The 61,314-nt window shown below is 30.5% G+C and overlaps 2 protein-coding genes and 3 long non-coding RNA genes across 6 annotated transcripts; 4 read left to right on the forward strand and 1 right to left on the reverse strand.

Annotated features, from left to right (window-relative positions):
* Window positions 1-31,125: 31,125 nt before the first annotated feature.
* LOC147811923 (uncharacterized) lies at window positions 31,126-32,659 on the forward strand. The gene is made up of 2 exons (XM_087160392.1): window positions 31,126-31,410; window positions 31,683-32,659. Exons 1-2 carry the CDS (start codon window positions 31,372-31,374, stop codon window positions 32,523-32,525), a joined length of 882 nt encoding a protein of 293 aa, XP_087016518.1. The 5' UTR covers window positions 31,126-31,371; the 3' UTR covers window positions 32,526-32,659.
* A 2,473-nt stretch (window positions 32,660-35,132) lies between these two features.
* LOC147811924 (uncharacterized protein F54H12.2-like) lies at window positions 35,133-36,347 on the forward strand. The gene is made up of 2 exons (XM_087162291.1): window positions 35,133-35,472; window positions 35,611-36,347. Exons 1-2 carry the CDS (start codon window positions 35,133-35,135, stop codon window positions 36,345-36,347), a joined length of 1,077 nt encoding a protein of 358 aa, XP_087018417.1.
* A 3,851-nt stretch (window positions 36,348-40,198) lies between these two features.
* LOC147811925 (uncharacterized) lies at window positions 40,199-44,451 on the reverse strand. Of its 2 annotated transcripts, none has more exons than XR_015433184.1 (3): window positions 44,240-44,451; window positions 43,184-43,328; window positions 40,199-40,394 (listed from the first exon to the last, which is right to left on the reverse strand). It is a non-coding gene; the product is annotated as an uncharacterized LOC147811925 (long non-coding RNA). The 2 variants fall into 2 exon arrangements; XR_015433185.1 differs by lacking the exon at window positions 40,199-40,394 and adding an exon at window positions 40,406-40,849.
* Window positions 44,452-44,519: 68 nt separating this feature from the next.
* On the forward strand, window positions 44,520-46,906 carry LOC147811926 (uncharacterized). The gene is made up of 3 exons (XR_015433186.1): window positions 44,520-44,695; window positions 45,635-45,779; window positions 46,882-46,906. It is a non-coding gene; the product is annotated as an uncharacterized LOC147811926 (long non-coding RNA).
* Window positions 46,907-47,423: 517 nt separating this feature from the next.
* On the forward strand, window positions 47,424-50,078 carry LOC122273969 (uncharacterized). The gene is made up of 2 exons (XR_006227835.3): window positions 47,424-48,599; window positions 48,836-50,078. It is a non-coding gene; the product is annotated as an uncharacterized LOC122273969 (long non-coding RNA).
* Window positions 50,079-61,314: the final 11,236 nt, after the last annotated feature.

The following is a 61,314-nucleotide window of genomic DNA, read 5'->3' on the forward strand; positions in this document are numbered from 1 at the left end:
GTTTATGTGTTGTCTTAATCATCTGAAATGGAAAAATGAAAACATGATCAGCAGTATAACGAAGCTAAAAGGTAAATATGTCCCATCATTTGATCATAAGACTTTATAATATCTGTTCCCAAGGATCAAAATTCTTTTTTATTTTCCTTATATTTAATACTTTCATGTGATAGCTACTGTTTAAAATACATCCGAAATTACTGAAATTGAACATGAATTTAAATAACTCCACAAGTTTTATTTTGCTATCTCATTTTATAATAACACAGTATTTAGAGCAGACTGCTTGTGGGTGTGTGTATGACATAAGTAAAAGAAGCATACAAATTAATTCAATATCATATTTTTAAACTTCTCACAAAAATGCAGTAAAAAAATAATTGTTGCAAGCAAATTAATATTAAGTAAGAACGAAACAAAAATGATATCGAAAGGGGCTGTTCGTTAGATTTCAATATGGGTTACGTTTTTTCTTTGATTAATTATTAATCATTAACAAATATTTGTCTTTTAAAACTTTTCATTCTGTAATAAAATTATTTATTCTATAATTGTAATTATCTAAAATCATTGATATAAAGCTTTAGGGTGTTCTATTCATATATTGAATGCTCGTTTTGAGTGAATGTCTGGGGCTGTTGCTCTTTCACATCCACCCTCAAGAGCAGAACTGATACTTCAAACCAGTATCCCCCATTCATTGTGACCATACTTTCTTTTCTCAGTGAGGTCAGTACCACATTTCATAAAAGGTACTGAATTGCCACATGCAAACCGATGTATTTTTTTTCCAAATTTCAGAAGGCCTTTTTTTTTTGATACTTCAAATTTTCAAAAAATGTTTTTTTTTTCTTTTCAAAATTGTAGGGAAAAAAAGTGTCTAAAAGAAGTCGTAAACCCATAGAATTGTGTCGGCTGTACAACAAACGTTATAAAATAAAGAACATATCTGGAAATTTTCTACAAAATCAAGAATGTCAAGTATCTAAATGTCTTAATTTATTAAATTAAAATTTTATTTTAAATATCCTCAAGGCAGGTGTGTATATTTGGGATTGATGATTATAAGATCTAACACAAAACTGTGTGATCGTGGGTTCTATTCTAGCTGATGACAGTTTTTAAAAATTATTTTTAAATTCTGAACTAATTTAATAATTATTTAAACTAGAAGACCTTGTTCCTTTTTCTCATTAACCCTAGTGGTTGATTCTTATTAATCATTGCAGACGATTTATTTCCATTCGAATTTTTTTTCTACAAAAATTCCATTTACATTTTGAAGAGGACTAAATTTAGGCAAATCAATAAAATTGGCACCTCCCGCAGAGTTATTACTCATTGAAGATGGACTCATGGGATAGAGCATTCTCGTCCAAATGAGGTGCACCGAGTTTGAATCCCAGTGATGACTGGTCTATATGAATTATGCATCCAGCTTACACTGTCCATAATGCTGATGTGAACTGTCTGCAGTGGTAAATAGATCATGGGTTAGAGTCCCCTTGCTGTCAGACTAACCGTGAGAGGCTTTCATGTTTTACCTCTCCATGTAACTCAAATGCGAGGTAGTTCCATCAAAACGACCTCTACATAGGCAAAAATTTCATCCAATACTTGTTCCTGGAGTTCTCTTGACTTCTTGAAACAATTGGGTTCAATTACAAGGCTAAGGAGTTGAACATTAGTAGTCGTAAATTTGAAATTGGATGGGCTGTTTAATGACGGTTATGAAATAGACCACAATGGCCACAATGTCTTGGTTGGTAGAACTATGAACTCGTGTTCGTGAGAAAGGAAATTCGAATTCAGCAGGCTGAATAATACCTATGTATAAAATGGGAGCTGGTACATGTTGAATCTGTTTGGGTCACAAACTCCACCAAGTTATCATAACAATTCAATACCTCTGGGTACTGATCCAGGAGTTCCCTTGTCTTCTGGATTAGTTTTAAAATTACGAGGCTACGTAAACTCAAAATTGAGTCAGTTTTTCAAAGATGAGGGTAAAAAAAAAGCTAATAATTAATCAAATTGTATTTTCTTGTATTCTTTCTAACTCCTTGCATATTTTTTACATACCTTCATAATTTCATGTTTTTAAGTCTTAAAGATTTTGAGCAGCAAAGCAAAATGTAACATAAAGAAAAAAAATTGAGAAAAAAGTTGGCAATAGAACATTTAAAATTGCAAATAACATATACATAGATTCAAAATTTATGATAAAAAAAAAAATTCAAGCGTTTCAAGCATTTTTTGGCACAGAAGAATTAGTTAGGACAATTAGGCATAAATGACACGTATAAAATAGTTAAAAACAATAATCTTGAAGATGCATTTCCAAACAGTGACATTTCTTTTCTAATTTTTTTGTCACTCTTAGTAACTAATTGTTGAAGCAAACGTTCATTCTCCAGACTTCAATTAATAAAAAATGTGTTATTAAGAAAGAGTATGACTCAAGAAAAATTGAGTCATTTTTCAATTATGAATAAGATGTCTATTATGAAAAGATGGATTGAATAAGATGTCTTACAGGAAATTTATTTTGATGATGTGATAGAAGACATAGCCTCTCAAAAAGCACAGAAAGTATTGTAACCCTAAATTTTCTCTAAATTTACTCATAAAGGGTCCCCAAATAATGACAGGCCCAGGGCCCCTGTAAACATACAAACGGCTCTTCTCCTTTTTTGGGGGAAGGGGGGCTTCTTGTGTTGCGCTTACAATATTTTTTTTTTTTTTTTTTGTTCAGGTATCGAATACTGGAGTTAAGCCAATGGATTTCATTGTAAAGGATATTACAATTTTTTTTAAAATTTTCAAATTGAATAATTTGAGTTTCAAATAATTCAATGAAAATTGAATTATTTGAAAGTGATTCAATGTTTAATAGTTTTAAATTTGGTTGTTTTCATTGTGAAGTTTAAGTTTCTTTTTTTATAATTTCAGCCATAGATCTTCATCTTCCAGAAAATCTATAAAGAAACTGTTTTCAAATGCAGAATCTCAGAGCTGATTTGATTTTTAGACAGGCTGATGGTTACTGTGCAAATGGAAATTCAAATTCATCCCTGTTCTGTGTCCCACACCATTAATAACTATTGCTAAAATTTTCATAAAGACTTTTATAAAATGATTTATGGATGCTTGGAAACTAATTTTTTTAATAACAATTATGTATTTTTAACTTGTGTTTCAACAAAAGGTTATCAACGTTCATTTTAAACAATGAAGGTAATGTGCAATTGGATGAAATTTATTTTAAAGTGTGTTTTGTATTTAAATAAAATTGTTATGCTGTGAAATAGTTATGTTTATTAGAGATTTTTTGTCTTAATTACTGTAGTGAATTTTTTTTTAATGGTTGGTGCTTAAGTGTCATTAGAACAGTTGAATATATTTAAAATTTGGTTATTTTTACTCTTTCGATATGATATCAGAAGTAATTTTCCTTTAACGCTGATTTTAAAGTATATCTCAAACTCGTGAGAATTTTTCTTATCAACATTGTGTTTATTTTAATTTTGGAAATTTTCACATGATTATTCATTTGAAATCTGAGACAAAAAGTTTATGTTTTTTTTTATATTTATCATGTTTAAAATAATATAATTGTAAAATAATTATAATCGTAAAAAGTTCTTCGACTTAGAGTTAAATAACATTTGCATTATGATAAAAATTCCTAATCAATTTAGAAAAGAACTTTCATCTGAAATGTCCTGTATTTTCTTTGTAAAAAAAGGTGTGGTTGCATCTTCTTCTTTAAAATAGTCCCATTCAAGATGTTTACCTATAATGTCATGTTTGTTCTTACTATGAATGAATAATCTCTTATCAGCGAAATACAAACAATGGGATGGATGGATTGATTTTAAACAAGTATTTTGTGTTAGCAAGGGTTTTCAAAAAGCAACTAATGGTAGTCAAATTTTGATAATTAATACAAAAGGCAACTTATAGTAAGAACATATATTTTTTCATCTCATTCTTGTATGCAATGAAATGTTTGTGCAAACTTAATTCTCATAAAATACAATATTTACTACTTTTTTTTGGTTTTGAGATTTAAATGATTCCTAAATTTTAAGTAAATAAAAGTGCACATTAAATTTAACTAATTATTGAATCGTTAAAAATTTATGATTTGCCGATGTAAAATTATATTTACATACGAAAAATTATCAGCAAAATTTTTTAATTAAAGTTCATAAAGAATTATTTTGTTTCACTCCCGGAAAATAATTCTATAGGTGCCTTTGGTTTTTTGTTTCAAGTGCTTTGTAAATAAAATTTCAGATTCTAAAAGGATAAAGTATGTAAGTATTTTGCAATTTAATTTCAGTGAAAGAAGAAGTGAAAAAAATTATGCAAATAAGTACTTTGAATATTTTTAAATTTTCTTTATTGTATCAATTTTTAAGTAAAATAACAATTTAAAAATTCGAGATACAATTTTATTTTAATATTTTGGTAAATGAATGACTTAGATATATTTAAAAGACAAAAAAAATTAAGGTACATTTTCCACTAAATTCAAATATAGATTTAACTTTGCAATTATATAGTGTGGTTTTCTTAATTTCTGGGAAACATTAATCATTTTTAAAACACCATTTCAATGAAAGTGATAAATGCAGAATCATTTTGTTAAATTATTGAAAAAAAGCTCTAAAATTGTGAATTTTTATTTTAATAAAGAGAAATCTTTATTTAATAAAGATTAATAAATTTTTATTTACATAAATATTATGAAATAAAAACTTTCGAAATTTTAAAGGCAATATCTTACGAAATTTAAGTGCAATATTAGAAGATTATTGAGAGGGCAAGTGCTCCCTCCTAACATAATAACGATGACACCATAATGGCTATTCAAGCCAACTGAAAAAAATTATAATGCACACAAATTAAACTGTATAACTACAAATTAAAAATGTAAACTAAGAATAAAATCATTGATAGCTTACTGGTTAAAAATCAAAGGATTATTAGACATAAGTAATTTATAAATCTTTATTAGGAATTCATAATTTGTCACAATATAAGTTTAGAGTTCAAAACAAGGTGGAATTCTTTTAACGCTATGAAACTGAGTTTAACAAAATTAAGACTGTTACAAAAACTAAAAATTATCTTTGGAAATTATTCTGCAATGTTGATAAGAAATTATTGTAATTAATTAAAAGAAATAATTTGTAATTAAATAACTACAAGCTAAAATTATAAACTTACTTCAAAATCGTTAAGTTATTTTAAAATTATGTTATTATATTAAAATAAGTTATAATTAACAAACATAATAGTTTTAATAAAACTATTTATATAAAAGTGATAAATTTATAATTATTATTTTAATTTTTGATAAATTGTCTGATGTTATTAATTTTTAATTAATAAGGAATAACTTAGTGAAGTTTAAAATAGTCTGCAATTAAAAAAATTATACTGAAGAGCACGTATTTTGAGATTAAATAACTACAAACTAAAATTATAAACTTACTTTAAAATCGTTAAGTTATATTAAAATGTTGATATTATATTAAAATAAGTTATAATTAAAAAACATAATAATTTTAAAAAACTATTTACGTAAAAGTGATAAATATAAAATTATTCTATTAAATTTTGATAAATTGTCTGATGTTATTAATTTTTAATTAACCAGGAATAACTTTGTGAAGTTTTAAAACAACTTTTAAAATATTCTGCAATTAAAAAAAATATACTGATGGGGCACGTATTTTACAATTAAATAACTACAAACTAAAATTATAAGCTTACTTTAAAATCGTTAGATTAAATTAAAATGTTGTTATTATCTTCTCCTAATAAGCTGCATTATAATCCACATCGGGAAGCTTGTTATCTCTAATCTTCCAGAATACTAATTGATGCCATTGCATTTAGAAAACTATTTTTTGATTATTCAGAAGGTTTCAAGCGAATGCAGTACGGACTAGCTCATTTCATTAAAGAACTGTTTGGCGATAAGCGTCTTGAAGAAAAAAGATAAACATTGCCATGTGGAATCCCCGCGAAGAGCCTTCCTTTTTGCATGGGTTGGAGTTAAAATTTGGCAAGTAAGGGGCGATAAGGGATACTCCTGTAGCAACCCCCTCACATCGACTTATTTTGCTAATCTGGTCACCCTCCCCTTAATCCCCTCACTTGCTGGTCACCCCTCCACCCAACTTTGAGTTTGACAGCTGAAGATTGATGAAGAATCACCCCTTCTGGGATGACTTTGCGTAGACAGCAGTTCAATTACTTATAAATTAAAGATATCTTGTTTTATTTTTCTCTTGACATAATGAAAATTTTAATATTAAAGAACATGGAAATTCTTATGAAACTTTTAGGCATAACACAATATACTTATAAATAATGCAGCATTGGATAAATGCATTTATTACTTTAAAAAAAAAAAAAAAAAATATCGAATCCTTGAAAGAACCGATTCAGGTTTTTTCAAGGAATGGATTTTTCCAATTTCGTCTGATTTTGTCTTCATTTCTTTTAATTTTTGTAGTTTAGTCTTGCTGCATAAATAAATACCATAAATTTTATTCCTAACCAAGCCATTAATAATAATTATTTAAAAATTTCATTATCTATGTCATTAGTGTCCCGCAGTGGACTGATCGTTAAGACGCGGTTCTCATCAGATCACCGAAGTCAAGCATCACTGGCTGCGGTCAGTGTGCGAGTGGGTGACCCACTTGGATCAGTCTGCGTAGGGACCGAGGGTGTGCGGTATTGGTCCTCGTTAAACTGTGCTACCGTAAAGTGCTCGATTCGCGCGCAGGTCGTTGGGCTACCGAAGCGGGGGTGCCCTCCCCTCTGCAGAGGATCAAAATTGTGATGGCATGTCTTCGGATCACCCTCAGGGATGTTTCCCAGCCCAGACTGTCGCCAATAGCCCATTGTGCAGCTCTAGTGCGACGTAAATCAACAACAACAACAATGTCATTAGTCTCAAGTAACAATGCTATTTTAAATGAGAGTAAAAAGGTCCAATTACCTTTGTAGGATTTACCTATTCTGTTTTAAAATAGAATTATAAAAAAAAACTGCTAAATGTATTAACGAAGAATTAAATTATTTATTTTAATTCAAATAAAGTTTTTTACTTGGTTGTTGTTAATTTACGTCGCACTAGAGCTGCACAATGGGCTACTGGTGCACATACATACGATCACAATTTTGATCCTCTGCAGAGGGTATGGCACCCCTGCTTCGGTAGCCCGACGACCTGCACGTGAAGTCGAGCACTTTACGCTAGAACAGTTTAACGAGGACCACTACCGCACACCCTCGGTCCCTACGCAGACAGATCCAAGTGGTCACCCACCCGCACACTGACCGCAGCCAGTGATGCTTGACTTCGGTGATCTGATGAGAACCGTGTCTTAGCGATCAGTCCACTGCGGGACATTTTTTTTTTACTTGGAAAAACTATTTTATGCAATGGTGCATTGCATTACTTTTCTGAGTTGTGTCCTATGTTTTTTACAGTGAAAGGGAGCTTCCAGAATAAGCTCTAATATTTCAACAACAAAGGATGCATCTGAACAAGTATTTCACCAGTTAAAGGGTTCTATATTTTAAAAGTATCATTTGAAAGTATGTAATTAGACTCATAGGTTAGCAAAATAGTAGTTAAAATGCACTTTTATAAATGTATTATTTTCCTATTTCAGTGAATTGCAATTCTAATCTTGTTATAACAGTAGTAGTTTCAATTATTTCGTGAATTAATATCTCGAATTTTTGCGAAAACACCTGAGTACATTATCTCCTTTTTCTAATAATAATTATTTTTAAAAGAAGCTAATTAAAATTTTCAAATGCAGAATATTGAAGTAGCAGAAATATAAATATTATTCTATTAGTATAATCTTAATATATAGTCTATTTGTTATAATAAAATGCAAGAAAAATACCTTCTTGGGTTTTCTTTCCAAGTTTGGGCTTTGATAGTTATTGAACAACTCTGATTTAAAATATCCCTGATTAACCCTGATCTCTGTATGAAATCATGGAGATCTAATAAAATGATTCTGTTTTCCCATACTCTTACGATAGCTCAGTTATCAGAATATAACAGAACCATCTAATAGTATTTAATAATGTTTTGTTTCATTTTATTCCCCAATGTGTCTTAAGGTTTAAAAAAAAAACGCCACCTCTCTTGATGATTTTAAGATTCAAAATACAGGTAAAAATTTTGTTGTTGTTGTTACTTTACGTCGCACTAGAGCTGCACAATGGGCTATTGGCGACGGTCTGGGAAACATCCCGGAGGATGATCCGAAGACATGCCATCACAATTTTGATCCTCCGCGGAAGGGATGGCACCCCCGCTTCGGTAGCCCGACGACCTGCGCGCGAAGTCGAGCACTTTACGGTAGCACAGTTTAACGAGGACCAATACCGCACACCCTCGGCCCCTACGCAGACTGATCCAAGTGGTCACCCACCCGCACACTGACAGTAGCCAGTGATGCTTGACTTCGGTGATCTGCTGGGAACCGTGTTTTAACGATCAGTCCACTGCGGGACGGTAAAAATTTTAATAATATTACAAAATAGCATACAATGCCATTTATGTAGAGTTTCATTAGAATGAATTTATTTGTAAATATTAGTTAGAATATTAGACTAGTTAGTTAGAATGTTAGAACATTTTCACATCCTACGAAAAATATAAATATTAAGGAATAAAAATTCAAATTATATTATCAATGTTTGAATTTCCTTATAGGTGTAATATTCTAATTAAAAAAAAAATTTTCATTTAAAATTAAATTTTACATTACAACCGAAATTTATTGTAACAAAAAGTTTAGGACCAGATATCAAATTCGTAAAAGTCTGCTCCGAAATGCTATTGAAATATGGGAAATGTTGCAACAAGTTTTTACGGATTCGTCATCGAATTAATGAATGAATAACCGGTATAATAATTAACGTTGTAATAATACACTCAGGAGCCAAAACATTATGACCACCTCGTAATAACGAGTTGGCTCACCTTTAGCCCGTAACACAGTTACAACCCGCCTTGGCATGGATGCCACAAGTCCTTGGTAGGTGGTCGGAGACAGATTGTACCAGATGTTTAAGCAACGGTCACGCAAATCCGAGATATTGCGACTCAGTGGTCTTTGAACTCTGAGCTGCCGTTTCATGACATCCCAAATGTGTCCTATCGGATTGAGATCCGGTGAGATAAGTGGCCAGGACATTAACTGGAATTCAGCGTCATGTTCCTGGAACCAGTCCAACACAATTTGAGCCTTGTGACACGGAGCGTTGTCCTGTAGGAAAATTCCATTTCTAGCTGGAAAAACAGAGGCCATGTAAGGGTGCAACTGGTCCGCAATGATGTTCAGATACCCTGTAGCATTCATGGTCTGCTCTGCCACAACCACGGGTCCCAGTGACGCCCAAGAGAACGTCCCCCAAAGCATGATACCGCCACCACCTTCCTGTGTATGACCTACAGTACATTGAGGGATACATGTTCGCCTGGAAGACAGCGTATCCTGACACGGCCATCGGTGGGTGAGATATGCTTTTATCCTGACATTATATGTAATTAAATTAAATAAGTGGCAATGAATGATTTAAAAAAACAAACGTAACACATTATTAAAAAAAGAAGGAAAAAAAACCAAAGCATTTACGCATGATATTGATTACTTTTTTTTTCAAACCTCTTCTTAACGTACTTTAGGAATATTCAACTAATCATCTAAATAATAATTTTCTAAGAAAAATTACGATCGCAACAGAATTGCATATTTGGGTATAAAATATTATACAGCTAAATTTCCGAAAGCAAATATAGAAGGGAAAAAAAATCTATACACAGAAATCAATACAAGTATATGTACCTTTGTACTATGTTAGCACTTTGTTGTAAAATACCTTGATAAGTATGAATACTCTTTAATTCGTTAGAATCCGGAAGAAAGAAAAAGAGAGTATATATAGTATATTTATTTCATTTGAATTAACTCGCATGAGTCTGAAAAAAATACGCCTGCAAACCTTTCTTGCAACGATTTTTAAAAATAATTATTAGACGATTTCACCACTAATTTAAAAAACATATCATCAAAGAAAGCTCTTATTTTATTAAGCATTCAGTTAATCCCTTCTCCTCAGTTAAGTTCATTGACAGTTAGATTTTTATTGGATGTCATTGATACGTGACACCGATATGGTTGACACTGAGATATGATCACACACAAAAGTATCAAATTTAAATTAAATAACTGCCATTTTTGAAGAAGATAATTCAGTTGTTCTCTAATCAGGGCAGTTAATATATATTTTACGAATCCTTATAAGTAATGGAATAAAAAACGTGTGTAGGGATCAAATTAATATTCAGGAGAGAAAGAACGCACACGCTGCTGAACTTTGATCAAAAGCATGATATAACGAGGTTAATAAGAGATGAAGGATTAAAATCATCTGAAATTATTTTTATCGAGAACAAAGTTTTAAGGCGTTTGTGATAGAAAGTATATTTCAAAAAAATCAACAGGTATTTTTTGTCTCTTCCTGACTCAAAGAACATTTGGTTAGAATTTTTTTTTTCTCCAGATATATCAGATATTTCAATATACATATATCAGATATTTCAAAATACATATATCAGATATTTCAATATAACATATATCAGATATTTCAATATAACATATATCAGATATTTCAATATAACATACTAGAATAAGTTATTAGTAAAGTAATAAAATCATAGGAACCCGAGTACTTAAGTTTTTTAATTTTAACACTGTAAAAAAAGTTCATGTTTATTTCATCATTTGGATATTTTCGCTATTACAAATACAATACTATTTGCTCGAATTTTATTCAGATGTTGACAAAAGACAACCTGATGAACCGTCAAATTTTCTAACAGTAATGTAGAAGAATCATTTTTCACTTAAAAAAAAAATAATAATGGTAAGAAGGGAAGCAGAAAATAAATCAGTTTATTGAATCAAAATATACAGGCAGGTTCATCATAATTCCAAATTCTGGACGTATCAGTTTTATAATAAAGCACTTACTCTGGTTTTTGGAGTGGTTAATAATGGTACAAATATTTTTCTTCCTTGCTTGAATAAAAATTTGAGAAAACAATCATATTTTGCATTATACGTGAAGGGAAACCACGAAAATATCTTTCAGATGGCTTGATTCCATTTAGAAGTTCAGTAATCGCAATGAATTTTTTTTTATAATGAATCATTTTTCAGCATCTTTGAGAGACTTCTTTGTGACTATGACGAGATGTTCTTCAAATTTTTGTAGTTTTTATCCGAAAATCAAAGTAACTCGCTATTTTAGTATCGGAATAAAACCATATTTACGTTATAAAAATAATTATGTTTATAAAAATAATTAAGTTATAAATAAATTAAAGTTAAGTTAAAATAATTAAGTTAATTAATTATTTTAATTAATTAATTATAAATTAAGTTAAAATAATTAAGTTAATAAATAATTAAGTTGTAAAAATAATTAATTATAATCAAGATTAAATTGAAATTAAAATTATCAAATTTCGCGTTACACGCTATGAAAAACAGACAAAAATGTTTTTCAGACTGCTGTTATTGGTATATAAAATAAAATAATTTGCAATTTAAGTATCGGAGTAAAATTATAGATAAACATTTTTTCATTATTATTATCCTTAATAGATAGGGTACCATTTTTCTGAACAGAACGAAAAGCTCTTCTTATTAACTCAACCCAGAAATCAAAGTGTGAGCTTTTTTATTTTGTGAATGTAATGAAACACCCTTATTATGCTTAATTCAATTCAGTGATCAAAGTAAGTAACAATTTAAGTATCAGAATACAATCATATTTATGAAAGTTATAAGAATAATTTATTTTAATGAAGATTAAATTAAAGTAATCAAATTTGTGTTACATGCGAAGGAAAACCACGAAAAAGTCTTTTAAATTGCTTAATAGTAATAGGTTTCCAGCTTAATGTTGATTATCGCAATAAAATTATTTTTTAATAATCAATAATTTTTTTTTTATCATCTTTGATAAATAGTAAATGCTGTGAAATGCTCTAAATTTTTTTTGTACTTTTTGAATTTTTGTAGGCCACCCAGATATCAAAGTTACTTGTAATTTAAATACAGGAATGAAATTATATTTTGAAAGGCTTTTTGAATGAAAATAATTAGAATTTAGATTACGCACAAATGAAAACCATGAAAAAGTTTTAATAACTAACTAACTGAACGCTAACAGGCAATTATGAGACTCTATCTCAGCAATTATTAACATTTTCCAATTTATTGTTCTTCATGAAATTAAATGCTTTGGGCAGCTTAGATTGCTTATAAAACTGTTCTATTTTATTTTAATTATATTATTTATTTTTTAGTTACTTTTATATTTTTTATATATTTTTAATAAGCACTTAAATTGTTTTTTTAATATTTATTTCAAGTATTTGAATTTCAGAACAATATAAAAATCAATTTTTTAAAATACATAAATTTTTTCATTTAAAATTTACAAATTATAAATCTTTAAAAAAAATGTGTTCAGATTTTTCTGGCACCGAGACAGAATGTTATTATTTATCATAACAATTCATGAAAATCTTAAAAAAAAATAGAGACCAGTGTCAAAGTTCACCCTGACATCTGTTTGGTACAGTGATTGATCTTTCCATCTTTATGTCTTTATTTGAGTATACACGAGCAAAGGAGGGGATACAAGCCTCTATATTCATTGTCTACGAAGTACTTCGATTGGTTTGAATAAATTATCAAACTGAGCATGCGCGTTATTAAAATTGCGCCAAACAAAAATGCTAAAAGTGCCATTCTAGCAAACCTGACAAAACGATTAAGCGATACCGATGAAAACGATGATGTAATCGACCAATCAAATGCCTCTATTTATTAAAAAGGCGGTCAACCAAGCAACAGCCTTTAAGGAATTGGTAACTAATTTTAAACCATAGTTTCTACTACAGAATGGCAACAAGGAAATGATAACGTCAGATCAATGGGCTTTTCGCATTGTGATTGGCTGTTGACTATCACTCATGGTTGCAAGAATTTGGGAAGTTATCGCGTTTATTGTGAATTAAAATAAAAATTTCAATAATTTTGTGCACGCCTATCTGTGTTCTCGCGTAATCTCGTATTTGGTGTGATGAAACAATTGGTTCATTGATGGATTGTGTTTACATTTATTTCGTAAACAGACACTGGAAAAGAGGAGATTTGTGTTTAAAAAAGAAATTAGGCGAAAATGTTTTCGAATTTTTAGATATTTATAAATGTAACAATAAAAATGAATGTTTTCTTTGCTATGTTTATTATTTGTTTTTAAATAAAAGTATGTCATTTTGATATTAAGAGTATGTTAACGGGTGCTCTTAAATACTTTTAAATTAAGTATTCTCATATAAAAGCTTAGCTGCAATATTTATATAATTTTCCTACGTTGTAAGCAGGGCCGTAACTACGCCGGGGCAGCCGGGGCACCGCCCCGGGGCCCCGACGGTCAAGGGGGCCTCATATGAAGAGACCACATCATGTTTTTTTTTTCAAAATAAAGCACTCTAATTATATATATGCAGGAAAGAAATTGTGTTGAGATAGTGTTGATGAAAATTTTCTTTTTTGTAATTGCGTACCTACTATAACATAAAGGGAAGGCTAAAAAACGGTGAAACACCTTTTCACAAATTATTTCCCTTTCTTAAAAGAACAAACACGCTTTGCAGAGAAGGGGAAAGGCCACAGCTGCATGTAGTTGACTGCGTCAGACCCAGTGGCAGAGGGCCCCTCTAAAATTTAGATGATAGGGCAAACGATGCGTTTCACCCCTCCTGAAATTTAGACACTCACAAAAATAAAGTCAAGTAAAATCAGTAATTTAAAAAAAAAGATTTTTTTCAATTTTGAAGCTATTTTTGAAATAGAAAACTTTATATTCCTCTAACATTTATGTGCCTTGCCTCTTCTTATATTTAGTTATTCGCCAAGACGAAGTCTAGTAAAATAGGTAATTTTAGAGGGAAAAAAAGCTATTCTTTTTCAGCTTTGAAGATTATACATCAAGTTATTCTTTTATGGGCGATTAATATGTTTTTTGACTTTTGAAAAAGTAAAGTAAAAGTAGAAAAAGTATTTTATTTCCAACTTTTACTCTATTTTCTACCGAAATAATAATGAGGGGGCGAACATAGTTTTTCACCCCTTCTGAAATTTCAAAGTGCTCAAAAATAATAAAAATTGGTAACTAAAAAAAAAAATGTCATCTTTGAATCTATTTTCCAAATAGAAAGCTTTATTTTCTTCTGAAATAAAAGTAAGGGGTCGAAAAATTTGCTTCTCATTTTCTGAAATTTAGACATTAATAGAATAAAATCAAGTAAAGTTGAAAATTTTAGAAGAAAAAAATTGTTTTGTTTCATAACTTCGACGATATTTTCCAAATAAAAAACTTCATTTTCCTCTTAAATTATAGTAAGGGGATAGAAAACTTTAATTTCTTCTGATATAAAGTAAGGGGGGCTAAAAAAATTTTTGTATCTTCAGAAATTTAGACATTTGAAATAATAAAGTCCAGTAAAATTGTTTTTTTAAAAAGAAAAAAAAACAAAAAACAAAAAAAAAAAAAAAAAAAACGTTGAAGCTATTTTTCAAAAAGAAAATTTTATTTTCTTCTTAAAGTGAGGGGGTGACGAATATACTTCACCCCTTCTGAATTTCAGACATTCGCAAGAATAAAGTCGAGTGAAATTTATATTTAACTCTTATTTTCGACTTTAAAGCTATTTTCCAAATCGAAAATTTTAGCCTTCCCTTCTGAAAATTTGACATTCGTTATAATAAAGTAAAACAGAATTGAGAATTTCAGAAAAAGAAATTACTTTTTTTCCCAATTTGATAGCTATTTTTCAAATTGAAATAGAACCCCCCCCCCCAAGAGAAATGCTTCGGCTTTGTTTCAATTTTTTTCTACATATTACAACTTTTAATTTATTAAAAAAATTTAAAACAAAAACACGAAAAGAGAAGAAGAGCACATCATAAAAAAACATAACAAGTGTTTAGAAAACTAAAATAAGCAACACTGTTTTGCATCCTGAAAAATGCATTCTACACTGAGACTAATAGATATATTTGAAAGCATCTTTTGACTGTGGGTGGTATGAAGGTGTTAAAACCTTCATATCCCCCACAGAGTTGACCCACAGTTATCTGACTCCTCAAAAAATAGCCATCTCCTTTTACACCATGGGAAAATGACCTTTTCCTTCTTTAAATTGCCTCAATCATTTTTATGACCCTGGGCTCTTTTGTGCTTTTATAAAATGTCATATATTTACAGTATCTAGATGTTCTAGGAAAACGGATGTAAGCTTTTAAGGGATCCAAGGGGATGACTCTTGTTAACATTTACTTAGGTCATTTTGACAAGAGATTTTTTCTGAGACAAACGTAAAACGTTGCAGTTAAATTCCAGTTTTTAACTCATTTAATTGCGTCATTTAAATTAACCATTTTTAATTGAGATATAAATTTTCTGTTACCTTTTGTTTTGTTCAATTTTTGAAATTAAAATTTAACTTTAATTAAGAGTTTTTAAAATTATTTGCAACTTCATTTTTTCAAACATAAATCGTGATATCAATAATTCCCATTCTTAATAAAAAATTTCTTTGGAAAACAAGGAAACCAAATGTAAATTTATTTATAAGGAGGTAAGTAGTGAATGTTTGCATTAACTCATTTAATACATTTAAATTTTATATTTATATACTGTTAGAATTCTTTTATAAGAATGGTAACATAAAAATTGCTTTTTTTTATGTTCGTATATAAAATTTAATTTGTATAGTACTTTGATTGATAATTTTACTGTTTATTGTGTGCATGGATTTTGTTCTGATTTTATATTTTTTGAATTATTAAGACCTTTAAATTTTTTAAATTGGATCTTCGAATTTTTAGAGTGTTTAACAACTTTGTTTTCATTAAAAAATGAAATGCAATCTTTATTTTACATAAAAAAAAATCATATTTAATTTAATAAAAAAGCTATGAACATCAGCTTAGAAATCCGTAGCAATTAAAATTCATTGCCATGACAAACCATTAAAAAGAATTTTTTTTTTTAATTAGCAAATATGCTTTGATTTTTTATCATTTTTTCTTTCATTAAAAAAAAAAAAAAAAAAAAACTATTACTCTTTGTCATAATTTTGACACATATCGTTGATTCAAAACTAAAACGACACTTCTGCACGATCTTCTCATGTAATTTGAATGAGAAGTGAGTGCAGACATGTCGTTTTAGTTTTGAACCATCGATATGATTACAAGGCGTCATGAATAAATAGGCCAAATATTCAAGAACGAATTCTTTTCAAAATATAGCTATATTTTCTAGGGACCTGTTTATATTGGAGTAAAGCAACTTTGTTTTTTGTTAATCGATGAATATAGAGAAAAAATTTCTGTTTATTTTTTCAATTAGGACTTTTTAAAATGTGGATATATGTGCCGATAGAAAAAAAAGTCTATAATTTCCTTCAGTTTCCATAACGCGATCAAAAACTTTTAGATTTGAAATTAAAAAATAATTTTAATTATTATAATGATTTTGTCTTGAAAAGACCTTCCTAACGGTATAGTAACCGGATTCATCTGGTTTATAAAATTGGTATTTTATGATTAGCATTATATTTATAGGAAAAGGAGGCTACTGTGGGCATGGGGGACAAGAGGAGACAACATGAATAGTCTTTTTTCCCCCTAGTCATTTCCTCGGTGAGATGCCGTAAATTGGTAACATTTACGTGCAGTGAACCAAAAACGTACCATCCTGAATAACTTTTAATTTTATGATCGGATCTTCACGTTCTAGGACTCCATCTTAATAATTCGAGGGTGTGACTTCAAATATGCAAATTAATTAGTGCATGATATTTTATTTTAAGTTACGCAATCAGACACAAAAACATACTTTCCCTGAATAAACATTACTTTTGTTCAACAGATTCGATTTTCTAACCCCCGTAATATAGGTAGCTGTAATCTGGGAAATATGGTCCCAATAGTTGGGTCGGGTGAGCTATCCAAAGTTTGGACCCCCAAATGTTAAGGGAATTGAAAAATTTTTGCTCACTATTAGAAAATTCTTTTATCTAACGATAATTCCATGCAAAAAATAACTTTTAGTAAATATTTAGTATTTTTTATTTAATAATAGTCTGATGTTGTTGATCATTTACGTTGCACTAGTGCTACACAATAGGCTATTGGCGACGGTCTGGGAAACATCCCTTGAGGTTTGATCCTCTGCAGAGGGGTTTGGCACCCCCGCTTCGGTAGCCTGGTGACCTGCACGCGAAGTCGAGCATTTTATGGTAGAACAGTTTAACGAGGACCAATACCGCACACCCTTGGTCCCTACGCAGACTGATCCAAGCCGTCACGCACCCGCACACTGACCGCAGCCAGTGAGGCTTGACTTCGGTGATCTACTGGGAACCGTGTCTTAACGATCAGTCTACTACGGGACAATAATAGTCTGAAAACTTTTGAATCGCAAAGCATATATTTTTTTTTTTAATCATTTTAAAGTATCTAATTCCACATGGAAAATACAAAATTAGAGCGAAATTGGTTGATTAGTTCTTGAGAAATTGAGTTTTATAAGTACGACTTTTTTAAAATTTAATTTCTCAGGATTAATCGATTTCGCTGAAATTTTGTATTTTGCCATGTGGAAAACTTAAAATGTTTTGTTATCCAATTTATATGCGAACAAATAACTTGTTTTCATAAACATATTCGTTAACATAATACATAAATAGCTAAAATGACGATTAGAGATGGAGTAGTGAAAGTTCTTGAAAGGGCCTCCGCCAAAATTTTTTGCCCCAGGGCCCCGAGAGGTGAAGTTACGGCACTGGTTGTAAGGAAAAGAAAATTCGGATCTAAATTAAAAGAATAATTATGCCATGTAATGTCTAATCATCCTATGCATATTTCCTAACATTTGTACTTAATTATTAAGCATTATAATTGTAACATAAAAAATAATTCTGGAGTAAAGTTCAAATTGATGTTTAAGTGTTTATATATTATGTTTATTCGACATTAAAAGTGTTTCTACTTCTAACATTTTATAAATGAATTTGTAACCCGCAGTTTTAATAAAATAAAATTATCGCTAGTTAATAAAACTATGGCAAGAGAAAAATTATCGGTAAAATTTTTATGTGGTTATCAATTATTATATATTTGGAAGTAATGAAAAGTAATAATATATTTGTGAATCTAAGCACATCATGATAAGCAATAATATTGAAATGATAAAAATTCTGTGGAAATAACAATAATATTGGAAATGAAAAAAATTCATGTTACATGAAATTTATTTTCGAATAGTTGACGACTTACTTTTATGATGATAGATTAGATTTTTGATTACATATTATTTACTGCTGTGTATTAAGAGTTAGGTCAAATGTGCATCAAGTGGCTAGTATAAAAATGTTGCTTTTTTTAAACTTACCACTGCTTTATTAGAAAAACAATTTTGTAACAATCAAATAATAAATATATAAAAATCTATATTTGAAGCATATAAGAGTAAAATTTTTTATTTTTTGATTTAGAAACTATCAATCAAAAAGATCCTTTAAAATTTGAATTATATTATATAATAAGTAGAAAGAAATATTAGCAAAGGAAAAATTTCATAATGAGTCATTGAACAATATATCAATCACTTTTGAACTGACCCCCCTACTATTTTAATGAAATTTGGTGGAACATGCACGCATAATAAAGTAAACAATTCGAACAGTTTTTAATTTGAAATTTGTCCAAGTTATAAACACTTGAAAAAATAAAATTTTCCCTGAAAAAACCACTAACTTGCATACATATAAATAACTGTATTTTTTTTTTACTTAAAAAAAGTTACTTTAAGAACTTTTATTTTATAAGTTACTTTTTTTTTACTTTAGAAGAAAGTAAATGGTGTTTAAAAAAAGATTTGAAACACCATTGCAATAAACCTTTCATTTGATACCTTATATGACTTTCTGAGGCTAGGTCAACTTTCAAAGCAACCTGATTTGACCTGTGATATGTGGTCTCAAAGAATTATGAAAGAAATATTTTTTTTTTATTACAACATTCTTCTACACCTTTCAAATTTGTAGCATAGAAATTGAAATTTAAAAAAAAAAAAAAAAAAAAAAAAAAAAACATTAATTATTGCAAACCAAAATTTTTATTAATTGAAAGTGGTATGCTGTACAACTTTTTTCCCCTTTAAGACATTTCATACAATATACATGGAAAACTGAGTAAAAAGCCTAAAATTCTTAAACCAATATATAAATCAATGATCATTCATATCAAAAGTAGTATTTATCCCATACTTTTGTCTCCTAAAATGTATCGAAAATAACATTTTTATTTTTAGCAAGTGTATTATATTTTTCTTATTAAAAAATGGTTTACCTTTTGATATGCAAAAAATATGTGAAATAGTTACAAGATATGAATAACATTTATTTCATAGAAAATATTTTTTTAAATTATGATTATTAACTCTGTTACAATATGTTATGAACAGAAATAGTAATTTTTTAAACATATAAGCATTATAAAATTTTATGAAATAGTTAGGAATGATGTAGTGCTATTTTTTTGTTAATTATTTTTATCTCATTAGACGGTATGAAAAAATCTTAACCTGTTGTTGTTAGTACTTCAACCTTCTAAATGATCTGTGATTTATTTACTTTCAATATCAAAGGCTTCTGTGGGTACGAGTATGACAGTGAGGGTCCATGAGGCTGTAGAAAACGTATCTTAACTTCTTCGTAGTTTATATTTACATCTAAAATACATCGTATCCACCATTGGCTATACTGCAAAATTACAACATACCCTCTAATATCTTCTAAGAGCAGTTCTAAAGGCTGTAACACCACTGACTGGATCTTACTTTCAGATGAATTTTAATACATTTTCATTTTAATTGATGTGTGGCTTTCGTGTCTGTTTTCATATATTTTTTTGTGTACCGGAGATTGTGTGGCTTTTCAAAAAAGTGTCTCTATTTCTCACAATCATAATATGATTTTATAATACACAAAATTTGTTTATTGAACACAATATTAAAAAGTGAAAATAATTTACTCTAATTTTTATTTCATCAAAGTTTTTTTTAAAATTTTTTATAGGATTGTTTTGTGTTGAATGAATATCTAATTTAAATTGGTCTAAATGTTGCTAGCATATATATATAGATTTTTTTTTCTGAAAAAGTTATGTATGAATGCTGAAACATGAAGGAAGAAATTTTTTTTACAGTACAACTATCGTTTTATGTTAAAAGGGCATTTATTTTTTATGCTTTGTTTAGAAACATAAAGAGACCAAAGAACATCTTAAGGGATTGTGGATCTCATTTCAAATCAGCTTAAGTAAATAGAATTAAATTGTTTTTTATTATTTGAATTAACAGTATTTGTTTATGCTTACATGGTTACTGCTACTTTATAGCCTGAAATAATAATTTCTTGTTTTGTAATCAAATGGATAAGTGTATTATTTCTTCTTAGTCTAAATCAACTACAGTTTAAATGGTCATAAAAAGTATATTAAATTCTTAATTTATTTACCATTTGTATCAATGTTAATGTACTCAAAGTTTGGTATGAAATAAAACCTAATATAAAAAAGAAGCTGCTTTTGTACATAGTCTTAAAAAAAAGCTACAAGTAAAGTAAAGTTTCATTTTTTCATAACATGTTACACATATATAATTTTTTTTTCATTTTTTTATCATGGCTAAAATAAATTTTCATAAATTTAATACAGAAAATGAGATTTGTTAAATATTTAGTTAATTTTTTACTCATGAAAAAAAATATATATATAATTTTTATTTTATTTGCATGTATAGAGTTGGCATTTTATGTATAATCTGCACTAAAGCTCTTTCTCATACTGTTTAGCAGTTTTGGAATTTTGACATTTTTTTCAAAAAAATTATTGAATATAGCTTTTTTTATTTTATTTATTTTTGTCATTTCTTAGATGACCCTTTGACTATCCTTGGGCTGCAACCCGCAAACAGTAAGCCTATACTTATCCCCATGATTCATGCATAGAATAAAAAGGCATACCCCATTAATTTAACAGTACTTTTTATTATTTATTTTTAATTGTTTATTTGTAAAATCGCTGTTTGAACTCTAATGCACCATTGAAAAAGATTTTCCTTAGAGCATGAGTGGTGAGTTTTCATTGCTTATTACTAAGGAAAATAGTGAGGTTAACTGGTAATCAATAAATAATGTTTCAATTTTGATTTGCTACGTTTTATATATGAATTAATTGTATTTGAAGAGAAGTGTGCTTAGGATAAAGCTCAAACTGGACTGACTCTTTCTAGATGAAATTTCAGTTATAGTTTAATGACAGCATTACCAGAATCGACTACACTGTTCCAAACATCAATGATATTAAAGAAAGCTCATGAATATTTGCAACATGCCTGATAAACCTAGTATGAAACACAAGGATAAAAGCAGCAGAATTTTATTTATTTACTTTTTTTTCTCCAGAGTGCCTTCTACATTCTAAATGCTCCTCAATATCGTTTGAACACTAAGTTGTTCTTTTTTTCGTAAAATCTATGCAACTTTTTACAATAGCTCATTCTAAAGAGCGTTCGAAAATATGAGCACAAATGCTATGACAATTCGCATTTCCGTCGTATCTATGAAGTTAAATTCAAGAATTTAAAAATATTTTCACATTACAGTAAAATTTATTTGTCCAAAACTAATGTTGAAGTTCCTTTAAGAATTAAATATTATTTGTATTTTATTCATTAATGATTATAAAAAGAAGTGTATTTTAAAAGGTATGAAACATTTTATATCATTCTTAACATCATAATTTTTCAACATAATTTTGAAGAGACGTAGTAATTACAAGAAGTTAAAAAATGATATTTTTAAATTTTAGGTATTAGAAAAGCTGTTTATCTTATTAAAATTTAAATTTGATTGTGAAAATTACCTAATTAATAATCACGTAAAATACTGTATATCATACAGGGTGTTCTGTAATTACATCTAACACGTTGTAAAAGCTGCAAATTGATATTTCATAGAGGAGAAAAAATGACAACTTCATCGTATCAGTTAAATTAATTGGTAAATAGGCGGTATGAAAAATAGAAAACCAGTTTGAATGGCAGATGACACACGAACGTGTTAAGTTTTAATCGCCTTCTAAGTTTTGTTTTCTCTAGTAATCACAAGTTTTTAGTCAATCCCACCTTCATCAGTCCAGATTCATTAAATTTTGATTTTTCTTTCCTTGCCTAAATATTAATTTATGACCCTTAATGTGTGCACTCGTTTTTTTTACTTAAATTTCATCAAGGATTTTAAAAATATACATTAAAGTTGAACTTTATGAAATGCCCTGTTTAAGTTGAAACCTTTTATTGTTTTTAAATGAAATTATTACGACAACCAGTTTCGACAACAATGATTGTAATAGGATGATTTGAATGCAGTCATCCAACTCCATCCAAACTCAAATATGTTATGCAGTTTAAGTAATGATATTTAAGAGCTTTAAATCTGACTCTCAAAAAAAAAAAAAAAAAAATCGGGATATTACTGAAAAATATTGTGATTGGAGCGCGTGGTTTTTATTTTATTTCATAATCGTCGTTCAACAGCCGACCCAATTTTGGGTTTACTGTTACCAATGTTCAACAACGTCGCCTTGTAATTTTGTACCCAATCCAGAAGACAAGGGAACTCTTGGATCAAGTTTTGGGAAATTTTTTTTATTGAAACTAACCCGCGTTTGCGTTACACGAAGAAAAAAACCACGAAATCCTATAATCCGTCTACCGTGGAAGATATTTTGCATCAGTACTGTAATAGGTGCAAGCCGGGTGCGGAATTCGTATCGACCAGCCATTATTGGGATTCGAATCTGGTTCACCTCATTCGGAGGCGAATACTCTTTCCCTTGGTTCCATCTTCACTGAGTATTAACTCTACAGGATGTTCCAATTTTATTGATTGGTACCAATTTTATTGTTTTGTCTAAATTTAGTCATCTTCAAAATGCAAATAGCAATTCGATCGTAATTTATGGAAATAAACGGTTTTTTTCTCTTAATCTGCAATGATTAATGAGAAGCAACCATGAGGGTTGATCAGCAACGTAAACAAGGGGCGGAACTTTCCAGTTTTTAATTATAAAATTACAAAACTACGGAGTTGAACATTAGTGGTCGTAAACTCAAAAATTGGATCAGCTGTTCTACGACGGATATAAAATAAAATAAAATCTATCTATTATAGGCCTGGATAGTAGGGCACTGAACCCATGCCCAAGAGTTCGTGGGTTCATCCACAGCCGGCCGAAGACTGCCCGTGTAGTAAATGGTGACTGATGCAAGTTAAATCTATCGAGTTGCAAAGTCCTCCATGTTCCTATAACAAATCAATACCTCTGAGGGTACTGAAACAAAAATTTCCTTGTCTTCTGAATTTGTTCAAAATTACAAGGTTACAGAGTTGAACATTAGGAGTCGTAAACCTAAAATTGGGTCGGCTGTTCAATGACGGTTATAAAACAAAATCTATATTTTAAATAAGGCGAGTGAAAAAGTCTTTCTCACAGTTCAAATAAGGGGAAAAATCAAAACTGTTACTCGAGTAACCAAAAGTAGATTACAAGACAGGATGTGAATATTAAAGTGCAAGAGCGTTTAGTTTAGAATAGTAAGTTAAGAAAAAGACTTCGACAAAGGAATATCATAAAAAGATTAGTTGAAGCGCTTTATGTTACACACACACATATATATATAGGGAGAGGGGAGAGACTCCCCCCACTCTATAGGTACTGCCGCGGTCATAATTTTACTTCTTATAATCTTAGCCTAACTAAATTACGCCGAAGGAAAAAAATGTAGCTTTAACTTAAACTAAACTCAGTGGCGCGACAGCCCCTAGGGGGCCAAGGCCTACTGGGCCCATCTCAGTTTTCTTGACATTGGGCTCTAGGGTACAGGAGCAGATGTTCCAGTTAGGTGGTCAGCCGAACGCGGAACCCCAAGTGTTTAGTTCCCAAGCATGCTTGGTACTCATTTGTCTACCCACTTAAGGGATGAAAGGCTGAGTCAACCTTGCCCGGCCTGAGGATCCAGGACCGGTGGCACGGGAGCGCAAAGCACTACCACTCAGCCACCGGGCGTCTAGCTTTAACTTAAGATAATTTAAAATCTGTTCTCCTAGTTATATCCAATTATGTTAGAGGCTATGTGTCCTTTTCGCTCGCACTCACTTGTTTTTTCCTATATTTTAAAAACATGAATGTAATTATAAATGGATGAAGAATTTAACAGAGTATTTATAGTTTGTCTAAGCTAAGAACTCCCCCCGCCACATGGTCTGAGGCCGTCTGCTGCTATGGATACAAGAATAGCGTATTCCAGGGAAGGTAGCTAGCCGACCGGCCTGTGGAGGGGTTAGGGAACTGCCTTTGCACCAGAAAGGTTCTGGGATCGAATCCCGGGCAAGGCATGGATGTTCTTTTCTTCTCTGTACTATCTGCCCTTACTGTGGGAGCAACGTTGGCCCACCTAATATGGTGCCCTTGTAAGAGAGGTCAACAAATCTGCCCTGTTAATGTCCGAATTGACGAACAATGTTAACACAGGAGGGCATTGGGGGGGGGAGGGAAGGTAGCTTCTCTTCACTCTAGGGCTAACACAATAGACTGGAAAAAAAGTCCTCTTACTCTCGCTGAAACTTAGCTAAAATCTGTCCTAAGCAATGACCCCACATCCCTTGAAATAGTTAGAACTCGTTACCATAGTCACCGCCAAGGGTCTTGACAAATGGCTAGGCGAGTTTTTACTTTAGACAAACTATACATTAACTAGTTCATTAAACATTTTTTTAGATAAAATTGCACGTTGAGACATAAAGGTTTGCCACCCCTGGACTAAACCATCCGACAGAGAGCAATGAAATTTGGCATACTAATAGTTCGTCGCACGAAGGTTACTGTTCACATTAAAACATTATATTACAAACCGTTCGACCGAAAAACGGATTGGAACTTTCTTGCGTCATGTCCACTTAATTGCATGTCGGATAATCGAATAACAAGCTTACACGAATGGAACCAAATCATTTTGTATGCAACTAATGTTAAACTTCCCCGTTTAAACTGACATTCTTTGTTTTTTGTCCCCGCCTAATTGCATGAAGAAGAGGTACTGAAATGAAAAAAATTTGTTTATTTTGGAGAAATGCTTCACTAACTAAAATGAAATTTTCGTTTTTCAGTTAAGAAAAGGATACAATAGGTGGTCACTTCAAAAGGGTCCTGTTCATTAGTTGGTCTAAACAGGTGTTCGGGTTAAATTGAAAAAAAAATCTAATCTTGCTGCTAGTTATACATTGAAGTGAGCGACGAGTGTTTTACCCCTCTTTGAATTATAGTTTGTTTACGGTAAGAACTCCCCCCGCCACTAAATCTGAGGCCGTCTGCTGCTAAGGAAACAAGAATAGCGAATTTCAGGGAGGGTAGCTTCTCTTTACTTTAGGGCAGTGTTTCCCAAACTTATGACTTTTGTGTACCCTTTCTAAATTTTTCGTAATGCTGTGTACCACTAATAAAAAAATGAGTGTATTTTTTACTATAAAAAAAAATTGCACAAAAGTTAAAAATCACAACTGGCTGTTGACACCACTAATTATTAACTGCAAACTCCGCAAAAAATAGCAAATAGAAAAATACGTAATCGTAAATTTTCATGGCTAGCTTTGTTTTTAAATAAGTTTGTTTGAAATTTTCGTTTATTGCAAGATATTTCGCATAAGGACGCGTACCCTCGCTAAACTGTTCCCGTACCCCTGGGGGTACGTGTACCACACTTTGGGAAACACTGCTTTAGGGCAATATGAAGAAAAATGATTCCCTTTCTCTCCCCCACCCGAGACAAAATATATCCTAAATAGTGACCCACACCCCTATTTGAAATAGTTACACCTTGTTACCATAGTCACCCCCACAGGTCCAGACGAATAGGGGAGTTCTTACTTTAGACAAATTGTACTTACTTACACATCATTTAGAATTTTAAAAAGGTACAGAGTGATTTGTTTTGTAGTCAAGATTTGTGGTCCCCTCCTGGTGCGCTATTAGCTTTCATAAGAAAAAATTTCAAAAACGTAACAAATCAGTATACAGTGTGTCTTTCTCTTAAGTAAGAATAATTATTGCTTAATCCAGAGAATAACTCTGAGAATGATTGCAAGTTCAGCAAGAAAAGGATGGATTTGAATTAATCGAGGGGGGGGGGGGCAATGAATCTGAGAAACGATATATTAAAAAAAATTCCAAACTAAAATAGCTCATTAATTTGGAAATTCTCAAGACGAGGTTAGAAAAAAAAAATTTAAAATAAATTATCTGACTATGCGTTTGAGAGGAATACGCAATTATTCATGAAAGTCTTATTAGGAACTGAAAGGGAAAATCTAATTTTGATAAATTGACGAATTAAACGGGTATAAAAATAGTCTTCAATTATAGATTTTTTCGGAAGGGATCAAGTAATATTTTAGTACCTATATATTATACTATTCACTAATATTGATTTATTTCTATATAACTTTAAATGACATTTATATTTTATGATACTAACACAGATGCTAGTAATCAAAATTGTTTATTGATCATAAAACTAAGTTTATTTAATCAAAACACTATAATTTGCATTAAATACCATTAAAAATAAAATTTCGCAGAAATTTAGGATAGAATATTGCACTATCCTTTTAATCGAATAACCCGCTCAATTGCATAGATTTGGCTGGAACTGATGATATTCCTTTAAGCGGGGTTGACTGGTTAAGCCTTAGCCGTTGTTTCCTCAAAAATCTTAAAGATAACATCATTGATACTTTATAGCTCTATTTAATAACAATAAAAAAGAGTTATTGCTTGTACTTTATTTAGTTTTTTTTTCTCGCTACGTCATAATTTCAATCAACAACAGTTCCGCAATTGACTGATTGTTGACACGCTCTCAGCAGATCACCGAAGTCGAGCATAACTGGCCGCTGTCAGCGTGCGGGTGAAAAACTACTTGGATGAATCTGTGAAGGGACCGAGGGTGTGAGGTATTGGTTCTCGTTAAAATGTTATACGTAAGTACTTGACTTCACGCGCATGTCGTCGGTCTATCGAAGCGAAGGGAGCCTCACCTCGGCAGAGTTCAAAATTGTGATGGCATGTCTTCAGATGATTGTCAGGAATGTTTTCCAGACCGTTACCAATAGCCCATTGAGCAGCTTTAGTGCGACGTAAACAACAACAATGAAAAAAAAATTTACGTGGTAGCACTATGTCACCAAATTATCTCTAAAGTTATCTGAAATGACGTATTTAATTTGTCACGTTTGTCAAAATGTGTTTCGGTATAAGTAAATAATTTAAAAACAGCGGTAATTAAAATTAAAAAAAAATTCTTTTGCAATGAAAGGCAAAATTAATGGGAAAGTGGTACAATTTACTTAGGAAAAACGTAGAAAATTACTTCAGTTTCATTAACCACTGTCCCTCTTTTCTTTTTCTCTGGCCTTTTAATTCCTAGTAAGAATATATATATTTTTTTGGTATTCTCTCTTTAAAAATAAAAAGTCAAACAGCTGATAAAAAATATTTGTTAGATTACGGAATTATATATTTTACTGAAATATAAAATTCAAAATAATTAGTTTGGAAAAATCTTTTTTTGATTCATATTCAAAAATGTATTAATGATTTTGTAAATTAAAGAAGTTTCAATTATAAATAACTGTTTCGCTAAGATTTAAATAACTGCATATTAGTTAAATTGTTTGGAAGTGAACCGCGTTTGAAATATTTGACTTTTTATGCAGGAAAAGACATGGTGTTTCACGTTATATTTCATCTCACCAAATATTATTAAACTTCTAAATTTATTTCTCACCTATCCTGACATGAATAAATACAAAGAAATAATGAAAAAAAATATATTTAATGAAAATTCTGAGTCAAAGTGTTAATGCTGACGCTCAGTTCATTTAAGTAATGTAATAGATGCATATTGAAATACTAAAAAGCAAGCCATTATGTTACAAAAAGCAACATTTATGGAGTTCAGGTACTTATTCGTATAGATTAATCGAAACAAGCGCCATACTATTATTGTCGCCAATGATGCTTAATTAATATGGGTAATTCCTATTATATAAATTAAAAAAATTACTTATTTACAAAAATTCCAAGTTAATGGTTAATTTCGATATTATGCCTAGTAATGTTGAATACAGTTAATCTCAATTTTAATGGGCTGAACAACAAAAAACAGGTTTTGTTACGTTTTTGCTTATTAATTTTGTCAGTATATACCGTTCAGTTTTGTCCACGATTTCATTGGGTTGTTCAGTACCGAGTTATTGTTTTTTTGATTTTATTAATCCTGTTCGAAGAGTGGATATTCAGCTAGTTGAAAATAAAAAAAAGTTGAATTACAGTTCGTTAAAAATAAGTTAACTAACGCTTTTCGTTTCCCGAAACTCTTGTTTTTTTCTCAGGTCAAGAGCTAGCCCTTGTACAATACTTATCAATATTTTAGTCAAATAACTTCTAAACGTACTATTGAACGCATTTTCAAAATTTTAATTAAATATAGTAGCATTAAATTCTAACTTGAGATTCATTTAAACTGAAATAGTTGCAGTGTTATAGTAGTAGCACCTTGGATACATATGTACTATAAAATAGTATCTTTCTCTTGATATACATCTTCAAGAAAGAATAAATAAATGAGATAAATTTTCTTTTGAATATATTTATTTTTAGTGGTAAGAGTACAGCATATGTAAAAAGTATAAAAAAGGAAGAAAAAAAATTTATTCAAGTTGGATCTGAGAATTTGAAGCACGTATATTTGTTTTTGTTCTTACACAATAGACAGAGTATGGTAGCTAGCTTGACTCTATGAAGGTGCTTGCAGATGCAATCATATAAGGTCTATGACCACTATCAGTGGCATCATCCTGAGAAAAAGAGCAGCTAAGTCTTTCTTTATAACTATTGCATAGCTGCCAACCTTAGGAATCAAAAATGAGGAACACTATATGCGACAAAATTATACGCACTAATTACGAGAGTAAGACAAAAATTTAATTATTAAATCATAACATTAATAGACATATATTTAAATATGTAAATTAGTAAAACAAAACTATAAACACTATCTTTTGTGGGAAACTTATAATATTAATGTTTTATAATTAGGAATACCGGTATAATATATTAAAAACAAACATTACCTATTAATATATAATTATTTATCTCCAAATTATAAAACACTGGTAAATAATAATCTACATCATAAACAAATATTTCTGATGCAAGTGTTTAAATACTACAAAAAAAAATTTCCAAAAATAATAATTTAGCGAAATAATCAGCAACAGACAGCTATTGGAATATTATTTTCCAATAAAAAGCTACTAAAAATTACTTTAGCACAATAATCACAGGATGCATGCTTGTGGCGATCAGAAAAAAGGATTGGTTTAAAATCAAAAATTTTATGAAAATTCAGAATTTTTATAAAAATATCAGATTGGATTTAAAAATTAGGAACAAATCCGAAAAATTCTGAACAGTTGGCAGCTATGCTATTGTCTGCTTAGTCAGCTGTAAAATAAAAGCATTTTTCTAGATAAAAAAATAGAAATCATGTTACTTTAAAATTCTACAGTGGATCAGAATCCAATCAAAGACTTCAGTTATATTAATAACTGACAACCGTGTCCGAAAATAAAGAGCTTAATTATTTTTATGAATTTAAAAAATATACAATTATATTTAATACATATAGCAAAATCAATGACTGAAATGTTATCTTGTTACGGTACAGAGATATTCTTCAAACTAAATGAGACTCTGCATAAACCATTGTAGAAAATCAAGTCCTGGTAAATATATCTCACAGAAAAGCTTTAAGCAGACAATGCTGTGAGACCATTCCCCGGGACAAACATGAATCATCAACAGAATCCAGGCAAAAGCTAGAAGAGAACAAGTTGCTTCAAATTAATATTGTAATCAAGATACCTTGTTAAGTATATAGATAAAAGCACAACTCTTCAAATTGTGAATCTAATAAAGGATTGCATACATTAGTTTGAATCAGTCTGCCCACCCATAAACCGGAAGTTGCTTATTTCTGCCCACCTACAAACCGAAAGTTGCTTATTTCTGCCCGCCTGAAAATCGAAACTTCGTCTGCAGCGTCATGGGGAGCTTATTTCTTTTTTTTCTTAAGCCTAATATATTTTTAGTTTCGGTTTCTGTTTTTAATTTAGTTTCGTTTTTTTAATATTATTTAATTTATTAGTTTTTTGAGGGTGGCAACACTTATTATTTTAATATTAGTTTTTAAGGATGGCAACACTTAGAAACTTTGTTATTTGGGGGAGAAATTGTGTATTCTGAAGTTATGACGTCATCTTTTATTACATAATACATAAATGATATCATGCTTTTGATCTAGTGGTGCCATCTATGTGGAATAAAATAACTTTAAATCTATTTTATTATTTAAATCTGTTTTTAATATTATTTATTAAATATAATTAAGGCTGAGGATCGAACTCACGCCATCAAAAAGCCTTCGTGGGTCAGTAGTTGGATATCATAACCACTGACCCACGAATGCTTGGTTAGATATGTGTTAATAAGTTAAACCTTTGTATAGTGAACACGTGTATAAATAAAAACTGTTTGATATCGATATAATCCTACAGTTTCATCGATATTCACTTAACCTTTGATAGTTATTAAATAATTATTTCTGCCCCTCTTAATGTTATTATAACTTTCTCTGGATGGCAACGGTACTGACCATACACGTGTTTTGTGTGACGTGTTTTGTGTGATAATACAACTACTAATTACAGAGCGAGTCATTCTGATAAGGTATAACAAGCTGGATCTTGGTCTATGACGTGTGTGTTGAATTCAGTTCCTTTCACTTGCGCTGATAAGTAGTTAAGCATGTGACAGTTTCATATTTTTCTGATTGGCTGTTAAAGTTATACTTTCTTGGTTTGGCAACTAGAAGGATAGAGTGACTAAATTTCCTCCCCCTCTTATATTAGTATTTCACTTGTTCTTCTGTTGTGTCTCGATTAAGTTTTTAAACTGTTTGATTCACCGGGTCGTTATGGACGGATATTTAAAGAGAAAACATGTTGAAACTGAAGTAAGTACTATTGATTTCTTCGTAATTTACTATGCTTTTAAATTTATTGTTAATAGAATTGTTTTATTGTAACTTCTAGCATTAATTCTTTTTTAAGCAGAGCATGTGGCAAAACTTAGTTAACTTTAAAAATTCTTTAATATTATTTGAATCGAAAGGTATAATTAATTTAAATTTAAAGCATAATTACATTCCGTTAATAGTTGTTACTTATTTTAAACGTTATTGTTGTTCTTGGTGACTCAAAAAAGTGTTTCTTTTTATTTTATTAGGATGAACCAAAGAGGAAAGGTTTGTTCCAGGAGGGAAACTTTCCAGAGTATTGCTATCCAATTGGTGAGGACTTATTCGTTTTGGTCAACACGTATAACAAGAAATCAGCCATTCATATACGAAGGTTTAACAGATATGGAGACTCATACTATCCTTCAGGATATGGTATAACTCTACAGCCTGAACAGTATAATACTTGCTTCTGTCATGGTCCACCGACATGTATCTTCGGCATTGCAGACATCAACATGGCTTTGGAAGAGACCCCTCCAGCTAATCCCCGTGAAAAATTTTATGTGCTGATGAATGACGAGGGAAAGTATCTGCTAGTGGACGAATATACCTGCAGAAGTGGCCGCGTATACAAGCACGAGACGGAAATCAGTTTCAAACAGTGGAGAGAACTACAGAAGTGTCGAGATAGTGTGACATTCGGCTATATTAATTTAAAATATAGGTCCGTGGACTTTTTGAACATTTTTCAAGAATCCACCCATCAACAGTGTCCAGTGGTGCCAAAGAATTCAGACATCAGCGAAGCGGGTCCTATTATGAAAGATTGCCTGAAAATTGTGTTGTATAAACATATTGGACTGAAGAAAGGTCTGAAGCCAGTAGACAGATCTGCTGACTTTCTAGACCAGGTTGTGTGCAGTGTTCACGATTTCAATGAATCTTGTTTGGACTTACATGTGGAGAATATTGCTCTGGATTTTAATAATGAACTAAGTGAACGAAGGTTGTTTAGACAACCCCTTAAAGACTTTTTGTGCGAAGGTTTTTTAAAAGAAATCAAATTAGATACTTTATTAACTGCTGCTAAAAATGATTTTTGCAAATAAAATAACTTAAGTTTTAAAATATTTTGTTGTTATTTTTATATTTTGTAAAAATTACTGTGAACTTTTGTTTTCAGAGGAAACGAGATTTCTTTTTTTCAGCAGGCATGAATTTTCTTTTTCAAAATAATACTTTTTTCAGGTTCTTAAAATAGAAGAAGAAAAAATTATTGCTGCAATACAATAAGGAAAACTATTTTATATTTAAATAGGTATTATTATTTAATTTTATTGAAATTATTGTATACCGTTATTTTTTAAGAATGTTTATGAGAGTTAATTTTAACTGTCATTAGAGAAAAAATATTTTTGAAATAGATTATGGATCATTTACTTTCATCAGTTTATACGAAACCTGAACATCCAGGAAGTTTTGGAGGTGTAAATGCTATTTATAATTCTGTGAAAGGTAAAGTGAAGAAAAGTGACGTTAAGAAATGGTTAGAGACTAAAGATTCTTATACTTTGCATAAACCTGTGAGGCATAAATTTAAACGGAATCGAGTGATTGTTGGAGGTATAGATGAACAATTTCAAATTGATTTAGTTGACATGTAATCTTTAGCGAAATTTAATAATGGCTTCAAATATTTGTTAACTTGTATAGATTGTTTCTCAAAGTATGCGTGGGCTATTCCTATTAAAGACAAATCAGCCAAAAATGTATTGCCAGCTTTAAAAATTATTTTTAGAGAAAGAAAACCTGAGAAACTGCAATCAGATAAAGGAACAGAATTTACTAATAAACTTATACAGCAGTATCTTAAAAATTTAGAAGTTCATTTCTTTACAACGAATAATGAAACTAAATCAAGTATTGTTGAGAGGTTTAACCGTACTTTAAAAATGAAGATGTGGAAATACTTTACAGAATATAATACGAAAAAATATATTGACGTCATTTCTAAATTAGTCCATAGTTATAATCATACCAAACACAGAAGTATAAAAATGGAACCAGCCTCAGTGAATATCGATAATCAAAAAGAAGTCTGGAATAATTTATATAGTGATAAGGTGAATATTGATAACCTTGTTTTTCAAGTAGGTGACACTGTTCGCATTAGTAAATCAAAACTTACATTTGAGAAAGGATATGAAAATAATTGGACTCGAGAATTATTTGTCATAGATAAAATAGTTCATCGAAATCCTGTAGTGTATAAATTGAAAGATTTAATGAATGAATCAATCGAAGGTACCTTTTATGCAGAAGAATTACAAAAAGTAGTCAACTCGGGCTATTATCCCGTAGAAAAAGTTATCAAAAAGAGAAAGAAAGGAGGAAGCACGGAATATTTTGTTAAATTTCTAGGTTATCCTGAAAAGTTTAATGCCTAATTGAGTGATATTCAAAAAGTATAAATAGTGAAACTTAACCTATGAAGACTCATTCTCAAAAATGTCTTTCTATGTGACGCTACCCTCTGATAGCTCCATGCAGTTTTTTCCTAACAACAAAATTTCCCATTTTAAGACGCAGTTACCGATACCAGTTAATCTAAAAGCGGAATGGGAAGTAGGCCTATCTGAAATCATCTATCCGCATTCTTGGCTGAACGTAAATGAAAGTAACAATTATTTTCATTACAAGATAAGTAACGGTAATATCATATCGACTGTTAAGCAAACAATTGATGTGGGCTGTTATGAATCAATGTTCGATATTGTATCAGCTATACAACTTGCTTTACCTAAAAATCCTAGTCGATTTACAATAAATTACAATAAAGCTACGAAACGAGTTAAAATTAACGCCGTTCAAGGTTACAGCCTTCATTTAGAAAAGTTAGGTGAATTGTTAGGATTTCAACGTGATGCAATCATTACGGGTAACCAGAAAAGCGAATTTGTGGCTGACGCGTGGTCTAATTTTTCCGTTTTTTACGTCTACTCAGATTTAATTTCACCACAAATTGTCGGAGATACGCAAGCTCCTTTACTGCGGATCGTTCGAATAAAAGGATATGATGATGAAACAATTAGCCAGTATTATGATAGACCACAATACTTACCTTTAACGAGACACTCCTTTCAAACTATCCATGTGGAGCTCAGATTGAATTCAGGTGATTTCGTACCTTTTGAAAGTGGTAAAGTGATTATAGTTTTACATTTCCGCATGAGACAAATACTATAAATAGTACGATGCGTTTTTTGAATCAGTCATTTGAAGAGAAGACGTCAAGATGAGTGTACCGTACGTTTGTTGTGCTGAAAAATTCGAAGATCATTATGCGAGTCAAATTGGCTCGGGTTTGCCCTATTATAAAGGTGTTAATTTCCAAAAGGGCTATGGACTTGGTGGTATATTTCGTCGATTATTTAGAGCAGCACTACCCTTTTTAGTAAGAGGTGGTAAAACTATTGGAAAAGAAGTTTTAAAAACAGGAACTCGAGTAGCATCTGATGTATTATCTGGAGAAAACTTTGAGGAAGCCGTCAAAACAAGAACTAAAGAAAGTGGAAAAAATCTAGCACGAAAAGCTATTGATAAAGTGCAGTCTATGGTCGGGAAAGGAAACTATAAAAGGAAGCGTAAGAAGCAAAAACGATTCATTTCATCTAAAGCACGCAAAGTGAGTGGACGTGATATTTTTGATCCATAAAATGGCATTTTTGTTGAAAGATTCTCCTGAGTGCGTAAAATCGGAATTGGAACTTTTTACTTTACCTGGAACTCAAACAGTTATTCAAGATGGTCAATGGATACAATTTCATCCTCTTTCTAACGTTTTTGATAATGCTCCCGTAGAGTTTCATGTCTCTGGAAGTGTAGAAGATTACATAGATCTCAGTCAAACACAATTGTATGTGAAAGCGAAAATAGTAAAAACGAACAATACAGCTATCACTAAAGATGATGTTATAGGACCTGTGAATTTATTTCTACATTCATTATTTTCTCAAGTAGATGTGTCTTTAAACGATCGTACAGTTTCCAATTCAAGTAATACCTATCCCTATAGGGCCTATATTGAAACTCTCCTAAACCATGGATATGATAGCAAAACATCTCAATTAACTGCTGAGTTATTTTATAAAGATTCTGAGGATGGTTTAAATAAAAGAACTGCTTTTTTCAAAGAAAGCGCAACAGTGGACATGATTGGCTGCATTCATTCAGATTTATTTCATCAAGAACGTCTTTTACTCAATTTAGTGGATTTGAAAATAAAACTAATAAGAAGCAAACCAGAATTTTGTCTACAAGGATCTGAAGGATTTAAAGTAGTATTGGATCATGTCTCTTTATTCATTCGAAAAGTTCGTGTGAACCCTGGAGTGCTTCTTGGTCATGCTAAAGCACTCGAGAAAACAAGTGCAAAATACCCCATTAATCGAGTCCTATGCAAAGTGTATTCAATTCCTAAAGGGAGCATGTCTTTTATTCAAGATAATATATTTTCGGGTCAAATGCCTAAAAAGGTTATTATTGGTTGTGTAGATAATGAAGCTTTTCATGGAACATTGACAAAATCTCCTTTTGATTTTAAACATTTTGATTTAAATTTTATTGGAGTGTATGTAGATGGACAACCTGTCCCCCATAATCCATTGGAACTCAACTTTTCACAAAATCAATACATTCGTGCCTATCAAACTTTATTTGATGGAACGGAACGAATGGGTCAAGATAGAGGAATATTTATTTCCAGAGAAGACTACAGGAACGGAAATACATTATTTGGATTTAATCTCTCCCCAGATCTATGTTCAGGAGAACATTTAAATCTGATTAAGCATAGCAATTTGAGATTAGAACTGAAATTTGCCAAATCACTGGAAAAAACAGTATGCGTTATCGTTTTTGCCGAATTTTAAAATTTGATTGAAATTAACAAGTCAAGAAATATTTTATTCGACTTCGGAAATTGAAGAATGGATGGATTGCAACTATTCTACATTTTATCGCAAGATAAAATAACAACACCTTACTTTCAAGGCGTATATTCAAGAGATACGCTTCCGAGTCTCCGAGAAAACACATGTGCTATCACGAATTCAGATGACTCATCACAACCTGGAACTCACTGGCTAGCGTTATTTGTGAATGATCAAAGACAGTTAGAGTTTTATGACTCATATGGGAAACCTCTCGGATTTTACAACGTGAATACCGCTTCCTACACGGACGTACTATGGAATTCCAAAGTGTTTCAATCACCTACATCCAATGTATGTGGACAATATTGTATTTACTTTTTACTCAAACGCTGTCAAGGCTATTCTATGTATCATATTTCAAATCAATTATATGTAAATGATTTTCAGATGTATCAATTTGTAAAGAAAAAATATGGTGTAAGATTTGTGTTTAGAAAATAAAAAAGGAATGAAACTAAATCTAGTGTCTCTCATGTCATTATTATAAAATTTTACATTTAAATATTGTTATGTAGGCAATAGTGTAACATTTTTAATTCTTTTTAACAAAATTTTCAGAAAATATTTTTATTATTGAGGAAAACTTTCTATCTTTTATGAAAATATTTTTTTTTTGCAAAAAATTTTCTCTTTTAAGATAATATTTTTTTGTTTTTGTAAAAATATTTCAAACGTTTTAACAAAATTTTTCTATCTTTTAAGAAAACATTATGTTTTTACACAAAAAATTTTTATTTTAAGAAAATATTTTTACTCTTTGTTAAAAATTTGCTAGTTTCGTAAAAATATTTCAAACTTTTTAACAAAACTTTCTAATATTTCAGAAAATATTTTTATTTTTATAAAAAAATTTCTATCTTTTAAGAAAATATTTATGTTTTTGCAAAAAGGAAATGTCCAGTTTTTCAGAAAATTCTATCCCTCTTTCTAAAACTTTTTGTATTAATTAATAAAGGGTGAAATTTTTCCTTGATAATATAAACTTTTTCACCTGTGAAAAAAATGATCAATAAAGACAAAATACATTTTAATTAAATAAATAAAATTTTATTCAAAGTTTCACCCAAGCACTTCTGCGGGCATACATCATAGGTTTCTTAACAATTTTATTTTTACTATACAATTTTTTATTTACATCTAAATGTGATGGTAATTGAATATCATTTAATGTTTTTAAAAATACATTTCTCCCCACTGGAGCTGATTTTCTATTTCGCAAAAAGTCATTGATAAGATTTACTATATTACTTCCAGGAACAGTTTTATCTTCATGAATAATTTCACCTTTAGCGTTCCAAAGGAGAGATTCATTATTTTTTAAGAATTGATACATATCTTTAGCTTTTTCTTGAAATCGAACTGGAACAGCAGTTAGAATTTTTCCCTCCAAGTCTTCAGTTTCTTTTTTGATATTTGAAGAGATCTCTTCTGCAGACTCTACTAGAGGATTGTCTATGTTCGTAATTTCCTCATGATCGGTTTGAGGTTCTGGTTTTTTCGGTCTCGAAATTGAAAAGTGCGTATACTTCTGCAATATTTGTAAATACAGAGTTGCTTTCTCGTCATCTGCTAAGTCCTTTTTCTGTAGAATATTCTTCATTTGTTGATCCAATTGTGATAAGTGTTCCGCTACTTGTACTCTATCCTCCGGAACCAACACAAATTTCTTACTGTACTCCATGAATTAAAGAAGTAATCACAGAAATAGCTGCAGGTAATAAAAATGATAAAAATCCTTCTCCTTTCTGTACAAGAATTTTTTTCTTCTTATACAATGGCAATTTCTTCTTAGAAAGTTTTCTTAAACTTTCTTTATGAGGAGCTAGTTTATTTTTCTGAGATTTCGTGAGTGGTATATTACCACACAATACATTCAATACACACTCACACAAAGTTTTTATTTCACTTTTTGAACACTTTTTTAAAAGAGACTTGCAATGTTTAGTTTTAGAGATCAATTTCATGAGCTCTAATGTTCGCTCATTACATACGGACATCTTACTTTCAAATGATTTGAATTTCGAGTGTCTGTCCTATTTATAGGTGTTGATAAAAGTTGAAAACCTTCAAAAACAATGGTTAAAGTTGTCATCTAATTTCCTTGAAATTCACAGTTGAAATGAAATTATCGAGGTTGGTACACATAATAAGTATCTCCAGGAAACATACCAGTACGCATGCGTAAAGATTCTTCCGTATCACACTTTAAATCAATGAGTAAATAACCATAGGGTTTTGATGTAGCATCAGCATAACATTCTTGAAAAAAATTAACTTTACGAGGGTACAATTGACGTCCTAAATGTGTAATTTGCGATTGATCTCTTCGATTCTTAAATAATACAAGATAATGAGCATTTAAGGATATTTCTCTCATTTCCTTTCCTTTATGAAAAATGTTTTGAACCACAAAAATAATGCTAAGAGATTTATGATGGGAAAATTTTGTAAATAATTTCGTCAATTGAGGATCATTTCCCAATTCACTCATGAGATCATCAATCACAATTAATGCATCTGAATATTGATTCAAATCGGAGGGAAGTCCTTCTTGAAAAACAACATTAGGCATCTCATCATATAATTTTTGATAAACGCCATAACACCATACCACATGTTTTGGAAAAGGATGTATCATTTGGTTTTCAATCACATTTTTTATGAAATAACTTTTACCACTACCTGTTGGACCTGCGAGGACAGCTGTAAAGGGATGTTTGAACTTCAAAAGATCCATGATGAATGAAAAACTTTACTCTCGCCACCTCTATTTATCGTTATCTCTTATCACCACATGATGAGTTCAATCCTCAGCATTAATTATATTTAAATTAAATAATAAAATAGATTTAAAGTTATTTTATCTCTAACATTCCCACACAGATGGCGCCACTAGAGTTAAAATATGATATCATGTATTTATTATGTTATAATTAACACGTGTATGGTCCGTACCATTGCCATCCAGAGAAAGTTATAATAACATTAAGAGGTGCAGAAATAAATATTTAATAACTGTCAAAGGTTAAGTGAAACTATATCGATTAAACTGTATTAAGATATCGATATCAAACAGTTTTTATTTATACACGTGTTCACTATACAAAGGTTTAACTTATTAACACATATCTAACCAAGCATTCGTGGGTCAGTGGTTATGATATCCAACTACTGACCCACGAAGGCTTTTTGATGGCGTGAGTTCGATCCTCAGCCTTAATTATATTTAATAAATAATATTAAAAACAGATTTAAATAATAAAATAGATTTAAAGTTATTTTATTCCCACATAGATGGCACCACTAGATCAAAAACATGATATCATTTATTTATTATGTAATAAAAGATGACGTCATAACTTCAGAATACACAATTTCTCCCCCAAATAACAAAGTTTCTAAGTGTTGCCATCCTTAAAAACTAATATTAAAATAATAAGTGTTGCCACCCTCAAAAAACTAATAAATTAAATAATATTAAAAAAACGAAACTAAATTAAAAACAGAAACCGAAACTAAAAATATATTAGGCTTAAGAAAAAAAAGAAATAAGCTCCCCATGACGCTGCAGACGAAGTTTCGATTTTCAGGCGGGCAGAAATAAGCAACTTCCGGTTTGTAGGTGGGCAGAAATAAGCAACTTCCGGTTTATGGGTGGGCAGAAATAAGCACCCCTTGACTGCTCATCACTTCCGCCGCACCGATGCCTGCTCTTACTACTCACAGATTAACAGAAATTTTTTTTAATATTATTAAATCTGGCATATCCATCTTTTTCCACGCATATGGCATACTTGCGACACTTTCAGAGTGGTCTCACAACTCTTTTGGGTGGAAGCATCACTCAAACTCATACTCGGGGATTTGACACATCTGTCACTTTAAAATCAAGACATAAAAAAGGAGTGTAAATTATTGCAACATTAGCTTTGTTGCTCGATTTTTTCTTTTTGCAGATCCCCAATTTAGTCAGGTTACTTACATCTGAAAGAGAGGGAAAGTGTCTGATCAATATTATTTAATATTTCTATTGCAGCATCAATCAGGGTTTACATATAAAGACTAATGGCTTTAAGAACAAGACAATCACAGGACATTACATCACAGCATTTAATAGTTAGTCACAGCACAGATTTTATTATATTTTCTTTACACAACATAAATGACCTCACAGCCAATTGTTCAGTTGGTGTGTGCACTGTTGAGTCACCGTTTACCCTAGAGACAGCCACGTAGGCTTCTTAAAGGCACGAGTCCATGATGGATCATGGAATGTGCATGTTGTGTTATCCCCACGCTGACTTTTAATGATGAGCCAGTACATGTTGATGTGTTTGTCCATTGTTCAGGTTTGATTGCACTGTTCCCAGTTTTTTAGTATCTAATCATCTAAATTCTGTCGACATCACCAGTTCCTTAATGAATATTATTTTCTAAACCTTTTACAAGAATAAAAAATAAAATCATAAATTAATTTTCTAAACTTATTAGTATCTAGATCAAACATTAAATTAGTTTTTATTTAGAATGCAATAAATGCCACTGATAAAAACAAAAGTAATAAATATTTCTGAAATAATCAAAGTAAAAGAATATATATTATTAATAAAAGAGGAATATACTAACTGGTAGGGCACTGTCTTTTCCTTAACCACGGTGTGACTAAAGACAAATACTGATAAACATTAAAAGATCATTTAATTCATTCTGACTTTAATTATTTTATTAATACTGTAATAATTTATAAACAGTGCTGTACTAACAGTAAACAATCCGTACTATAACAATACAGTTGGGGAAAAAAAACTCACAACGATTAAGGTATAATGCCACTGTTAAAAATATACAATTCTCCGAATAATCAAAACATTATAGCAATAAAAGAGAAAGATACTAACTGAGACACTCATATTAGCTTCTGTTGAGTCTAGATCTCATTTAAGCTAACAAAGAATAGAATTAGATCAATCTCCGTGCAATCTAAAAATTTTTATAATCTCTTTTAGTGTTGAACATATACCCATTGCTATTTAGAAATAGCAATTGGCATTATTCATTAGCATTATTAATTTAGTATATTTTACCAAAGGCATTTAAAGTGGCAGAGCATTTATAATTCAGGTACAATGCTCTAAACAATCTTCCCTCTGTCCTTTAAGGGTAGAACCAGAATCATTGAGAGAGAACTAGTCATAAAATATTCTATTGCATCTAAAAAAATTTCTGCATTGTGTAAAGTAGCACAGATAAGAATATTAGAAAAAAACACTCTCTACTGAATATTTTTCTTTACAGCATCATAGTAGTAAATCTGTTCAAGTACTGTCAGGGATCTGTCCAGACATTCTGTAAAAGGTCCGTATTTGTAAAATTGGGAAAAAATTACTTGTAATTTGTGAATATAAAATAAACGTTAAGTCACATTCTTTCAACCAGGGTCCTGCTTTTGTGAATTTGTGCAAATAGGGTCTGTTATTGCAAAAAAAAAAAAAAACTTTTTCAAGGAGTTTTTAAATTGTAAAGACTTACAAGATTATGCCCAACACTGTAAAATTATAATTAAAAAAATTAAAATTTAAAAAATAAACAGCAATTGCTGCTACTAAATTAGAGATGCAACACACAAATATTTGGTATTTTGCCTATACTGCTGAACGCAGAATATTCATTTCGGACGAATAAAGGAAGAAGTGTCTGCCGAAGACAAAATTTATTTAGATTACATCTGTCGTTCTCCCCCCCCCCGGAAGGGTTTATTCGATTAACAAAACAATAATGAAGATAAACGAATTTGTGAAGGGTCTGAGTAAAGGATAAATTATTTTGTGAAATGTCCGTTTTTATGAAAAGATATTTTGTGAATAGTTCGTTAACGGACCTAAATCTCTTCTAAACAGATATCTGACTGTGACTACTCTTTCTTATTTGTATGGGATGAGTTCTGGTTATCTGGCTAAATGTCAAGACAAGATTACAATATTTTTATATTATTAGTATATAAAGTTGTGTATAAATACACTTCCTTTTTTAGCAACTTTGCTATGCATTCTTCAAAGATGTTTGCCAGTTGAATATGGCCCTGGCAGTTTAAATGTATGTGATCTTAACCAATACATTCATCCACAGATAAAGCTGATTCACAGAACATTAGCCCAAGTAAAATTCACAAAGTTTTAATTACTTCAATGAATCGCTTTATAGTGACGTTTTCAAGATTAACAAAATGTTGATGCATACGCTGATCTTTCAGCAAGAGAAATTTCTAAACTCTTCGTTCGAGAAAAACAACTCAGAAATATTTCTGTATTGTGATCTGCCGTGCCAACTACAATCGCCAAGGTGCTAAACAGATTTTAAACTTGCAAATTTAATAACAAAAAAAAACAAAAACACATGTAGATAGTTGTCCGGGGGTGGTTACGAGTTATACCTTCTGAGTTCCCTTCTCTTTTTATTAGTTCCTGGTGGCTGGCTACCCAGAATTATTCTTCCACAGATAACCAAACAAAATCTCCCCAATAACCCCACTAATTTTATTAACCACACAAGCCAGTTTTTTAAAGTTGGGCATTGTACCCAATTGCACATCATTAGTTCCTTTATTTTTAAGAAAAGCAAAATAAATTATTATTTTATAGCACAACCATAAGTAATATTAATAAAAAAATAAATAAGTATCTGAATTAGAATAGTTACACAAGATACTAACAATGCCAACAAATGGTTTAGATACATAATCATTAAATATATAAATAAATTACATTTCAACTTACCAACATGAATTAAGACAAAAACACAATCGTCCCTTCACAACTGCACATTTAATTTGTCCACACCGATTCCAGGGTGTGCAAACATCGATATCCCATTTTCATTCAGCATTTAAGTAATTAGCCAAATACTTCTCCAAGGAATCACCTAGTAAAAAAGTATTTTATGAAGAGAAAGAAGAAATATGAAAAGTTTGCTTTACATTGTCCACGTAAACTGTCAAAAATCTTAGGGTAATGAAAAAAATACAATTATAGATATAGTTTGAGAAGTTAAATAATTGAAAAAATTCAATTTCATATTAATATCCAATAAAGATAACTTAAATTTAAGATAACTTGCTAATCTGAATTATCTTCTAATTTATTATAGTATTTGTATTATGTATTTTAAATAAAACAAATTATTGAGTACAAATTGTTTTGCACATAATTGTGATACACCTATAGAATAAAAAATTTTTTTGAAAGTATGCATGCTCATAATTTATTCAATAGTTAAGACAACCTAAAAGAATAATAATGAATGCAGTAACTGTGAATGAAAATGATAAATATTATCTAAATTTGTTCCATTTCTCTCAGAATTTTTTTTTAGATTAGTTTACAATAAAATTGAAACAAATTATTTTAGACATGATCAAAACCCTCTTCACTATTTTTAAGAAAATTCAATATTAATCTTTCTATATATAATAAATTTTAATTAGCAATATATTTCATAGAAAAAAAAAGATACCTCTGTATTATGTCACTAAAATAAACATAAATCAAGTAATTCAACTAAATGAAATTTCATTACTAAACTGCTTCACACAATTTCGGCAGATCAAACAAAGGATTTCTAAGGAAGCAGAGAAAAACTTTGATAAATGAATTTTTATAACGATTTTCTTAAAATACATACATTTTACAAACTATTTACTTTAAAATCTAACGCGTGGTATTCACAGATATTTAATAAAATTCATTAATCTTTTTAAAAATTTCATGCAATTTTTTTATATACTGCTATGAAACGTACACTAATATTATAAATCTTTAATTAATAAGAATTACCTGTAATTAAAACTTTCATGATGATAAAATATGAAATCCCGCGCAGCCAAATGCAGAAAATGGCTTCCTCTAACAATAGCTTTTGTTTAAACAACGCCAATTGCTTTGGCGAAAAAGTTTGGTCACACAATCAATATAGGGTTATAAGAAGATTGATGGATAAAAGCTAGCGTCAAGCTCACTCCGCCCAGTTACCAATTCCTAAATTGACCAAATATCAAAGATGCATGCTTATTCGATATTTGGTCAATTTAGGAATTGGTAACTGGGCGGAGTGAGCTTGACGCTAGCTTTTATCCATCAATCTTCTTATAACCCTTTATTGATTGACCCTACAAACTTTTTCGCCAAAGCAATTGGCGTTGTTTAAACAAAAGCTATTGTTAGAGGAAGCCATTTTCTGTATTTGGCTGCGCGGGATTTCATATTTTATCATTATGAATGTTTTAATTACAGGTAATTCTTATTAATTAAAGATTTATAATATTAGTGTTTGTTTCATAGCAGTATATAAAAAAATTACATGAAATTTAAAAAAGATTAATGAATTTTATTAAATATCTGTGAATACCACGCTTTAGATTTTAAAGTAAATAGTTTGTTTCTCCTCTATATGTAAAATGTATGTATTTTAAGAAAATCGTTATAAAAAAAAATTCATTTATCTAAGTTTTTCTCTGCTTCCTTAGAAATCCTTGGTTTGATCTGTCGAAAATGTGTGAAGCAGTTTAGTAATGAAAATTCATTTAGTTAAATTACTTGATTTATGTTTATTTTAGTGACATAATACAGAGGTATCTTTTTTTTCTAGGAAATATATTGCTAATTGAAATTTATTTTATATAGAAAGCTTAATATTTAATTTTCTTAAAAATAGTGAAGAGTTTTTTGATCATGTCTAAAATAATTTGTTTCAATTTTATTGAAAACTAATCTAAAAAAAAATTCTGAGAGAAATGGAACAAATTTAGATAATATTTATCATTTTCATTCACAGTTACTGCATTCATTATTATTCTTTTAGGTTGTCTTAACTATTGAATAAATTATGAGCATGCATACTTTTAAAAAAAGATTTTATTCTGTATGTTTCACATTTATGTGCAAAACAATATGTACTCAGTAATTTGTTTTATTTAAATACATAATACAAATACTATAATAAATTAGAAGATAATTCAGATTAGCAAGTTATCTTTATTGGATATTAATATGAAATTGAATTTTTTCAATTATTTAACTTCTCAAACTATATCTATAATTGTATTTTTTTCATTAACCTAAGATTTTTAACAGTTTACGTATAAATGGACAATGTAAAGCAAACCTTTCATATTTCTTCTTTCTCTTCATAAAATACAAACTAATAAAATACTTTGTTATTTTTTTTACTAGGTGATTCCCTTTAGAAGTATTTAGCTAATTACTTAAATGCTGAATGAAAATGAGATATCGATGTTTGCACACCCTGGAATCGGTGTGGACAAATTAAGTGTGCAGTTGTGAAGGGACAATAGTGTTTTTGTCTTAATTCATGTTGGTAAGTTGAAATGTAATTTATTTACATATTCAATGATTATGTATCTAAACCATTTGTTGGCATTGTTCGTATCTTGTGTAACTATTCTAATTCAGATACTGAATTTTTTTTTTTTCAATATTACTCATGGTTGTGCTATAAAATAATTTATTTTGCTTTTCTTAAAAATTAAGGAACTAATGATGTGCAATTGGGTACGATGTCCTACTTTAAAAAACTGGCTTTTGTGGCTAATAAATTTTGTGGGGTTATTGGTGAGATTTTGTTTGGTGATCTGTGGAAGAATAATTCTGGGCAGCCAGCCGTACAGGAACTAAAAAAAAGAGAAGGGAACTCGGAAGGTATAACTCGTAACAACCCCCAAGCAACTATCTACAAGTGGTTTGTTGTTTGTTTTTTTTTTTTTTGTTATTAAATTTGCAAGTTTAAAATCTGTTGAACACCTTGGCGATTGTAGTTGGCTCGGCGGATCACAATACAGAAATATTCCTGAGTTGTTTTTCTCGAACGAAGAGTTTAGAAATTTCTCATGCTGAAAGATCAGCGTATGCATCAACATTTTGTTAATCTTGAAAACGTCACTATAAAGCGATTCAATGAAGTAATTAAAACTTTGTGAAGTGTATTTATTTATACACAACTTTATATACTAATTATATGAAAATATTGTAATCTTGTCTTGACATTTAGCCAGATAACCAGAACTCATCCCATACAAATAAGAAAGAGTAGTCACAGTCAGAAGTCTGTTTAGAAGAAATTTGGGTCCGTTAACGAACTATTCACAAAATATCTTTTCATAAAAACTGACATTTCACAAAATAATTTATCTTTTACTCAGACTCTTCACAAATTCGTTTATCTTCATTATTGTTTTGTTAATCGAATAAACCCTTCCCAGGAGGGGGGGGGGAGAACGACAGATGTAAACGAAATAAATTTTGTCTTCGACAGACGTTCTTCCTTTATTCGTCCGAAATGAATATTCTGCATTCAGTAGTATAGGCAAAATACCAAATATTTGTATGTTGCATCTCTAATTTAGTAGCAGCAATTGCTGTTTATTATTTAAATATTAATTTTTTTAATTTTAATTTTGCAGTGTTACGCATAATCTTGTAAGTCTTTACAATTTAAAAACTCCTTGAAAAAGTTTTTTTTTTTTTTTTTTTTGCAATAACAGACCCTATTTGCACAAATTCACAAAAGCAGGACCCTGGTTGAAAGAATGTGACTTAACGTTTATTTTATATTCACAAATTACGAGTAATTTTTTCTCAATTTTGCAAATACGGACCTTTCACAAAATGTCTGGACAGATCCCTGACAGTACTTGAACAGATTTAGTACTATGATGCTGTAAAGAAAAATATTCAGAATGTATTCAGTAGAGAGTGTTATTTTCTAATATTCTTATCTGTGCTACTTTACACAATGCAGAAAAATGTTTAGATGCAATAGATTATTTTAATTATAAATACCCTTCCACTTTAAACGCCTTTGGTAAAATATACTAAATGAATAATGCTAATAACACTAATGAATAATGCCCATTGCTATTTCAAAATAGCAATGGGTATAATGTTCAACACTAAAAGAGATTATAAAAAAAATTTCGAATACACGGAGATTACTCTAATTCTATTCTTTGTTAGCTTGAATGAGATGTAGACTCAACAGAAGCTAATACGAGTGCCTCAGTTTGTATCTTTCTCTATTATTACTATAATGTTTTTTATTTTGATTATTCAGAGAATTGTATATTATTAACAGTGGCATTTTACCTTAATCGTTGTGAGTTTTTTCCCCAAACTGTATTGTTTAGTACGGATTGTTTACTGTTAGTACAGCACTGTTTATAAATTATTACAGTATTAATAGAATAATTAAAGTCAATGAATTAAATGATCTTTTAATGTTTATCAGTATTTGTCTTTAATCAAACTCTGGTTAAGAAAAAGACAGTGCCCCACCAGTTAGTATATTCCTCTTTTATTAATAAAATTAATAATATGTATTTTTTTAATTTGATTATTTCAAAAATATTTATTACTTTTGTTTTTATCAGTGGCATTTATTGCATTCTAAATAAAAACTAATTTAATGTTTAAACTAGATACTAATAAGTTTAGAAAATTAATTTATGATTTTATTTTTTATTCTTGAAAAAGATTTAGAAAATAATATTCATTAAAGAACTGGTGATGTCGACAGAATTTAGATGATTAGATACTAAAAAACTGGGCGCAGTGCAATCAAACCTGAACAATAGACAGACACATCAACATGTACTGGCTCATCATTAAAAGTCAGCGTGCCTTTAAGAAGCCTACGTGGCTGTCTCTAGGGTAAACAGTGACTCAACAGTGCACACACCAACTGAACAATTGGCTGTGGGGTCATTTATGTTGTGTAAAGAAAATATAAAAAAATCTGTGCTGTGACTAACTATTAAATGCTGTGATGTAATGTCCTGTGATTGTCTTGTTCTTAAAGCCATTAGTCTTTATATGTAAACCCTGATTGATGCTGCAATAGAAATATTAAATAATATTAATCAGACACTTCCCCTCTCTTTCAGATGTAAGTAACTGGGGTAACTAAACTGGGGATCTGCAAAAAGAATTTAAAAGAAAAAATCGAGCGACAAACCTGACGTTGCAATTATTTACACTCTTTTTTATATCTTGATTTTAAAGTGACAGATGTGTCAAATCCCCAAGTATGACTTTTAGTGATGCTTCCACCCAAAAGAGCTGTGAGACCACTCTGAAAGTGTCGCAAGTATGCCATATGCGTGGAAAAAGATGGATATGCCAGGTTTAATAATTATTATTTTTTTCTGTTTATCTCTGCTTATAACTTAAAACAAATACTTCTGTGCTAAATGTTCTTTCACTCTGTAATTCAAATTGATTCAAACTACTGTATGCAATCCTTTATTAGATTCACAATTTGAAGAGTTGTGCTTTTATCTATATACTTAACCATTGGTTGAAATCTTAACAAGGTATCTTGATTACAATATTAATTTGAAGCAACTTGTTCTCTTCTAGCTTTTGCCTGGATTCTACTGATGATTCATGTTTGTCCCGGGGAATAGTCTCACAGCATTGTCTGCTTAAAGCTTTTCTGTGAGATATGTTTACCAGGACTTGTTTCTACAATGATGTATGCAGATTCTCATTTAGTTTGAAGAATATCTCTGTACCATAACAAGATAACATTTCAGTCATTGATTTTGCTATATGTATTAAATATAATTGTATATTTTTTAAATTCTTAAAAATAATTAAGCTCTTTATTTTCCGGCACGGTTGTCAGTTAATAATATAACTGAAGTCTTTGATTGGATTCTGATCCACTGTAGAATTTTAAGGTAATATGATTTCTATTTTTTTATCTAGAAAAATGCTTTTATTTTACAGCTGACTGAGCAGACAATAGCATAGCTGCCAACTGTTCAGAATTTTTTAGGATTTGTTCCTAATTTTTAAATCCAATCTGAAAATCTGATATTTTTATAAAAAATCTGAATTTTCATAAAATTTTTGATTTTAAACCAATCCTTTTTTCTGATTGCCACAAGCACGCATCCTGTGATTATTGTGCTAAAGTAATTTTTAGTAGCTTTTTATTGGAAAATATTATTCCAATAGCTGTCTGTTGCTGATTATTTCACTAAATTATTATTTTTGGAAAAAAAAATTTTGTAGTATTTAAACACTTGCATCAGAAATTTTTGTTTATGATGTAGATTATTATTTACCTGTGTTTTATAATTTGGAGATAAATAATTATATATTAATAGGTAATGTTTGTTTTTAATATATTATACCGGTATTCCTAATTATAAAATATTAATATTATAAGTTTCCCACAAAAGATAGCGTTTATAGTTTTGTTTTACTAATTTACATATTTAAATATATGTCTATTAATGTTATGATTTAATAGTTAAATTTTTATCTTACTCTCGTAATTAGTGCATATAATTTTGTCTCATATAGTGTTCCTAAGGTTGGCAGCTATGCAATAGTTATAAAGAAAAACTTAGCTGCTTTTTTTCTCAGGATGATGCCACTAGTAGTGGTCATAGACCTTATATGATTGCATCTGCAAGCACCTTCATAGAGTCAAGCTAGCTACCATATTCTGTCTATTGTGTAAGAATAAAAGCAAATATACGTGCTTCAAATTCTCAGATCCAACTTGAATAATTTTTTTTTCTTCCTTTTTTATACTTTTTACATATGCTGTACTCTTACCACTAAAAATAAATATATTCAAAAGAAAATATATCTCATTTATTTATTCTCTCTTGAAGATGTATATCAAAAGAAAGATACTATTTTATAGTACATATGTATCCAAGGTGCTACTACTTTAACACTGCAACTATTTCAATTTAAATTAATCTCAAGTTAGAATTTAATGCTACTATATTTAATTAAAATTTTGAAAATACGTCCAATAGTACGTTTAGAAGTCATTTGACTAAAATATTGATAAGTATTGAACAAGAGCTAGCTCTTGACCTGAGAAAAAAACCAGAGTTTTGGGAAACGAAAAGCGTTAGTTAACTTATTTTTAACGAACTAATTTTTATAACTGTAATTCAACTTTTTTTTATTTTCAACTAGCTGAATATCCACTCTTCGAACAGGATTAATAAAATTAAAAAACAATAACTCGGTACTAAACAACCCAATGAAATCGTGGACAAAACTGAACGGTATATACTGACAAAATTAATAAGCAAAAACATAACAAAACCTGTTTTTTGTTGTTCAGCCCATTAAAATTGAGATTAACTGTATTCAACATTACTAGGCATAATATCGAAATTAACCATTAACTTGGAATTTTTGTAAATAAGTAATTTTTTTAATTTATATATAAGGAATTACCTATATTAATTAAGCATCATTGGCGGCAATAATAGTATGGCGCTTGTTTACGATTAATCTAAACGAATAAGTACCTGAACTCCATAAATGTTGCTTTTTGTAACATAATGGCTTACTTTTTAGTATTTCAATATGCATCTATTACATTACTTAAATGAACTGAGTGTCAGCATTAACACTTTGACTCAGAATTTTCATTAAATATATTTTTTTTCATTATTTCTTTGTATTTATTCATGTCAGGATAAGTGAGAAATAAATTAAGAATTTTAATATTTGGTGAGATGAAATATAACGTGAAACACCATGTTTTTTTCTGCATAAAAAGTCAAATATTTCAAACGCGGCTCACTTTCAAACAATTTAACTAATATGCAGTTATTTAAATCTTAGCGAAGCAGTTATTTATAATTGAAACTTCTTTAATTTACAAAATCATTAATACATTTTTGAATATGAATCAAAAAAAGATTTTTCCAAACTAATTATTTTGAATTTTATATTTCAGTAAAATCTATAATTCCGTAATCTAACAAATATTTTTTATCAGCTGTTTGACTTTTTATTTTTAAAGAGAGAATACCAAAAAGATATATATATTCTTACTAGGAATTAAAAGGCCAAAGAAAAAGAAAAGAGGAACAGCGGTTAATAACACTGAAGTAATTTTCTACGTTTTTCCTAAGCAAATTAGTACCACTTTCCCATTAATTTTGCCTTTCATTGCAAAAGAATTTTTAATTTATTTTAATTACCGCTGTTTTTAAATTATTTACTTATACCGAAACACATTTTGACAGACGTGACAAATTAAATACGTGATTTTAGATAACTTTAGAGATAATTTGGTGACATAGTGCTACCACGTAAATTTTTTTTTTCATTGTTGTTGTTTACGTTGCACTAAAGCTGCTCAATGGGCTATTGGTAACGGTCTGGAAAACATTCCTGACAATCATCTGAAGACATGCCATCACAATTTTGAACTCTGCACAGGTGAGGCTCCCTTCGCTTCGATAGACCGACGACATGCGCGTGAAGTCAAGTACTTACGTATAACATTTTAGCGAGGACCAATACCTCACACCCTCGGTCCCTTCACAGATTGATCCAAGTAGTTTTTCACCCGCACGCTGACAGCGGCCAGTGATGGTCGACTTCGGTGATTTGCTGAGAACGTGTCAACAATCAGTCAATTGCGGAACTGTTGTTGATTGAAATTATGACATAGCGAAAAAAAAACTAAATAAAGTACAAGCAATAACTCTTTTTTATTGTTATTAAATAGAGCTATAAAGTATCAATGATGTTATCTTTAAGATTTTTGAGGAAACAACGGCTAAGGCTTAACCAGTCAACCCCGCTTAAAAAAATATCCTCAGTTCCAGCGAAATCTATGCAATTGAGCGGGTTATTCGATTAAAAGGATAGTGCAATATTCTATCCTAAATTTCTGCGAAATTTTATTTTTAATGGTATTTAATGCAAAGTATAGTGTTTTGATTAAATAAACTTAGTTTTATGATCAATAAACAATTTTGATTAATAGTATCTGTGTTAGTATCATAAAATATAAATGTCATTTAAAGTTATATAAAAATAAATCAATATTAGTGAATAGTATAATATATAGGTACTAAAATATTATTGTAAATCTATAATTCAAGACTATTTTTATACTCGTTTAATTCGTCAATTTATCAAAATTAGATTTTCAGTTTCTATTAAGACTTTCATGAATAATTGCGTATTCCTTTCAAACGCAATTATTCCTTTCAAACGCATATTCAGATTATTTTTTTTTTCTAACCTCGTCTTGAGAATTTCCAAATTAATGAGCTATTTTAGTTTGGAATTTTTTTAAGTATATCGTTTCCCAGATTCATTGTCCCCCCCACCCCCGATTAATTCAAATCCATCCTTTTCTCGCTGAACTTGCAACCATTCTCAGAGTTATTCTCTGGATTAAGCAATAATTATTCTTACTTAAGAGAAAGACACACTGTATACTGATGTGTTACGTTTTTGAAATTTTTTCTTATGAAAGCTAATAGCGCACCAGGAGGGGACCACAAATCTTGACTACAAAACAAATCACTCTGTGCCTTTTTAAAATTCTAAATGATGTGAAGTGAGTACAATTTGTCTAAAGTAAGAACTCCCCTATTCGTCTGGACCCGTGGGGTATGGTAACAAGGTATAGCTAGTTCAAATAGGGGTGTGGGTCACTATTTAGGATATATTTTGTCTCGGGTGGGAGAGAAAAAGGGAATCTTTTTCTTCATATTGCCCTAAAGCAGAGTTTCCCAAAGTGTGGTTCGCGTACCCCCAGGGATACGGGAACAGTTTAGCGAGGGTACGCTTCCTTATGCGAAATATCTTGCAATAAACGAAAATTTCAAACAAACTTATTTAAAAACAAAGCTATCCATGAAAATTTACGGAGTTAGCAGTTAATAATTAGTGGTGCCAACAGCCAGTTGTGATTTTTAAATCAAGCCAGTGCAATTTTTTTTATAGTAAAAAACGCACTCATTTTTTTATTAGTGGTACACAGCGTTACGAAAAATTTAGAAAAGGTACACAAAAGTCATAAGTTTGGGAAACACTGTCCTAAAGTAAAGAGAAGCTACCCTCCCTGAAATGCTCTATTCTTGTTTCCTTAGCAGCAGACGGCCTCAGATTTAGTGGCGGGGGGAGTTCTTACCGGAAACAAACTATAAGTCAATGAGATGTAAAACACTCGTCGCTCACTTCAATGTATAACTAGCAGCAAGATTTGATTTTTTTTTCAATTTTACCCCTAACACCTGTTTAGACCAACTAATGAACAGGACCCTTTTGAAGTGACCACCTATTGTATCCTTATCTTAACTGAAAAACGAAAATTTCATTTTAGTTAGTGAAGCATTTCTCCAAAATAAATTTTTTTTTTCATTTCAGTACCTTTTCTTTATGCAATTAGGCTGGGACAAAAAACAAAGAATGTCAGTTTAAACGGGGAAATTTAACATTAGTTGCATACAAAATGATTTGGTTCCATTCGTGTAAGCGGGTTATTCGATTATCCGACATGCAATTAAGTGGACATGACGCAAGAAAGTTCCAATCCGTTTTTCACTCGAACGGTTTGTAATAGAATGTTTTAATGTCAACAGTAACCTTCGTGCGACGAACTATTAGTATGCCAAATTTCATTGCTCTCTGTCGGATGGTTTAGTCCAGGGGTGGCAAACCTTTATGTCTCAACGTGCAATTTTTTCTAAAAAAATGTTTAATGAACTAGTTAACGTATAGTTTGTCTAAAGTAAAAACTCGCCTAGCCATTTGTCAAGACCCTTGGCGGTGACTATGGTAACGAGGTCTAACTATTTCAAGGGGTGTGGGGTCATTGCTTAGGACAGATTTTGGCTAAGATTCGGCGAGAGTAAGAGGACTTTTTTTTCGGTCTATCGTGTTAGCCCTAGAGTGAAGAGAAGCTACCTTCCCTCCCCCCCCAATGCCCGCCTGTGTTAACATTTTTCGTCAATTCGGACATTAACAGGGCACCATATTAGGTGGGCCAACGTTGCTCCCACAGTAAGGACAGATGGTACAGAGAAGAAAAGAACATCCATGCCTTGCCCGGGATTCGATCCCAGAACCTTTCTGGTGCAAGGGCAGTTCCCTAACCCTTCCACAGGCCGGTCGGCTAGCTACCTTCCCTGAAATGCGCTATTCTTGTATCCATAGCAGCAGACGGTCTCAGACCATGTGGCGGGGGGAGTTCTTAGCTTAGACAAACTATAAATACTCTGTTAAATTCTGCATCCATTTATAATTACATTCATGTTTTTAAAATATAGGAAAAAACAAGTGAGTGCGAGCGAAAAGGACACATGGCCTCTAACATAATTGGATATAAATAGGAGAACAGATTTTAAATTATCGTAAGTTAAAGCTAGACGCCCGGTGGCTGAGTGGTAGTGCTTCGCGCTCCCGTGCCACAGGTCCTGGGTTCGATCCTCAGACCGGGCAAGGTTGACTCAGCCTTTCATCCCTTAAGTGGGTAGACAAATGAGTACCAAGCATGCTTGGGAACTAAACACTGGGGGTTCCGCGTTCGGCTGACCACCTAACTGGAACATCTGCTCCTGCACCCCAGAGCCCAATGTCAAGAAAACTGAGATGGGCCCAGTAGGCCTTGGCCCCCTAGGGGCTGTCGCGCCACTGAGTTTAGTTTAAGTTAAAGCTAAATTTTTTTCCTTCGTTGTAATTTAGTTAAGCTAAGATTATAAGCAGTAAAATTATGATCGCGGCAGTACCTATAGAGTGGGGGGAGTCTCTCCCCCCTCCCTATATATATGTGTGTGTGTGACATAAAACGCTTCAACTTAATCTTTTTATGTTATTCCTTTGTCGAAGTCCTTTTCTTAATTTACTATTCTAAACTAAACGCTTTTGCACTTTAATATTCACATCCTGTCTTGTAATCTACTTTTGGTTTCAAATCATGCATTGAGTAACAGTTTTGATTTTCCCCCTTATTTGAACTGTGAGAAAGACTTTTTCACTCGCCTTATTTAAAATATAGATGTTATTTTATAACCGTCGTTGAACAGCCGATCCAATTTTAGGTTTACGACTCCTAATGTTCAACTCTGTAACCTTTTAATTTTGAACAAATTCAGTAGACAAGGAAATTTTTGTTTGATTTGTTATAGGAACATGGAGGACTTTGCAACTCGATAGATTTAACTTGCATCAGTCACCATTTACTATACGGGCAGTCTTCGGCCGGCTGTGGACGAACCCACGAACTCTTGGGCCCTACTATCCAGGGCCTATAATAGATAGATTTGATTTTATTTTATATCCGTCGTAGAACAGCTGACCCAATTTTTGGGTTTACGACCACTAATGTTCAACTCCGTAGTTTTGTTGTTGTTGTTGTTAATTTACGTCGCACTAGAGCTGCACAATGGGCTATTGGCGACGGTCTGGGAAACATCCCGGAGGATGATCCGAAGACATTCCATCACAATTTTGATCCTCTGCGGAGGGGATGGTACCCCCGCTTTGGTAGCCCGACGACCTGCGCGCGAAGTCAAGCACTTTACGGTAGCACAGTTTAACGAGGACCCATACCGCACACCCTAGGTCCCTACGCAGACTGATCCAAGTGGTCACCCACCCGCACACTGACCGCAGCCAGCGATGCTTGACTTCGGTGATCTGCTGGGAACCGTGTCTTAACGATCAGTCCACTGCGGGACCCGTAGTTTTGTAATTTTATAATTAAAAACTGGAAAGTTCCGCCCCTTGCTTACGTTGCTGATCAACCCTCATGGTTGCTTCTCATTAATCATTGCGGATTAAGAGAAAAAACCCGTTTATTTCCATAAATTACGCTTGAATTACAATTTACATTTTGAAGATGACTAAATTTAGACAAAACAATAAAATTGGTACCAATCAATAAAATTGGAACATCCTGTAGAGTTAATACTCAGTGAAGATGGAACCAAGGGAAAAAGTATTCGCCTCCGAATGAGGTGAACCAGATTCGAATCCCAATAATGGCTGGTCGATACGAATTCCGCACCCGGCTCGCACCTACTACAGTGCTGATGCAAAATATCCTCCACGGTAGACGGATTATGGGATTCCGTGGTTTTTTTCTTCGTGTAACGCAAACGCGGGTTAGTTTTAATAAAAAAATTTTTCCCAACACTTGATCCAAGAGTTCCCTGGTCTTTTGAATTGGGTACAAAATTACAAGGCGACGTTGTTGAACATTGGTAACAGTAAACCCAAAATTGGGTCGGCTGTTGAACGACGATTATGAAATAAAATAAAAATCACGAGCTCCAATCACATTTTTCAGTAATATCCCGATTTTTTTTTTTTTTTTTTTGAGAGTCAGATTTAAAGCTCTTAAATATCATTACTTAAACTGCATAACATATTTGAGTTTGGATGGAGTTGGACGACTGCATTCAAATCATCCTACTCCAGTCATTGTTGTCGAAACTGGTTGTCGTAATAATTTCATTTAAAAACAATAAAAGGTTTCAACTTAAACAGGGCATTTCATAAAGTTTAACCATAATGTATATTTTTAAAATCCTTGATGAAATTTAAGTAAAAAAACGAGTACACACATTGTCATAAATTAATAATTAGGCAAGGAAAAAAAAATCAAAATTTAATAAATCATGACTGATGAAGGTGGGATTGGCTAAAAACTTGTGATTACTAGAGAAAACAAAACTTAGAAGGCGATTAAAACTTAACACGTTCGTGTGTCATCGGCCATTCTAACTGATTTTCTATTTTTCATACCGCCTATTTAACAATTAATTTAACTGATACGATGACTTTGTCATTTTTTCTCCTCTATGAAATATCAATTTGCAGCTTTTACAACGTGTTAGATGTAATTACAGAATTGCATGATGTACAGTATTTTACGTGATTATTAATTAGGTAATTTTCACAATCAAATTTAAATTTTAATAAGATAAATAGCTTTTCTAATACCTAAAATTTAAAAATATAATTTTTTAACTTCCTGTAATTACTACGTCTTTTGTTGTTACAAATTATGTTGAAAATTTCTGATGTTAAGAATATAAAATGTTTCATACCTTTTAAAATACACTTCTTTTTATAATCATTAATGAATAAAATACAAATAATATTTAATTCTTAAAGGAACTTCAACATTAGTTTTGGACAAATGAATTTTACTGTAATGTAAAAATATTTTTAAATTCTTGAATTTAACTTCATAGATACAACTGGAATGCGAATTGTCATAGCATTTGTGCTCGTATTTTCGACCGCTCTTTAGAATGAGCTATTGCAAAAAGTTGCATAGATCTTACGAAAAAAAGAACAACTTAGTGTTCAAACGATATTGAGGAGCATTTAGAATGTCGAAGGCACTCTGGAAAAAAAAAAAAAGGAAATAAATAAAATTCTGCTGCTTTTATCCTTGAGTTTCATACTAGGTTTATCAGGCATGTTGCAAATATTGATGAGCTTTCTTAGAGTTTTTAATATCAATGACGTTTGGAACAGTATAGTCGATTCTGGTAACGCTGTCATTAAACTATAAATGAAATTTCATCTAGAAAGAGTCGGCCCAGTTTGAGCTCCATCCTAAGCACACTTCTCTTCAAATACAATTAATTCATATATAAAATGTAGCAAATCAAAATTGAAACATAATTTATTGATTACCAGTTAACCTCACTATTTTCCTTATTAATAAGCAATGAAAACTCACCACTCATGCTCTAAGGAAAATCTTTTTCAATGGTGCATTAGAGTTCAAACAGCGATTTTAAAAATGAACAATTAAAAATAAATAATAAAAAGTACTGTTAAATTAATGGGGTAATGCCTTTTCATTCTATGCATGAATCATGGGGATAAGTATAGGCTTACTGTTTGCGGGTTGCAGCCCAAGAATAGTCAAAGGGTCATCTAAGAAACGACAAAAATAAATAAAATAAAAAAAGCTATATTCAATAATTTTTTTAAAAAAATGTCAAAATTCCAAAACTGCTAAACAGTATGAGAAAGAGCCATAGTGCAGATTATAAATAAAATGCCAATTCTATACATGCAGATAAAATAAAAATTATATATATATATATATTTTTATGCGTAAAAAATTAACTAAATATTTAACAAATCTCATTTTCTGTATTAAATGTATAAAAATTTATTTTAGCCATGATAAAAAAATGACAAAAAAAATTATATATGTGTAACCTGTTATGAAAAAAATGAAACTTTACTTTACTTGTAGCCTTTTTTTAAGACTATGTAAAAAAGCAGCTTCTTTTTTATATTAGGTTTTATTTCATACCAAACTTTGAGTACATTAACATTGATACAAATGGTAAATAAATTAAGAATTTAATATACTTTTTATGACCATTTAAACTATAGTTGATTTAGACTAAGAAGAAATAATACACTTCTCCATTTGATTACAAAACAAAAAATTATTATTTTAGGCTATAAAGTAGCAGTAACCATGTAAGCATAAACAAATACTGTTAATTCAAATAATAACAAACAATTTAATTCTATTTACTTAAGCTGATTTGAAATGAGATCCACAATCCCTTAAGATGTTCTTTGGTCTCTTTATGTTTCTAAACAAAGAATAAAAAATAAATGCCCTTTTAACATAATATACAGTACGATACAGTTGTACTGTAAAAAAAATTTCTTCCTTCATGTTTCAGCATTCATACATAACTTTTTCAGAAAAAAAAAATATATATATATGCTAGCAACATTTAGACCAATTTAAATTAGATATTCATCCAACACAAAACAATCCTTTAAAAAAATTTTAAAAAAAAACTTTAATGAAATAAAAATTAGAGTAAATTATTTACACTTTTTAATATTGTCATCAATAAACAAATTTCGTGTTTTATAAAATCATATTATGATTGTGAGAAATAGAGACACTTTTTAGAAAAGCCACACAATCTCCGGTACACAAAAAAATCAATTAAAATAGACACGAAAGCCACACATCAATTAAAACGAAAATGTATTCAAATTCATCTGAAAGTAAGATCCAGTCAGTGGTGTTACATCCTTTAGAACTGCTCTTAGAAGATATTAGAGGGTGTGTTGTTATTTTGCAGTACAGTCAATGGTGGATACGACGTATTTTAGATGTAAATATAAACTACGAAGAAGTTAAGATACGTTTTCTACAGCCTCATGGACCCTTACTGTCATACTCGTGCCCACGGAAGCCTTTGATATTGAAAGTAAATAAATCACGGATCATTTAGAAGGTTGAAGTACTAACAACAACAGGTTAAGACTTTTTCATACCGTCTGATGAGATAAAAATAATTAACAAAAAAATAGCACTACATCATTCCTAACTATTTCATAAAATTTTATAATGCTTATATGTTTAAAAAATTACTAATTCTGTTCATAACATATTGTAACAGAGTTAATAATCATAATTTTAATTTTATAAATTATTTTCTATGAAATAAATGTTATTCATATCTTGTAACTATTTTACATATCAAAAGGCAAACCATCTTTTAATAAGAAAAATATAATACACTTGCTAAAAATAAAAATGTTATTTTCGATACATTTTAGGAGCCAAAAGTATGGGATAAAATTACTTTTGATATGAATGATCATTGATTTATATATCGGTTAAAGAATTTTAGGCTTTTTACTCAGTTTTCTACGTATATTGTATGAAATATCTTAAAGGGGAAAAAAGTTGTACAGCATACCACTTTCAATTAATAAAAATTTTGGTTTGCAATAATTAATGTTTTTTTTTTTTTAAATTTCAATTTCTATGCTACAAATTTGAAAGGTGTAGAAGAATGTTGCAGTCAATAAAAAATATTTCTTTCGTAATTCTTTGAGATCACATATCACAGGTCAAAGGCCTTTGGTTCAGGTTGCTTTGAAAGTTGACCTAGCCTCAGAAAGTCATATAAGGTATCAAATGAAAGGTCTATTGCAATGGTGTTTCAAATCTTTTCTTAAACACCATTTACTTTCTTCTAATTTAAAAAAATGTAACTTATAAAGTAAAGTTCTTAAAGTAACTTTTTTTAAGTAAAAAAAAAAAGTTGCAGTTATTTATATGCATGCAAGTTAGTGTTTTTTTCAATGAAAATTTTATTTTTTCAAGTGTTTATAACTTGGACAAATTTCAAATTAAAAATTGTTCGAATTGTTTACTTTATCATGTGTGCATGTTCCACTAAATTTCATTAAAATAGTAGGGGGGTCAGTTCAAAAGTGATTGATCTTTTGTGGAATGACTCATTATGAAATTTTTCCTTTGCTAATATTTCCTTCTACTTATTATATAAATATAATTCAAACTTTAAAGGATCTTTTTGATTGATAGTTTCTAAATCAAAAAATAAAAAATTTTACTCTTATATGCTTCAAATATAGATTTTTATATATTTATTATTTGATTGTTACAAAATTGTTTTTCTAATAAGGCAGTGGTAAGTTTAAAAAAAGCAACATTTTTATACTAGCCACTTGATGCACATTTGACCTAACTCTTAATACACAGCAGTAAATATGTAATCAAAAATCTAATCTATCATCATAAAAGTAAGTAGTCAACTATTCGAAAATAAATTTCATGTAACATGAATTTTTTTCATTTCCAATATTATTGTTATTTCCACAGAATTTTTATCATTTCAATATTATTGTTTATCATGATGAGCTTAGATTCACAAATATATTATTACTTTTCATTACTTCCAAATAAATATAGAATAATTGATAACCACATAAAAATTTTATCGATAATTTTTAACTCTTGCCATAGTTTTATTAACTAGCCATAATTTTATTTTATTAAAACTGCTCGTTACAAATTCATTTATAAAATGTTATAAGTAGAAACACTTTTAGTGTCGAATAAACATAATATATAAACACTTAAACATCAATTTGAACTTTACTGCAGAATTATTTTTTATGTTACAATTACAATGCTTAATAATTAAGTACAAATGTTAGGAAATATGCATAGGATGATTAGACATAAAGAATAATATGCATGGCATAATTATTCTTTTAATTTAGATCCGAAT

This window comes from Parasteatoda tepidariorum, chromosome 4, assembly GCF_982258835.1.
Source record: "Parasteatoda tepidariorum strain Cologne lab strain chromosome 4, Ptep-v5.0, whole genome shotgun sequence".
Classification (NCBI taxonomy): Eukaryota; Metazoa; Arthropoda; class Arachnida; order Araneae; family Theridiidae; genus Parasteatoda; species Parasteatoda tepidariorum.

Bases quoted from the DNA above. Each gene is read 5' to 3' on its own strand.
- LOC147811923 (XM_087160392.1), top strand. From the start codon at position 31,372: ATGGACGGATATTTAAAGAGAAAACATGTTGAAACTGAA. The intron at 31,411-31,682 runs GTAAGTACTATT...TTATTTTATTAG, and splicing joins GAAAACATGTTGAAACTGAA to GATGAACCAAAGAGGAAAGG.
- LOC147811924 (XM_087162291.1), top strand. From the start codon at position 35,133: ATGGCATTTTTGTTGAAAGATTCTCCTGAGTGCGTAAAATCGGAATTG. The intron at 35,473-35,610 runs GTAATACCTATC...CTTTTTTCAAAG, and splicing joins TCGTACAGTTTCCAATTCAA to AAAGCGCAACAGTGGACATG.